Genomic DNA, 51,532 nt, shown 5'->3' on the forward strand with positions numbered 1-51,532 from the left:
AGTTGGGGCTATGTGGGACCCAACTATGACTGTGTGTGTGTGTGTGTGTGTGTGTGTGTGTGTGTCATTAATGTACATAGCAACTTATAGTGGTGTTGTGCTGTGAGGTGTGTGTGTGTGTTGGATCAATCTTAAACATGTTTCGTCATGCCATGCTCAGTATCAATCATCATCAAAGTGCAGCACAAGAGAGAAGAAAACGATGCAAGGAAAGCGAGCATTGGTAGAAAGCTGAATGCTGCAAGGAAACAGTATCCAGATATTGCAAGGAATGTGGAGCTCACTTCCCCCCCCCCCACAAAACATAACATGCATCTTTTTCATCTCAGTGGACAGCCTAATACTCAATGATGAAAAGCTTCAAGCCTTCACACAACTTTAAGGACCAATTTCCACAAGTATCTAACAAAGTAACAGCTCAGATGTATGACAGTTTATATGTCAACACAGATGGAAGAGAAATCCAGTGTTAATTCAGCATATAAAGAAGGTTCATAAGTTAGGGAAAGGAATCCTTCATTTCCCATGTGAGACTAAATGCAGTGCATAAAGTTGCAAGGGAAAGGGGTGACAAATGTAGGAATGGCATCACCACTTTGTTGCATAAAAGTGGGAACAAACAACATCACATAAATAAAATACCTGTCTTGAGTTGTTGCTCTCTCCTCACTAGTCTATTGGCAAGTTGAAAGCCTATTTGGTAGAACATGTTCACACAAAACATATGCTGTGATATGTAAAAAGTGAGTATTTAGAATCCTTCAAATAAATTAGAAAGACTCTGTTGTCTACCAAAATTTGCATATGAGAGCAGTGAAGAATGGACAACATCATATGCCTCTCTCTCCATCAACTTTCTTTGTTTGGTGATAAATAGACACCACAGCTGCATTGCCATGTAAACAAAGGAGTGGTTCAATCTACCATGAGCTCTCTCATGAAATGCCTCCCACTCATACCAATTTTTATAAGATGTTAAGAAGATTGCAGCTGTGAATCAGTAATTGGCACATAATAAAGGGGGTTAATTCAAGCTTGTGGCACATAGGCACACACAATGAAGCAGTAATTCAAATCTGTCTTTGGGAGACTCAGTGGCCAAAAACAAAGTTTGACTAGTTCTTATTGGTTTTATCTAATAGCAGAGAGGCCAGCTTGCAGTTTTTGGTGCATCAATGCAGAATCATATGAATGAAGTCATGCAGAAAGGTAAACCTGCTGTCAGCAGTGATCCAAATGGCTTTCAGGAATTGGACAGTGTATATATTTAATCACACTGTTGAAAAAAGTCATGAATCATTGAAGGTTTGGTAAAGATTTTTTTTTTAATTATCCACTCTTAGCAATAGTTCCATCTTAAGTTTGCAACTTAATAAATGATATCAAGTATGTTATCTTAATAAATGAAATGTTTAGTGGCTACCCACTGTCTCCTACCAACCTTTTCCATCTAATATATTGGTCAAGCAACCACACAATACAGATTAACAAATGTTCACCTATTTGGTCATCTGAATGCATCTTATTAGACTTCAGCCATAACAATAGTAAGTAAAAAAAAAATAATGAAACTTTTAACTTTTCCTGATGACCAAAAGAAATATTAAAAAATATACAAAAATGTAGTACAATCAGATATGAAAAAAAATCCAGCCTCCAACATAAATATTAATTTAGTTGCTGTCATGGTATAACAACAGCGCGAAAATAATCAACAGGTAATGATTTAGGCTTCAAAGTTTGGAACAAAAAAAAATCCATGTTACTTGGAACTGCATCAATCTCAACCTAGCAATTAGAAAGAAAATGACAGACTTGTGTCTAGTAATTGAAACAAGATACAATACAAAGCTCAGTAGATACCTGGTGGTGGCTGCCTTCCAGCAAAAGAGGGCACCAAGTTGCCAGAGATCATGCATTGAACACCTTTATCTGTCCATCACCATCAAACTCTGTTGTTTCATGTCCCAAAAAATGTCATCATGCAAGTGAAGACCAGATTCTGGTTCTGTTCCACTTTCCAATTGCAATCACAAAAAACATATATATTTGGCATAAGCCTAGTTCATTTAGTAACCCTTGTAATGGCTTCCCTCTTGTTTGCTTTATTGCCAACTGAGTCTTATGACAGCCCATTGTTCACACAAAAAAAGCTGTAATAGCACAGTAATAGATTAAAGACTTGTGAGGAAAAGCTGGCATTCGAAAGCTCAGGGATAAAGTGAAAGAACCCTTGATCATAGGCAAAAGACACAATACAAAAGTGATTATTCTACAAAATAATGTGGAGCTCACTTGCCATAAAACATGGTTTTCTTTTTCCAAGTTGCTGGCTGGCTTCCAAAGTATGCAGGGGATCAACTTTAGCCTTGGAGAACTAAATGAAGGACAGAGAGAAAGGAAAGCTAATCTGAGACCCCACAAAGAGCACACAAAACTCTCCATGATTTTTTAGAATCACCCAACACAGCATTTCTCCCTCTTCTCTTCTAACTATATCTGAATTTATTGAAGAGTCAAACATAATGGGCTGAACTGCTGCAATGTGTTGTTGTTATTCTTATCTTTTGATGAATGAAGAATTTTATCAACAATCACAAAGCATTTACATCCCTGGACATATAAAACTTTGAAAGATCCTCCAACTTCAGACCTGCCTTGGCTAGCTAGTGAGCTACCTAATTACAAGACAAGATATGGGAGACTATAAACCTATCAAAAACTATAATGATAATCCTGCCATCCCTACAGAGAAGAATTCCCTGGTTGCCAAAACTCTCAATAAAAGGTTCTTTAAGGTCTGCAGTGCTGAATAAAGCTTAGATCAAAAGGTAATCAGTCGAGTTGTCAGGACACAGTCCTCTGCAAAGCTTTAGCTTCTTAGCATCTTTTTATTTGCGGTAGAGACAGTCAAAAGAAATGATTACTTCATGTTTCAAAGCCCCACAGGTAAATTAAAGTTTCCAGTGTTTAAGCCATGATCCTAAATCCCAAATAATTTTCTCAACAACAATTTGAATGTTCCACTTGAGCAAACGTTTTGTCAAGTGTGAATGTGTATTTTGCTGAATTTGAAAAGGTTACTCTTTTTGTAGCAATATCCTCATACACCAGAACAATTTTTGATTGATATATTGAGCTAGAAATTGATTTTACACCAAATCATATCTGCACCAACATGGTACCAAATTCATGTTATGCATGGCATCAGCAGGATCTTTAAATAAATTGCAAGAAACTGAGGCCAAGATTTTATATGTAAGCTATGGAAAGAATCTCTTCTCTGATTGAGTTGAATAATTGAGTAGGGGAAAGAAAGAGACTAATGGAATGTCTTTCTTCCACATACATCAACTAGAGACCTCTACCTGTCTACCTCTTATCACTCGAGCATGGAGACAAACATCTCCTTCCTCCCACATCTACAATTTCAGGTGAGACAATCCATGGTTGGCACATCAAAGACCTAAAGCAATTTGTTTTGTTTACTTCTGTAGTAGACAAAGAGAGGAGTAAGCAAGTAGACTAAGAAAGCAATTCTTCACACTTTATCAAGCTTTGATTAGAAGCAAATACACATCTATTTCATAGAAAGGAAGACTAGAATATAAGCATTCAAATAAAAATATTAGGTCCAAAAGGACATGTTAGCTAACTGCACTTTTGCTTCAAGCAAGTAAATACAAGAAAGTGCCTTAGTTTCAGGATCTCCAAATGTCAATTAATAAGTATCACTAGACTCAAAAACCATTCACAGATTAGCTTTGAATTTTGAGACTGACTGAGCTATGATGTGTTAATCATAAGGCTTAAGTCAATTAATACCAACAAAAAAAAAACATCATGAAGTCCAACCATTTGAGGGTCGGTTACGTGCATCTTTTCCCGAAAACAAGTCAACTAATAACAACTTAAAATTTTCATTTGATTTGTTTTAACATATAAAACACCAAAAAATTCATTACTGCCTTTGAAAGGTAAGTAACACATTATAGAATCATACAGTGGAGATGAGAAACAAACAGAAAGCTGAAAGGCCCAACATGGTGTTATTGATTTGGTCTCTAGCTGTATGATTATTGTCCCATTGTAGGATGTAGAGTTCAAATCTTTTCTAGAATTGAAAACCTTGCATTTCTTAATGATTATATCAAGTCCCATAAATTATCAGAATAATGTTGACAATGGTCATAAATGTTGAAAGTTAAATCAGAAATTGACCTTCTTCCCTGTGTGGTGGGAAGGAAAATGCTCAAATACAGATAATGATCCATCAACTTCAAAGTAAAAATTCTTCTATTGCTGCAGTTCTTCTCTTCTCTCTGGCTGGGGGCTGAACCTGATGAAGATTTGCAAATTAAAGAGGATTAAATCACTACCATATGCAATAAATATTAAGTAACAAAACCCTGTAGTGACATACTTCAAATAAGATCTTGATGTATGAGAAAAATAAGGAGAAAACTATAGAACAAGCAGATTTGCTGCAGCAAAGACAAACTCTGGCATTTCTTGGAGAAGGCAACAGCTATTTGCCTGGGCACACAATTGAGTGTAGGAAAACTTATGCTTGATATATATGAAGCATGGATCATGCCCATATGTTTTATAGAAGATTAAGATCTTGCTGGAAAGTCAATGTTAGTTTAGTCTTGACAAGCCTAATTTATTTTAATAAACATGATGTGCATATCATCCTTATATCATTGCTGCAGTCATCCCATATGTAATAAATCATTCTTTAAACCAAAGGTACAAATTAAAATGTAGAAGCTGAGCTGTCTATTGGAAGGTGAAAAGTCAAAGTCTTGTTCTACAAATTGTGTATAATCAACTAATATCCATATCTCCATTAATGGATTATCAATTACCTACCACCAAAGTATGGTTCATGACTGTACAAGAACTTATGTAACCCATATGACTCTTATGCCCATTTTATTTTTGCATGTTCTAAAGAAAACACCTTAGAGAACACTGAGAAGCAATTAAAATGAGAAAATATGAGAAATTATAACACAGTAGCAGCATGTTTGAAGCTTTTTATTTGAAATATTACATACTTCAGCTCATAGGAAGATCTTAATCATAAAAGTCAGCAGTTCTGTTTTGTCATATCAATGAATAAAAATAAAAAGGAAAAAAAGGAAAACAATTATGCCAACTTGAAAGACAGAGAGCTACTCAGAAGCTTCATTTAGACTGGTAAACCATTCAAAAGATGGAGCTACTAATCCGTGCTGCTTAGATATGGAACCACGTGGCTAAATTTGGATCTTGACTTTGGCTGGTCTAATTCAACGATGTTGACTAATGTTTAGTTTAATTATCCATATATATATATATAATTCATATATATATATATATATATATATATATATATATATATATATATATATGGATATATAAAGTTTTCTTATAATGAAATATTAACTTAATTTATCAGAATCAATTATTAATTGAAATCATGCTTTAAATTCAAGCTTAATTCTAAAAAATCATAAATTTGTTGATCATCTTTTCCCATCAGTAGTATACATACATTCTGTGAAATATCATCGAAAGGCCTCTCTCTCTCTAGCTTGAGTTGAACGACGCTCTCCATTGGTCCCCATTTGCTGTATCCCTCAAGTCTTCGTTCTTCCAATTGACCGAGTGCGAAGAACAGTGAACGGAGCAGAGAAGCAAGGTAAGAGGGGGAGAGATATGGCGGCCAACCCGCGGCGTGGATGGAGATGGGAGTGAATGGGTAACCACAAGTCATTCTGGAACTTCTCCAAATTCCACCGTCGCTCGCCTTCTTCCGCCCTGCCCGCGTCCTCCAGCACCACGGCGGCGGCGGAGATGCCCATGGAGTTCCTTTGCCCCATCTCCTGTTCCCTTATGGCCGATCCCGTCATCGTTCCCCCTTCCGGCCACACCTTCGAGCGCAGCTGCATCCAGGCCTGCGCCGACCTCGCCTTCTCCCCGCCCGGGCTCGCCGTTGATCTCGGCCTCTCCCCTCTCGTCCTCATCCCCAACGTCGCGCTCAAGTCCGCCATCCTCCGGTGGTGCGAGCGATCCGGAATCCCGCATCCCATCCCCATCCCCCTCGATGCCGCCCGCTCCCTCGTCCGCGGCCTTATGCCTCCCTCCTTCGATCCACCTCCCGCCACCCCGCCCCTTGCTCTCGTCGAAGCAGAGGAGGTGGAAAAAGGCGAATCCTTTGGAGCGCGAGAGGGGACATACGCGTATGGTGGAACTGAAAGAGCGAGGGGGGGACGAGGTGAGGTCTTCAGAGGAGCAGCGGTCGAAGATTCTTACGGCAGATACGACGGAAAAGGTGAGGCCTTGCTAGCTTCTTCGGCGTTCTCGGATGAGAAAGATGGGATCTTTCGCTCGAGATCGAACCAGAATTTTAGGGAGGCGACGAGTCCCAACACTCCTCCCGCTTTCTCCGTTCGCACGAGGAAGCAAGCTTCCTCCTCTCCGCTGTCGACCTCGTCCGCGTACTCGTACCCCACCTCTTCCTCCAATTCCTCTTTCCATGAGGTCTTCGTGGAGGAAGCCTCCAAAGAGCCGCCACCACCACCTCAAGTCAACGATCCGACGGCTTCCGATCTTGCCCCATCTCCGACTGCGGAGATCGACGTGTCGGAGGAGGAAGTGGTGATCAAATTAATGAGTAAGGACATGTTCGAGCAAGAATCCACCGTGGTGTTGCTACGGCAAGCCACCAGGGAGAGCCTGAACAGCCGAATTGCCCTCTGCACGCCTCGTCTCCTCGCAGCCCTCCGTCCCATGCTCCTTACCCACAGCACCGCCATCCAGATCGATGCCACCGCCGCATTGGTGAACCTTTCCTTGGAGCCCGCAAATAGGGTTCGGATCGTCAAGTCGGGGACGGTGCTGCCGCTCGTGGAAGTGCTCGAGGGTGGCCACCCGGAAGCACGCGACCACGCCGCTGGTGCCCTCTTCAGCCTCGCCCTCGAGGACGAGAACCGGGCGGCGATCGGTGTACTCGGAGCCATCCCTCCACTGCTCAACCTTTTCTCCATGCCCTCCCCCGATGGAGCTCGCGCCCGCCGCGACGCCGGGATGGCGCTGTACTACCTATCTCTCGCTAGCGCCAACCGTTCCAAGATCGCGCGAGCTCCGGGGGCGGTACGGGCACTGCTCTCCGTGGCATCGGAGAAGGAGGAGACGCCGCCGTCACAGGGGCCGAGTTTGGTGAGGCTGGCGATGATGGTGGTGTGCAACCTGGCCAGTAGCACCGAGGGACGGGCGGCACTGATGGACGGCGGGGCGGTGGCGAGAGTAGTGTCGCTGATGAGTTCGCCGTCGGCGGCGGTGGAGGAGTACTGCGTGTCAGCGCTCTACGGGATGAGCCGCGGGAGCCTCCGGTTCCGCGGACTGGCAAGGTCGGCGGGGGCGGAGCGCGTGCTGATGCGGGTCGCGGAAGGCAGCGGGGGCGGCGGCGACATGCGACAGACGATGGCGAAGAAGACGCTGAGGGCCCTGAGGGGGGCGGACGACGACGAGGAGGCTGCCTCGCCGCCGATGGGATTCCTGGCGGACGACGACGGTAGCGTCGTCTCGGAGGGGATGATGTCATTTCGCAGGCGTCCAAATCAGCATGGTAACTCGGAGCGTCTGAAAACGGCCGAGTTCTGAACTCGGCCGAGCCCCGACCGAGTTAAGATGAATCGCTCCCATCTTTATTTCCTCACTTGATTCTTAGCTGCTAATTGGTTTATTACACTTAAATTCCCCTCTGTAATTGTCATCATCGTCATTATCATCATGTTGTGCTTGTTGGAGTGTCTTTCATAAAAGTTCATAAATGTGAAGAAAATTATAAGATAAAAATAAGAATGAACATTTAGTGAGACATGAGGCTGATGTTACTATCAAGTATATGAAAGCTTTTACCTTTCTTTCTTTCTTCTATGATTGAATTATACAACCAACTATTCAAATAAGTCGGCAGCAAGAAGAGAGCTTACTATAGGCAAGCAGCTCTAATACCATGATAGAAAGAATAGAAGATAAGAAGCGATTAAATGCATTAGCATGTCCCTCTCATATTTATAGGGATTAGGAGGGAGAATTTTCCTTCAATAGAATAGAGGATTTTCCTCAACAGAATAGATAAGATTTCCTCGTATAGTTGGGGAAATCTTATCTTCTATTACACCAAACCTCATCAACTCTCACCTTCTTAGTATGCAGAGCTACATAATGCACATCTTAGTGAAGTCTCAATGAGTATTAGAATTATTTCAGTTGAATATCCATATAAATAACCTAAATGCTTGTGTTTGGGAGAATGAGCATTAAAGGTTATAAACAATTGTTTATTTACTTGGTTAATAGGAGTTATCTTAATTAAAAACAATGGCTTAGAAATTAAAAGAAGGCCCAATTAATAAAATGGTATGATTATAATCTTCATGGGTAATTGAGGTCTAATGAATGTATCGCTAGCTTTCCACATTTTCTCATCTCTCTTCTATTGTATCCATCTTTATCTATCTTTACAACAACGACACTTAATATCTTTATATATATGCTATTGAACTATATACAAAGTTATTATCTTTATTTAAATCAAGGACACTTAAAATCTTTATTATAACTATTAAAAATATCTTCTCAAACCTCCCTTTATCCTACTTGCACTACTAATTAATTCTAAAATCATGTAACTACAATATATGTATTGTAAATATATTTCTATAATTTTTATTTTTTTTAAAAAATTCACAAATAAAAATATTTTTTTAATCTTTTGTAGTAACTGATAAGCTCAATAGTTATTCTCACAAATGGTAGTAAGACATCACAAAAAGCTTCTAATGTCCCTTTTTATTATAATAATTTTTTTTCATGAATAATATCCTTATCAATTTGTTCACCATAATTAATTCAAGTTACCCAAAATTTTATTTACTAAAATTTTTTAACCATCCATTTTAATTTCGTTTTATTTCTTCGGTTAGTGATATTAAGATTACATCTCATATATTCAGGTCCAGTCCTACTTAATTTGAAGTATTTAATTTCTACGGTTTATCTACATAACCAAATTTAGAATTAATTTCACTTGAACTCTACTTAATTAAAATAATATTAGATCTATCCCATACATTATTTGTAAGTTCATCCATTTCTATTTTTACAAAGTATGAATTAAGTAGGGATGGACAATCCCTATGATACATATCAATATAATTAATAAAGACAATTTTTTCCCCTAAGACTTACCATAATATTTCTTTAGGAACTGCATGGTAGATTTTTTTTAAAATTTAATAAAAATCATATGAAAATTCTTTTTCTTGACTCTTTAGTTTTCTATTAATTACCTTAGAAAGTGAATAACTTTGAAAAAAAATCATTTAATGTAATCTATCTATAAACTTAATCTCTAAAATAATTATATTTCTCTCCTGCTGTCACCAACCAATCTGATAATGAAGTGAAATGTCAAATCAGATTGCTGTCAATGTCCTAAGCAGGTTCTTAGGACCTAACAAAATACTCTTGCTAGACAAGCATGGTTAATGCAGTAGTTCTTCACAAAAAACAAAAAAGTTCCAAGCTCAAGTCAGTCACAGTTTAATCATATCTGATGTTTTACCTGTTACTGCTCCTCTCAAGCAAAAACCCTACACTTGTGAACTCGAAGAACTGAAGCTTACCATGCCAAGTTTGATGCATAAAGAGTGTTGTAGTATCTAATTTTGTCCTTAAAGAAAGAGAGCAAAGCTCAAGCTGAGGCCTTGCTGCTGTTCTAGCAAGCCATTGGCACAAACTTGTCTGTAGCTATAAACCCATGTCAATCTATATCTGCAATATAAACTGGCATATCAAGCTTCATCTACCTGTCTGCTTGTTCAGTGGACTAGCCAGTAATGAATTCCCCAAGAAAAACATGTGAACATCACATGGTAAAGGTGGGCAGGCAGTAGATGCAAAATGATGAAAATAAACTAAGTCAAGATTATATGATGGAATATTCCTTTAGAAAAAGAAGAAACTAAATGACAATTTTCTCACTTCACTTTGTGTCTGGATCAAGGAACAAGGTCTTTGTCAGAAATGGCTGCTATCTACATGAGAAAGAATCTCCCTACCTAATGGTGACACTTAAGAACTATGGCAGAAATTTAACCCTAGGGTTGCTGACATTGAATTAAAATGGCATTTAGGAGTGTGCATGTGGCTTCAGGGAAATTCCAGTGTTTCTTCCACTTCCTTCAACTCACAGCTCCAGCAAAGGAAAGAAAAGGAGTGAAGAAATCAGGAACCTGAGGATGATAGATCATTGAATGAAAGGAAAACCTAAAAGTGTTCCACCTAGTAAGATCACATTTCCTTTTGTTCCTGTCTTCTTCACATATTTTCTTCAATAGCAACAAGCAAAAATAACTGGATCTTCAATTAAATCGAACATATTTCAGGAAATTTTTTTTTTTGGTGGGAAAAAAGGACATATTTTTAGTAATAATTTAAAAATGTTTGATCGTATTGATCTCAAAATCACAGATCGATAAGTCGGCAAGCCGACGTTTTTTTCGATTTGATATCTCCATGCTTATAATACTAGAAGAACATAAGATAATAAGAATTATGGGAGACCTGAAAAAGGATATGAGAAAAAAAAGCTATAAGAATATCTCATTGAAGACTGAGGTAATGAGCAATCATATGCTCATGTTCTCTATTTACTCAAACCTTTGAAGCTAAAAATCCATGTGATCAGTAATCTTTCTGTCTATTAAATCAAAAGAACTATGATTTTGAAGCTTGTACTGCTTTTACACAAATTTTTAATCAAACATAAATCCAGAAAATATTTTTCTAACATATCATCATAATGTTTCAGTTAACCATCTATTATTCTCCATATATAATAAATAAACAAGCCTGTTTTATGGTTATTGGATATGTATTTTGTGAATTATGCTCAAAATCTGACTTAGATTCAGATTAATGTGATTGCACTGTTATTGCAAAATTAAATACAGCATTTCCCTTTTCCATTCAACAAACACTTCAGTGTGGTTAGATGAATAAAACTGCATGCATAAGAACAAATTGCAAGGTTAACATACTAAGAGCAAACTTTGAGATGGTCCTCTTTATAGCTTCATGGGCATGCATTAATGACTAGGGAACATAAGCTTGCACTGCAACTTGATGATCAACATGTGATCTTCTTTATAGGTAGTGTCTAGAATGATGAATTTTCTGATAGATCAGTTATCATCACCGAGCTTCTTAAAGACTGTTGATGAGAGACAAGAGCATATCGGAGAAGAGAATCTCATCAGCAGATAATAATTCAAGCATGACAGTTTATCAGGAATTCAACAGGAAAAGGAGGACAGCAAAAGAGGATGTTGGATCTCCTCCACAAGCTGTTAATAATCTCTGAAAGATGAACAAATCAATCAAGAAGCTCACAAGAGTACATGACCACAAAACTACATCAACTTGAGATCGAAATCGCTACACCACAGCTGACTTCTATAAAGGGAGAGATCCGAATGGGAGAAACCGAAGGCAAATTAAACATGATAAAGACACAAAACTTACAGGGAGAAGACAGTACTCTAGTGATGTCTGGTTATTACACTACATATAAGTAGCTAAAGCTGAAAGGATCGGACCAAGACGCTTGATTCCCCGTGGCAAGAATAGGGGAGAGAGAGAGAGAGAGAGAGAGAGAGAGAGAGAGAAGCATCCCACATAGCTATCGTCTTATCTTCTCTTCATCTCCTCCTCCTGCTCGCTTTAGCTTTTACCTGACCTCCCACTTCTGCTGAAATGATGGGGTAGTAATGATGACTGACCAAAAGGTGCAGAAGAGACGGGTGATGGCGGTGGCAGGAGCGCCATGATTGATGCTGAGCTGAAGGGCGAGGAGAGGAAGAGAAACCAAGCTGGTGGTGACTGGTACTACTAGGCTATCTTCTTCTTCTTCTTCTTCTTCCTTCTCATGATCACATGGAGGACTCATCCATAATAATTGGATGTGGGTACATCATACTACATTCCTCTTGAAGATAAAGGTTGGGAGAGACCGAGAGGTTCAAAGCGACAAGTGAAAGGGAAAGGGATGGGGATGACATGTAAGGCTTTCCGCACAGTGCCGCTTCTCCTCACTGTTGTCTTGGTGACTCGGAGAAGAGGACACGGGTGAGCAAATGTGTTGCACGAATCCCAAAGCACCGGTGCGAAGGAGCAATTACCAGGGTGACTATAATTCATTATTTGACTTTGACGCGGCCATTTGCTTTGACTTTGACTATAATTCACATCCCCTTTAAATGGTCTCTGAAATGTTCGAAAGTTGCCTCATGATTATTATCTAATATTTATTATATATGTCACTTAATCCTTAATTTTCTTAATTGTTCGAATAAAATGAATTTCCAAAACGAATTTTTTTTTATTGATCAAATATTCACCAAGTATTTCTGTAGAATTAATTTTTTCTTTTATCATTCGAGAATAATTAATATAAAATGTCTGATCTCATGGCCTGTCATCATTTACATATTAATTGAACCGTATCAATGCGTCTCTTAACCTCAAGAAATTGAAGGGCAAAAATAATTATCCACATAAATGATGCACTCGATTCCCCCGAGAAGCTCGTTCTGCAAGGGAACCACGAGCCGCCCTCCGCCACTCCTTCCGCGGGGTCCACCGGCCGACGCGGACCGCGAGTCGAGGCCGCTGCGATGGGTGGCACTGCGGGGCCCCGAGTGCGATCTCCGTCGACGAGTTATTTATTGCTCAATAAATTGAAATTGAAATTTCAAAAAAATAATAAAAATCATTTTATCAATTTTTATTTTTAGATGACGTTAGATCGAATTTTCGATAGAATAATTATGGGACGTATTAATTAGATTAAGATGAATACATCGAATTGGTGCGCGATCTCACTGATTGCCTTACAAATGAGAGGCGTCCTTTAGCGGCAACATTGTACGAGTGGGCGGCTATGCTTCTTCAAGCTGCGCACAGGTAAGTTACTGCAGCACGCCATGTTCTCGGGGCTCAAGCAGCCCGGGCTCTTAATGCCCATGCCATTTACCTGCTACGCCTCCCTGCTTCCACTTTCGTGAATCTTTTTTTGGCTTGCTTTTGTGCTGTTTAGGTGTCAATTGTTGCTGCGGAAGGAGAGCAGGTTTTGATTTATACCTCCTACTAATTTGAGGAAGAACACTGCCTGAAACATGAACAGGCCTCCATGGTTTGACAGGGAAACCTTTACGCAACCTGTGCATCGAGATGAGACACTTGAACGTTCGAAATATTGGAGTCTGCGAAGATTATACTGTTTTGCTCGGAGCGGCTTGAGCTGGAAACCAAGAACGCGAATTGAATGCAGAGTTGAGGTGGGGAATGAGGATGCGACAGTCGCGCCACCCTCGGCGGTGGGCGTCACGTGCGGTCCTGTGGTACGGTGCTCTTCTCCTTTACACGAACCCCTCCCTGCATCAAGCAACGCCACCAAACACCAAGGTGAGATCCTGCGTGATGAGATACGGAGAGAGAGAGAGAGAGACTGTGTGTGATTGCTGGGCTACGGAGAGGCCAACAGCAGCTCCTCTGCGCCTTCGGCACGGTTCAGGACCGAGCTTGCAGGCTTTTACAATTACTATCATCCTCCCTCTTCCTCTCTGTCTCTGTCTCTCTCTCTCTCTCTCGAATGCATCTCTTTCTTCTCTCCTTTGTCTCACCTTTCTCTGTCATTCGTCTCTCTCACACTACTATTGTCGAATGCAAATAATGATGACAATGATAACAATTTTGGTGGCGATGTTGGAGTTGTCAGGGGCACTGCAGCAGTGATCGGACAAGAAGAACGCTCGAGGCGTGTCGTGATGCGTGCGTGTACGTGAAAGATAGAAAGATGCATTGATGGAGAGATAATAATGCAGCAAAATGGCGAAATATGCCTCCTGCTACTGCTGCTCCCGCAACCGCCTCTATTATTTCCACGCCCACATAGCGCGTATGGGGTTCCCGTCCTGGTTCTTCATCCCCCCACCCTTGCCGTCATCTCTCTTCACTCTCCCTAACTCCTCATTTAGGTTCCTTGATCTCGAGGCCTTTTGAGTGCTCGGCGATCCGTTTGAGCTGTTGGATATGGAGGAGCCGGTACCCCGCGCGCCTCAGCCGGCTGCGGCTGTGGTGGTGGCGCCCAGGCCCAAGTCGCCGCCCAAGTACCCCGACGTCTGCGGCCGCCGGAGGCTGCAGCTCGAGTTGCACATCTTGAACCGCGAGATCGGTTTCATCGAGGTAACTAAAAAGCCACCCCATAAATCCTCGCAAAAATCTCATCTTTTCTTCTCCTGTTGCCGACGGTGCATGACTTCGTGAGCTTGATAGCTATGATTTCGACGTATCTTTGTGAAGTTCCAAAGGTTCCTCTTTTGGCTAGTTTTTTGTGCAAACCTTGAGTACTTGTGATGGCTACATTGGGAGGCAACTTCTAATGAATTATTTTGTGGTGTTTGGTTTCTTTAATTTGGAAAGATAATCTTAATCAAGCTTACATTTTGTTTGAAGAGTAAGTCAGTCTTGCTGCCTCTGAAACAGAGCTAAATCTTAGGAGTCTTGTCCGAATGAACAGATACTGAGATATGCATCCTGTCATGTAAAACAAATCAGTATCAAATCAACTTTGTCAAATTTATCAAGGCAATCAGAGATTATTTAAGTGGCCAAAGATGCTGATGTGGCTAAAACAACTGTTCACAAGAATTGGATTGACATGCCTCATTCAACATGTGACTGTGGCTACAGCTCCCCTGCTGTGATAGAGCTTTGATGTAATGCTGAAACTATTTGGATTGACTGCTTGTTACATATATATATATATAAACAGACACACTGGAACATTTATGAATGTCATATGTGAGATTGGCAGCATGTTCCTCCTTTGTATGAATTTAAATTTTGACTTCGAGTTTACATATCAATTTGCCATATTAAGACTGGTAGAACTACGTAGGAAAGATTGTAGTTTCTGACCAGCAAATTGCTAAATGATCTATTCAAGGAAATGCCTTGAAGGGAATCTCTTATTGTGTGGAGTGGACATCTATCTGTATAAAAGTATTGCAGCATGAGCATGTAAAATCTTACTGGTGCTGATGTGCTGCTCTGTTATGGTACTGTGAAAACTTTGTTCTGCAAAATATAAATGTCTCATTGGAATTTTATGTTTGAGCAGGAGGAGTTGCAATCGCTCGAGGGAATTCAACCTGTTTCCAGATGCTGCAAGGAGTATGCTTCACTTGTCAGATCTTGTATACTATTTGTCTTTATTTAGTGATTCAGAAAGGAAAACTCGGTAGGTTGTCTCCAAATATAAGCTTTACAGAATTTAAATGTTTACACAAGAAGAAATCACCGTTCTTTTCATTTCTTGCAATGCCACTTTCTTTTCTATGATAACAAAGATTCGGTTTTTTTTTTCTTTAGAATCTATATATAATTCTTGTACCAATTTTAGCACTTTTATTAAAATCCATCTAGTAACATTCTTGATAATGTTGACCATCTGAATAAAGTTGTGGCATCTGCTGTAGCCAATGCAGAACTTTGAACTATATCTGAGACGATAGAGTTTTATACAGATTCACAAGTATAAGTCATGATTACTTTGCAGGGTAAACGAATTTGTGGAGATGAAACCAGATCCACTAATGCCTATGTATGATTCTCCAACTTCACCTGTTGTGTACCAAGATTTATGTAAGAGAATATAACATCTGCAAGTTCTTTTCTGTCAATTAGAAATAAACGGAGGCACAAATCGTGTTGCTTGTGGAGATGGCTACGGTACTCCCTCAACTCAGTCACCTGTTATCAGTTTCGTTCATTGAATCACTGTACATTTATAAATGTTCATAGACTATTTTTCTGAGTGCAATTCAACAAAAATTATGCAACCACGAACCAACTTGATATATCAAAAGAACAGGAAAAGAAAATAAGATGCTTTGGCCCTATATAACTCCGTATCGGACTTGTCATTTGAAGTTTAATCATTGACATCACCTTTTACAAAATTTTCAAGTCCAACTCTGACATGCTTAGTTGATTTGAAATATAATGCTTACTGAATTAAATGAATCTTGGTGTAGATTGACTCATGATATGTTAAACAATGACCAAATCTTGATTGTCATGAAGTTCTACTCTCAAAAGATGTTCAAGGATCTTTACACTTACTTGTTGAACTTGTTTAAGTGTTTGTACATCTTCACAAAGGTGCAAATAATCTCCATGAAGGAGTTGCAAAATGAATATAGGCTAAATTGCTCTATTTAGAAGCTTTTATCTAGTAATTCATTCCAGCATAAATTAGAGCAGGATACATGTTAGTTCATGACATTGTGAAACTGCATCTTGTTGGCAATTGTTGATGTTTTGTAGGAGAGATGCCCTACAGTAAAGCAACAAGGAATTAGTAGTGCTCTGGGCTTGTGTATTATAAGGAACCAAGGCTTGTTGGTACACACTTGCATATGTAAGATTGAAGGCATGTGGTTAAAGAATAAGACACTATCAGAAATTTTGGAAAGCAGAACAAACTAAAGATAGAAAACCATAAATGTATGGCATTTACCTGTCTCTGATGCCTTCAAAATCATGATTTAATGTTATTTTGCTTCATTCATGTGTTGTTTTTGGTTGAAGAGTTGGTAATAAACTGAATTTTCTTATAACTAAGAATGTGATCGGTTTACAGCAAAACCACTTGAATTGCTCATTTAGAACATTTACTGATCTGATTACATAAACCTTATTCATATTCATAAAGATCTTAATTAGTGATCATCTCACATTTATGAAGAGTTGAAACAGAGATTACAACTAAAAATTTTCTCCATCTTCTTCGCTGTTAGCACCACTTTTCGAGGGCACCAGGTCAAGAGGTTGACAATTTAGCATATTGATGTTAGCATCTTGTTTATAGAAGAGCATTTATATGAGTGACAATTACTTGTTTTATTGAATCAACAGGTCAAAGCTGTGCTTGGACTTCTCATGGATTTGCTGCTTAAGCTGGTACATCCTCGGGCTTGAAAGATCAAACTGTTCTTGTCCACAAAACTGTAGCTGTTGCGACTATGGGTGTCCCTGCTCTGAGTGCTGCGAGGGTCTTACCAGTCGACCATGCTGCTGTTGTTCAGGGATTCCTTGCAGTTGCTCAAAGTTTCCTTGTAGTAGCATTAAAACATGTTTCAGCTGCTTGAAAGTTCCTTGCAGTTGTGGAGAAACATGCTGCAGCTGCTCAAAAGTATCGTGCAACTGCAGCAAAGCATGCTGCAGTTGCTCAAGCTTGTCATGCTGCAGACCTCAGTGCAGTTGCTGGAATGCTTCCTCCTCCAGTCCTGGCTGCTGCAAGTGGTGGTCTTCCCGCTTCAAACCACGGTGTTCCAGTTCATGTTGTGATCAGCCATCATGCTCCGATTCATGTTGCAGCCAACCACTGTGCGGTAGCAGGAGGCCTTCTTGCTGTCCTCAACAATGGTGCTGTGGCTGCTGTAGACCACAATGGTGCTGTGCCGGAAGACCTCCATGCTTCGGATCATGCTGTTTCCGAGATCGGTGCTGTAGTCTGAGACCTTCACGCCCCACAACCTGCTGCCGTCTTCCAAACCTCTCCTGTCCTCAATGCTCCTGTGGCTGTTCCTGGTCTTGCTCCAAGTCTACAGGAGGATGTCTATATTAAGATCATAACACAAAGTTGTATTCCTTATACTGTGGATGAATCAATGCATAATGTTGAGACATTGTGATCAATAAATGCATTAGTCCCTCCTGCCTTTCATTTGGATTCACCCAAACAGTTGTTCTTCAGGGAGTAGTAATTTACATTTCTTTTAGAACTCCTGTAAATGTCGTAACCACAGATGAATGATATCATTTATAGACTGGATTACTTGGAAATGATGGACATTATACTATTTGATGAGGATGGTAATTACGATAAGACTCGGCTGACGTCATCCGTGCCTCACACCTCGGTCGGCGCGACGGTACCCGGTCAAAACACTGCCCGAGGCGCATTAACACCCGCGTAGGCTCGGTTCTTCACGCCATGCAACGCCTGTGTCAGACGCCACCATTTGCCCCGGCAAGCCGGCACATCAAACCGCGGCAAGCTTCTCTATAAATACCCTCGCACTCTCAACGAGCGGGGGGGGGGGGGGGGGGGAGGGACAGATGAGAAAAAACTCTTCTTCTTTCTACCCCTTCCACCATCTACTGACTCGATCGTCGGAGGGGTCGGGTCACTTCTCCCGACCCGACCTGTGTGCAGGACTGCAGACGGAGCGCGCGCCCGGCCGAGGAGCCCCCTCCGGCGGAGTCGGCTGATCCCGTCCCCATCGGACCGCCGCAGTCGACTACCTCAGCGAACCCGAGGGCCGCACCTGGGAGATCCCGCCTTCCGGACCCGAACCGAGCCGCGTCGGCCCCGAGGCCACGGCTCCATGTTGTTTACACTAACACTATTAATTTGAGCTTGTTATAGATCTTAAATTATTTATATGTTTAAAGTGCAAACAGTAGTATATCTTCATGATGTAATCCGACGGGGTTCAAAATAACTGTGCCTGATTTATTGACCGGAGGATCCGAAGTCCGTTTGATAAGGTTGTCGGATCTAAAGAGGTCTATTCTGGATTTAGATCGGATCATCGTGTTATCGGGTTCGGGTTTCTACCTTAAGGAAACGTGACAGTCACGTGCTATGAGATCACGAGGGCTGCACTTAGACCAATCTAGACCAGGTGCAAAACTGTCATGCAGGGTTCAGGATTTTTACACCACACATGAGCGTCAGGCCCACAACTGAACCTTTGTCTCCGCAAAGTTATTGGTGGATGAGCCGAACCCTGCAATACGCACGACAGCAACTGAACTTCGTACAAACTGCAGCGAAATCTCGGTGTTTTGATACGAACAGCCTGATGCGTCGCTGACCACATGCTATCCGTCACGTGTCACAACAGCACAAGCGAAAAAGAGAAATTCTCTTTGTACGCCTCGTTAATTACCCGATCGTGTACCTTCGTGGCGAAGATTATGGAGCCCACTGCGGACTTCTGCTATATAGTCTCGTGGGTTCCACGCGACATCAACGCGCCCCCGAACGATCGTCGTGTTCCCCCGTTTGGATCAAACCCTCGTGTCCGTCCCTCGACTTCGATGGCCGCCTTCCGAAGACTCGCCGAGTCGACCCACTTCGCCGCCCTCCGTTCGAGCTCTCAGGTTCGTCGCTAGTCTCCCTCCACTTTCTAACTCATCTAGAATAGATTGCCTATCGGATCGATGATCTGTCGTTGATCTCGTCCCTGTCGTCATCTTTTCCTTGTTCTTTGTTGCAGAAGGAGGCGTCGACGTCGCCGAGCAACCAGATCTCTCGGCGCGGATACCACATCGACCTCGGAGCCCGCGAGAAAGCGGTGGGCCCATCCTCCCTCTCTGATTCCCTTTCTGGTCACCTCTTCAATTTTCTTGATTTCTGACGAAAAATAGGTTTTGATGCTCGCGTTGCTGTCCACTTACTTCATCAAACATAGATTAGGGAGTTCGGTGGTTGATTTTTAGGAAAGTAAAAAGAATTTGTTTTGCGGTTACTGTCGATAGATCTTCCGGTCATTGATCGATGCATCCCTTTTTTTCCTTTTCTCTTTAGGTTCACCTTTTTTATTATTCTAGAACCATTATCTTCATTTTTTTTCCTTGGTTACTGTAGGTGTAAATAGTCCTAATCCTTGATAATTGGAAATACAATGAGTTGCAGGTGCTTGTTGGTTTCATTTTCAAAGCATCGATTAGGCATTTTTCATTGTAGGCAATAACAACTAGTTCTCATGATCTACTACTGCATGCTAAGGATTCCTCTTTGAGTCTTTGGAATTTGTGGTAGAGAATTAACCTAATTCTTCGCATTAGTTGGCTGCATCGTACCTAATTTGCAGTTGGTCAGTGTATTAATTGGATATACCTTGCTTTAGCAGCTGAACTTTTTCCCTTTTTTTCCTTCACTGAATAATCTTAATAAATGTTCTTTGCAGTGACTGATGTATGGTATTCTACTCAGCATAAGGGATATTTCAATTTTTCTCTTGAAATTAAAATTTTGTTTAACATGGAAAATATAGGTGGTTTCGGTGGCAGTTGTAGTTTATATTCAACATCTGTTTGTTGTTTTTTCTCAACAGCTCTTATTAATTTAGAAACAAAATGATGTTACTATATATATGACACTGGCTTGTGAGGACCTTGGAAAAATTAGCAAGAAGCATCTACTGTTGTAAGGTTTCAGTATTGCTACTGAGGTGTTTAAAGTAATAAAGTTTAGATTTAAAATCTGCATCTGTTAACCAAATTAGTTGGTAGCACATTTGCTGTACTACCTTATTTAGGCATTAACCAATCGTAATTTTGATGTCCTATGTTGTTTGAATTATAGTATCCCTTTCACCAAGTTACCATAACATTCTGCAATGCCTTTTATGGACATTATATTCATCATTCCTCGAATTTAGAGTTTTGAATGTTGCAATCAGCAATTACCCTTCAAAATGAGATCCATATAGAGCAAAGCATTGTTGTCTTTATATCATGAGAAAACATTCATGCAACTACTTCAAATCAGCAATTAGTTAAAATAATATTTTGGGTAATTGTAACATCAGAAGTGAAACAGGGTTAAGATAAGATTATTTGAAAGAAAAGGTGGAAGGAGGGAGAAGAGCTTAAAACATGGGACAGCAAGGTTTAGAAAGCCAGATGGACAGTTATATTATATTTCTTTACACAGAACTTATATGGCATCCTCTTGGCCCTTTGTTCATGATTACATTCTGGTCTTGTTTGAGTTGCGAGTCACTGCAAGGGATATGATCAGTCGTCCTTTTACTTCTTAGGCAGACCATTCTTTGATGAATTCAATTGCCATGATTCATCACCCCAGATCTAGAATTTGCTAAAAGTGGAGTTAAGATCAGCGTTTTTAAATATATTTTTACCAATTAAATTGTAGTGTAGCAGCATAAAGAAAACTAGTTGCTTGGATTTATTGTGATACTGTTGAATTGGCCTGCAGTTGGAATGATACTGTGGCATCCAACTCAGACCGCTACTATGCCACCCAACTGAGACCAACCTTGCACAATTGATAACATGGGCATCATCTAGAAAGTGTACATGTGAGTCTATTACTCAAAGGCTCTAATTGGACATTATTTTATCTGATATACTCCTGATGGAGTAAATAGTGCTTCATTTGTTGGTTCATCTGAGACCACTCATGGATAAAATTTACACAATATGATGGTGGAGGCTGATGAAAAGTCTTCTCATGATGAAAAACTTCTTTAGTATATTAATGTTGCGTCAATAGACTACTCATAGCCTTATGCTGGTAGAATTGAAAGGGACTTATTCAATAGCAATCACTTTAACTCTAGAAGGAACTTTAAAGCTAAACAGGTCCTTACAGTTTCTGCATGCATTTATTCTCTTAATGTAATATTATGTCTGAAATTCTTATACCTTCATGTCTCCAGCACTCTGTGCTTGTTTCTGCATTCTGACTCTGGTTGGTAATTGCATGATCACAGCTGTTGGAAGAAGATCCAGCATTAAAGAGGTTCAAATCATATAAGAATAACCTGAAGCGGGTGTCAAAAATCGGGGATGTTCTTACTATACTTGTTGTTGCTGGTATGATTTTTGTCATATTTCTATCTTTAAAGCTTCCAGTCATCATGTAACAATATCCTTGTTGTAGTGTATAATTTTGTCATACAAATTCATGTCACTAAAGAAAACCCTTTTAGGCAGGATTATGTGGTATTTTTTCATAAATCGATGAGTGTCTTGACTTGATTACAATTGATTGTCACTTGAATGTTGTGCTGATTGACACAGTAAATACTGTAATCAATTCAGGATCTATACAATCCCAGACTAGTCCTTGGGGCCTTGCTTGGTTTTTAACTTTCATGCTATGATGATCTTTTCCATTTTGTAGCAGTAAGAGAATTGGTGATGCTGGAACTGGCTTATGTATGCTGGCTTTGTGAATTATCTTATATAGGTTGTGCTTACTAGTATACTATTTTGAAATTATGGTCAAAGGGTTAAATTGTGAGGTTTGCAAGCAAGGTTCAACTGCCTAGAATCCTTATTTAATTAATGTTCTTAAAAATTAAGTCATATAGATTCTAAAAGAAAAAAGAGCTCTCGACTAACGCGGCTCGATTTAGACCGAATCTAAGCCAAATCTAGACTGTTCTGATTACATCATGTATTCTCCGAGGACTATTGCCAAACCAAAGTTTATTAAGTAAGAATTGCTTCTGCAATTTTAACTGTCTTATTTGTATAGATGCAAGAAAAACTATGCAAAACCCTATGTTTTTACCAGTCATAAGATCATTAATATTTTTCTTCTTATCCTGTTAAAATGCTAAAAAAACGTTCATTTATTTGCACATCTTTGTGTTAGATATCATTTGGTTGGATAAATTGACTCAGATGCTTATTGGTGTACAACTAGGATATATGTAGGTAGTTTAGGGACAATTTGAGCCCTAAAGTTGGTTATGGTCGAGTCAGTTTCGGGTTAAAAGTGTCTTTGGGTCTTTTTTAATCTATTCTATGTCAATTGAGATCTTTTCTTTTATTTTTCATATGGGTTCTTCAATTAAGGCTTTTTCAAAGATGTTCAGTTTGAACAAGAGTCCAACTGATAGGAACTCGGACAATTATTTTCTGGATTAGTTCTTGGAATCCCAGATCAAAATGTGTTATATAGTGGCATTTTGGGGTGGTACCTATTGTTTGCATGCTCGTGCTGGCCGAAAAATGGCATAGTTATCTTCCATCAAGGTTAGTGTGGTCCTTGCTGACACCTTTCTGGCATGATATGTATCAACCTATATCAGCGCACCACCAACTATGATTCTTGTCCTAGATGGTTTAGAAGCCCTAATATCTCTAGGTTCAATGTTGGGTTACTTATTGAGATCTTTCCATCAGTTGCAATAGTGTTCTGTTGGTGAGTATTTTTTGGTGACAGTTGAATAAGTCAGAATGCTGGGGCTATTAAAGTCTGCAATTTTTTTTTTCACTTGTAAGAAAATTATATGTTCTTCGGTATGACTCGGATGTGTTCTTTATACCTTCACAAATTTTTTTTGCTTGTTCACTGTGTTCAATACTCTCGAACTTCTTTTCTTGATCTCTTTTCAGCCTGCACGTATGAGCTTTATGCAGTGGCAACTGTGAGAAAGGATCAGAGGCAGCAGCATTGACGTTCTGCAATCAACTGAAGAAATTGCACAAGGATGCTCTTCACCTGCTGTTTGTAGACATTTGCTTGTTTCTTTCTGACGAAACCTCTCTTATTTGTGATGCAGAATAAATTTGGCTCCAACTCTATGTCCAATAGGACCTTTAATTCGATACGCAGCTGTATTCTCTCTCTATGAAAGTAGAGAATGTTTTGAGTATGTAGCTTTCCTTGAAGTGCAAGTGCCAAATTTGGTTATGACTCGTAAGTCTGGTACATCAATTGATCAGACTTGAGAACAAGGTGCAAACGAGTCAGATGGCTAAAGAATTAAGGCCACATCTGGTTTCTGGATGTGGCGGATTAAGCTGGCAGACGTCAAGAAGGATTTAGTTAACCTGATCGACAAATTTTGTTCCTTTAATGAGGATGATTTTGAATAAATTATAATAATTCTTTTTTACACTCTCTAGTGTAATTAGTATATTAATATAAATAATATTTATATTTATATTTTATTCTTATTTAGTAATATGATTTGTGATGTTTATATTTATAAATATGATAAATAATATCTTCATGTTTTTTATTTTTAAGATTCAAACATATATTTTTTAAAGAAATTATTTTAATATTTTTATAAAATATTGATTCAGCATGTATAAGAATTAATGTTTTAAACATATTTTACAAGCAGAAAACGGTATTTTATGATTAATATGTATGTATAAAATAATTAATATGGGGTTATGTTAAGGTAATAAATATATATATTGTGATTAGAAGTGGTATAATCAATCTTAAGTGAATCTGAGTTTGAACATGATTAAAGTAAAAAAATTTAAATTTTAAATCTCATGCGGTAGGTATAAATAAAAATATAATTAAAGATCAGTGTTATATCAAGAATGGTGATATATAAGATTGAAGGATAAGTTTAGTCAAAAAAATATTATTTTTATCAAATTAAATTAGATTTAATTAAAGATTATTATAATTTTATAATTATATTAGTAAAATAAAAAATAAAAAAAAACTTTGAATAATGTTCAATAGGATTGAACCCTATACCTCAGGGTAATGTTCAATAGGATTGATCCTTTTTTTTTTTTTAGTCATTCTTTCAGTTTTTTTTTTTCATGGAGGTCAAGAAATTCTAACTCTAAGTAAGATTGAAGTAAGAAAAACTCTATTCTTTTCATACTATATCTAGGGTTTTAATTTTATAAATTATAAACTGATTTTTTCAGTTATTTTTTAGTAATCTAGACTTTGAATTTATTTTTGATTTGTTTTGTATTAATCTCTTATGATTGTAAGGTTTTTAGTATGACTTTAATATGGGATTGGTGCATGAAGTTATTTTTGTCTCAATCTAATATACTTAGAATTTTCTATTTTCTAATAAGGGATTCTATTTAAGCTAAATTGACCCTCTTAAAGATAAGACTAGATTTTATCCTTTTGATATATTTTAAAAAGTTCACTTAGGTTTCTAAGAAATTTAGAATTGAGTGAATATCACCGTACACCAAGATACGAGGTTTATAAGTTCATTAGTCCCAACCCAATTTCACCGGAACAAAATATGTATTAGTATTTAATTAGGAGAATAGTATAGCCTCCAAATAATTCTATCTTAAATTAAAAATTAGTGTGTATTTAGTTTACAAAATTCAAAATTATGTGATGGTTTATATCTCTTATTTTTATAAAATTTTATGTTAATTCAAGATTATTTGATCAGCTAAAATAATGAAGCAAATTTTTTTCATAGAATTATGTGATGGTGTGTGATTGATAATAGCTAGTTCATTGATTATAAAATTAATTGTTGAAAGATTAATAGTGTACTTTAGATAAATTTTCAGGTTGAGTGATATTAACTAGCGATTTTATCAAATTTTTTCTATGAATTATTATTTTAAATTATTATAAATTAATAATTCAAGAGATATGATTCTCAATTGAGGCATCTCATAATCTTATGCTCCCAATTTGATGGATTTTTTATTTTCTAATACATTTGCTCATTAAGGAACGTGGTCTTTGATTGTTATTTTCATTTTGAGTTAAGTCAGGTAAGTATAAGTTTATTTCACTATAAAACAGTGATCCAATAAATTATTATCTTTATAATATATTTTGAAAAGCAGAATGATATGATTGTCAATGTAAATGTATATATATTGTAAGTATAAAACTATGTGAATTACGATAAAAATATATTGTATACGTGCATATATGATGAAGTGGATGTGAGAGAATATATATGTTTTCTATGATATGCGGTATGCAAGTATATGGATATGTTATGACATACAATGCACATATATGCTATGATGTGAGGTATGAAAGTGTAGTGTATATATGTATTATAACGTGTAGTATAAGAGTACATGCATATATTATGACATACAGTGTGAAAGTGCATATATATATATATTATGATGTATATTGTGAAAATATACGTATATATTATGATGCGGTGTGAGAGTGTAGTGTGAGTGTATGTATATATTACGATGATGTACGATATGAGAGTGTAAGTATATATTATGATATGGAATATAGAAGTTTATGGATTTACTATATTTTCTACATGTGCATATAAGTATTTTAAATTATTTCAATGTAGAATTTTACCTCTTTATCTATCTTGCTTATACTATGTTATAGGATTATGCTTGTTAAAGAAGTCATAGAATAATATATTTATTATTAATTATCTTATGTTAATGATTTTAAAATATGATATACATGACATAATAAATACTCATTTAAATAAATATATAAATATTTATGCTTATCGAGTCTAGTCGTTACTCACATCCTATTTTACAAACAAGGATACTAGTACCCCACTCAAGTAATTGGGTAGAAAAATAAGCACGTGCAAGTTTATGCCAACGTAGATATAGACAATGACCTATGAATATTTTATATATATATAATTTAAATATATTATGTTTATATATAAATTTTTTAATTAGATGTTATAATTATATATAGGTATTAAAATCATTCACTACAAGAAAATTTTAAAATATGATATTCTATTTTATGAGTGAAATTTGGAGTAAACTCATGCGAGTTTATAACTTGATGATTTTTTGTACATTCCCTAGTGGGATTTTACACCCCAAAGTAATTGGTGTTCTCCTTTGTGTTCTCCTTTCTACATGCTCTCTAAAGGTGGCACCCAAAGTTCAGTTCGGTGCTAAATTTGTGAGTCAACGCGTGTCAACCCATTCGAAATTGCGGCATGGTTTGGGTCGGAAACGCTTTGCTTAACGGGTCCAGATTTATTCTGCTTCCTGACTCCGGAAACTGCTAAGATATGAGTTCCTTCAGTTGCGGCTCAACCACTTCAAACCCTGGGGAGAAGGGGCGGCCGCGGCGATGGTTCCCTAGCGGAGACACAGCCGCACTTCTCCTCCGCCTCGTCTCCAAGCAGCATGAGAACCTTGCTGCACTCTTCCAAATCCCTCGCCTCGCTGCTGCCCCGCTCCATCCATATCCCCAAACACTTTTGCTCTTCGCCGGCCTCCGCTCTCCCTCCGCCCGACGATCCCAATACCGCCGATGAACCGCCGGTTCCGAGCCCAGCCGGTACGACCGACACCGATGGCTCCGCTCATCCGCTGCAACGACTCGTTGATGCATTCTCCATCACGTCTTCGAAGCGAGTCATCGATTTCCTTCTGCGCAAGCAGCGACAGCCAAAAGAAGCCCTCGAATTCTTCAATCGATTTCAGGTGCAGGCCGCTGTTGGGAGCGGCTTCCCTGATGTCGATCCCTTCTGCATCATGCTTCACATCCTTGTGCGCGCCGGGCAGCTGTTGAACACCCGGGAGTTGATGGAAAGGTCGATTCGTAGAGGTTTCATTCCACGTTCCAGCGTCGTTGTGGATCGTCTTGTGGAGACGGCGAAAAGGTGCGATTCCGATCCTAGTACCTTTGATCATGTCTTGGGGTGCTATGCGCGTACCGGTCGGATAGAAGAAGCACTGGAAGCGTTCCAGAGGATGGTGGAGAACGGCATCGTTCCTGGTATCGAATCTAGGAACCATTTATTGATTGCCATGCTTAGGTCGGGTTCCTTTGGCAAAGCTCGAGAGTTTTTTGAGGTGATGCGGGCTAAAGGAATGACTTTTGATTGTTATACACTTGATATTATGATGCATGTGTGCATAAAAGGAGGGGATCCAAAGGCTGCCGAGGTCTATTTTAGAGAATTAGTTGACGGTGGACGGTTGAAGCCTGATGCACTTGTTTATAGGACATTAATTCAGTCATTGTGTGGGCAGTCTGACGCCAAGAGAGCTTGTGAGTTCCTGAGTGAGATGAAAGGTGTTGGTATGGTTCCTTCTGCATTCGTCTATAATTTGGTTATTGGAGCTTGTGTTAAACAGGGAAACTTGGCAGAGGCATCTAAGTTGAAAGATGAGATGCTTGGTAGTGGACTGTCCATGAATTTGGTTGTTGCGACCAGTTTGTTGAAAGGTTATTGTGTTGTAGGAGACCTAGATAGTGCTTTGGATTTGCTTGCCAGTGTCCTCGAGCAAGGAATAGAACCGAACAATGTCACTTATTGTGTTCTGATCCAGGGTTGCTATAGAAATGGAAATGCGGAGAAGGCATATGAACTTTACTGTCAAATGAAGGAGAGGGGCATGATACCAAATGTATTTACAGTGAACTCTGTTATAAAGTGTCTGTTGAAAGCTAATAAGTGGAAAGAGGCATTTGATTTGTTTGATGAGGCAGTTGGATCTGGTGTACCGAATGTCTTCACTTATAATATTCTTATGCAATGGCTTGGTCGTGTTGGTAGAATGAAGGAAGCTTGCAGGCTATGGGCCAAAATGGAGGAAATGGGAGTGGAACCCAATGTTGTTTCTTATAACCAGTTGCTGTTTGGTCATTGTGTTAGGGGAGATTTGGAATTGGCGGCTAATTTGTATACTCAAATGTCACAAACAGGTATAAAACCGAATGTGGTCACCTATACAATTTTGATAGAGGGTTACATGTATAAAAATGATTTTAACCAAGCTTATGATGTGCTTAATACAATGCAAAATATGGGTATTGCATGTAACGACTATACATACAACATTGTTATTAATGGCCTATGCAAAGCTGGTCGTATGACTGAAGCGAAGGACATGTTGCACAATTTTATGGAGCAAGGTTTTATTCCCAATGGCATGACCTATAACAGTATGGTTGATGGCTTCATAAAGAAGGGCATGATGAATCTTGCTGTTTCAGCATATCATGAAATGCTTAGTTATGGCATTTCTCCTAGTGTTATTACTTACACCAGTTTCATTGTTGGATATTGCAAAAGTAATTGTACTGATCTTGCTCTCAAGTTTCTGAATGAGATAAGAAGGAAGGGCCTTCAACTCGATATTCCTATGTATTCTGCGCTTATTTCTGGTTTGTGCAAAGAAGGAAAAATGGAAGCTGCGCTGGATCTTTTTAACGATATATATAAAGTTGGGTTAAAACCTCATTGTATCATATTCAACAACCTTATTACTGGCTATAAATTTCTGAACAGTATGGAAGGTGCTTTTGAGTTGCATAAAAGAATGGTTACTGAAGGAATTCCTTGTGATAAAGTGATCTACACTAATCTAATTGATGGATCACTGAAAGTTGGCAAAACAGCCTTTGCTTTAGAACTCTATTCTGAGATGATAGAGCAATGCCATATTCCAGATGAAATCACCTTCACTGCATTGATACATGGTCTCTGCCTCAATGGTGACATAGAAGGTGCACACAAAGTTTTGGATGAAATGGATAAGAGTGACGTGCGTCCTTGTGTTAAGATATATAACAAATTGATTAGTGGATATTTCAGAAAGGGCAATTTGGAAGAGGCCTTTCAGTTGCATGATGAAATGCTTGATAGAGGCCTAGTACCTGATGATACAACATATGACATTCTTGTCAGTCAGAAGCTTTAAAGAAACATGTCTACTGCACTGACTTGGAATCTAGGAACCCGGGATTTTTTCTTTGCACCGACAATCATTCATCTTCGCATGAAGGTTCCGAGTGTTCTCTTGATAGGGCCAATGCCAACTATGCCATGCCTATAAAAAGAGTAAGCATCATAACCAAAGAACTTGGTCAGTGAAGGTTTTATTATTATTATTATTCTAACTTTCCCAATTGAACGGCTGAATAGATTCAAGTGATTTACATGCTTCATTTTCCACTGCTTTATCTATTTGATTTACATTTTAATGTCACAAATTATGCATGCGCTGCCCAGAAAGCTATACAAAGTTTTAGTTCAATGCTGATGATTTCATGGGTTGAATTTTGCAAGAAACTTATATTGGATCCAATGCAAAAGATAAGCACAGGTTTCTAAATATGCGTTTACAAAACTTGCATAGTAGCAAAGATTTGAGTATCATCTTAATCAAAGTCTTTGAAAGTATTTTTTTAGATCTAGACATTTTGCCTGATATTTACTGGATTTGAATAACTTCTGTCGGTCAGTGAACTAGTGAATTTTTAAAGGTTGGTTTTGTATGACAGTACTGGTGAAATTATAATAATTAATAGTTAAATCCTTGAGTTGATGTATCAGTCTCCCACTTCCAGAAGTTTATCTTTTCACTATTCAATCTACAGGTGATATCAGGCGGCAAAAGATTCAGATGGCTGCCTATGGCTTCTGGTGGATGCAGGACACTGCAAATTCAAAGAGTACAATAATCAAATTCTGCTGACCCTCCTTGCACGAAAAACATATACGGAGGCTACTCAAAACACCAGTAGGAATAAAGAATGCAGCAACTGAAATCAGGATGGTATAGCAGTTCTACTATAACCTTTTGATTCCAATTTATTTGCAATGCCTCTCACTTAGCCAGTTGAGGCATTAGATGATGAGCTCAGGATGGTCTCTGTTGTTTGTGTGCAGGAATTTTGAAGACTGTATACTTGATGATGTAGTGTATATTTAATGTGTATATTATGGACATAACTATGGTGGGAAAAGATAATGTGCAACTCCAAAGGAACACTGATTGGTTTGCATTCTACGTCATGTTCTTCTTTAATAACTTATGCAATTTATTTTTGTTTGTGTTAAATTAAGCCAAAAACTCAAATTGTTACACGAAGGAGAAATTAGTTTCTTCTCTTGACTGTTTAGTTTCCTGGCCAAAAGTTTCATATGACAGGTGTATGGCAGTAGATAGATAGTACTCGGGCTGTGTCAGAGCAATCAACATGAGGAATGTTTGAATCAATTACTCATTCAGCTTCAATGCAAATGCGAAAGATATTATTCCCGAAAATTGGATCATAAAGAACACATGATAGAGTTTCCCAATCATCAGATTACAGTCTCCAATTTCCATTGGTAAGGGTGAACAAATCACAAGTTACATTAACCAGTGATCCAGTGCAGGAGAGACAATATAAGTAAGCCATTCTTTACATAGCCATCGGCATGCATGTCTACAAGTCAGAAGCTTCTAAGTGCAGCATTGTTCAGTGATGACAACACCAAACCACGCAATTTGAAAGGATACTGTCTCCACATTCTGAAGCATATCAAGCGATGCACACTAATCAAAGGAATTTTTGCAGAAATTCAATGTTTATTGTTGGTCAGAGAAAACTAAAACAATGAGGTTAGTAGATATGATATGCATTACATGAAGTCTTTGAGGGTTTTTTGGTGTACCATTTTTAACAGCTTCCAGCAGACCATTCCTTGAAAAGATTCACATGCACACATGACAGTATCCTTACAGACACCAGACAGTTGACACATGAAGCAGAGGAAAGAATTCTTAATATAAGTATCATAAATCTGTACATGACAAATTGGGAAGCAGTATCTCTTTTTCCTTGAGAACTGAATGTGCTTTAGTAAATATCTCTTTTCCTGAAAATTTTGATCTCTTTGAACAATGCCACAATGCTAACAAATGAGGAAAAACAATGCCATAATGCCCCCTTAATAACATAATAGGTATGCAACATATGTTGCTTTGCATGGTTTATTCATTAATGCTGTAATGTTCATGATGTTCAAACTGAAAAATGTATGAAGTATATAAAGGAAAAAGTAGCTTCTACTGATATGACAAAGGGCAAAAAGTAAATGGAAGCAAGAACCAGAAGAAAGAGAGAAAAGGGAAAGCATTTCTGAGATTATGCACATCACCACCACATACACAAATCAAACATATACTAAAAGAAAGTCGTAAAAGATAAATCCATTTGGATTTAAACCTCTGGATTTTTCTTTAGGCCAAAAAGCAAAGTAATAAACACTGTGACCTAGCTTAAAGGACTCTCCGAATTGACAAGATGAGATATGCTATGAAGAATGCCTAGCCTCGAAGCTCATACGGATGGAAAAAATCTGTTGAGGTCGAATGGCAACGAGTAGAATTCCCCACTTCTTGAATCTCCCTCGAAGTTTTGGAACCTCTTCCACCAGTGATAGCCTCTGTCCCTTTTGGTGGCATCATCATGTCTATTCAGGGTATTGTCCAGGAAAAACGCCACCAAGCCCGCAACAAATGGCTTTGAAGAGAATGTTACGTTGATGATATCATTAAACTGGAAAGAAAAATGGAAAATGAGCACGATACACAGCTAGAATTAAGGAAAGAGAATAGTTGAAGTTGTTTTTGGAGTACCCATCTTGCTTTGGTGTGAACTGGACCATAGCCAGCAACAGAAGTGTACTCATTGAAGTACTGGGGAATCGACAGACCCATAAAAACAGAGAACCCTAAGATGAACTTAGTTCGGAAGCTGTTAAGATTGCAGAACTGAAGGAAACTAAGACCTGCAGCACCTGTTTCAGCACAAATATGAAAATAGATGATCCTGATAAATCTTCGAAAATAATTTGCATATGAGGAACTCAAGTTGTTGGCTGTCTCCCGTACCAACGTATGCAAAGAATAGACAATACAGAGCTGCGAAAATTGGTGCAGGAATTGACGCAAAAATTGCTCCAAATTTTCCTGGATTGGCAAAACAAAAGATCAATCCGATTAGGTCGGTTGGTGTGGTTATGTAACTCCTACAATCTATTTGTTTGGAATCTCCTTATGACATTTTGGAGGTGTAAATGATCCTAATGCAGTGGCTATATTATCAGAAGATGGTGTATCATGGCACAAATTGAATGCTTTAAAATGAAGAAATAGACACGATGTTGCCATACATCTATCAAATGATAAAAGAAATACTTGATGGCAACATAAGAACTCATTACTAAAGAGAAGCTATGTATTGACTCCAAAAATTAAATTTTGCGCTCGTACATAATTGTGACTGTGACATATATCAGAGAGACTCTTTTATCCAGATATACGTTAACCCTTATGGTAAAGAAGATCCAAAAATCATGGCACTAGGAATATGTCATAGAAGGTTGGCCCATAAGCCAACAAGAAGGAAGATGGACACATCAGAACATGGGCAGCTTACCAAGAATGGAAAAGAAAATCATGAATAGTGCAGATATTTGCACAACCCTTCGACTGCCGACACGTGTCAGAGCTAGCAAACCAGCATTTTCACTGCAGAAGAATGAAGAAACACGATTTTCATATAAGGATTTCACGTGTCACAATAAACCAAGTGTCGATTGAATGTGAAGCATTGGCATTGCACCTACACTGATACTGAGGATCCATTAGCAGTTCCAAATAGTCCATCCAACAATATACCAATTCCCTAGAAACAAAACTTGATCAACACACAATTGCTCGAGATAACTGCATGGATTCAGCCATATAGATGTTAAATCTCATACCTGCCAACCAATACCACGACTGAGAACTGATGGAGGCAACGGTGTTGCACTGGCATATCGTGTAATCGCAATGAAAGTACCAGTAGACTGCATTAATTTTTGTTAGAAATGGCCTAGTTAGCCAACCATCAAGAACGATAATATATTAGTTTGAGAAAGATGATGTGTTTATCAGAACACAAAGACCAAAAAATAACATTTTAGTTCAAGAAAAAGAAAGATGTGGTTTGACCTCAACAAGAGAAACAAATGAAGCAGCCATCATCGCAAAAGCTTCACCAGCATCAAATGTCGGTGCACCCCATTGAAAAGGATATGGGACTCTTATCCTATTCATTGGTCACAACAAAGAAATCAAAAGTCACAATTATGGTTAGCTCGAACATCATGAGATGAATTAAGTTTACCAAGGGGCACCACTGACGAGTCCTGAACGATCTGTACGGCAATGTAGTTGTGTCTTTAGTGGTGAATGTCTATATGCCCCTCCCACCGTAAGCAAGTATGCGTAGAGCCATACAATTGTGACCGAAAATATGACAGCAAATCGATCAGAGACAGGCTTCTCGGAATGAATAGCATGTGGAATGTACTGTTGGAAACGGATAACGCCACTATTTATGATTCTTATGATAACAAGTTTAAATGAGAATGTGCAACACAAATGCAATACGCCCGAAAAGGTCAAAAGACACTTTACTAATACCTGTGAGAAAATGACTAAAAGAATAATCTGTGGAAAGCCAATTTCAATGCATTTGGCGACCTGCAAGCCCAATTTTATGAAGTGAGGACAAGTACTAAAATGAGCTTGAGATCAAAAAGTAACCATAAGAACAATAGCATGACAAGCTCAATCTGACAGCAACATTCGAATAAGTTTCTCCGATTGAAAACGCTAAATTGTTACCCCGGGAAAACCAAGCTCATAAAGCCCAAATCCAGCAAGCACAACCAGGGGAACTGCTGCCAGTGGAGTTAAGAATCTGGATAGCAATATCAAAGAAGGCAAGAGAACATTAACAACACCAAATTACAGACGAAGATGACCGCAAAAGAAAAGCTATCACTTGCCTGGCAACGTTTCGCCAGAGACCACTGAAACCAACGATGATCTGAAGGGTTGAAGCGACGATCAGGGCACCCTGTGTTCCACGCATTACACGCAAAAATTTCTGCACGATAACGAGATAGGATGAGAGAATTTGAAGGACTAGTGCAATGGAACACGAGCTGGTGTTCTGGCAACCTCATGAGGATCCACGATATCACTGTAACGACCGGCCAAGACGATAGAGACCATCGGTGCAACAAAGGTGTATGAACCTCCGATCACAGCCGGCAAGCGTGTGCCGAACAAGGTCTGGAAGAGAGTGTTGATGCCAGCAACAAAAAGTAATGTCTGGACTACTCTGGCTTTCTCATCCTGATGTGATTATTGCAATTTTAGAAACGATGCTGCAATTTAATAGTTCACAAACCGAGTACAAATAAATACAGAACACCAAAATTTCCTCTGTGAACTGATCGATTCTTACATTTCCTCCACCCATTTGAGGAACAAGTGCAGTGGGGATGATCACAGTAGTGCCTAGCATAACTAGGAAATGTTGGAAACCAAGTAGTATGGCCTCAGCTGCATTACAAAGATCAACAAGAAGAGTCAAGATCCTACCTCCTATCCAATTATCATCAAATCATACCAACAATTGAAAAGAAATCAATATATTGACAACAAAACATTCTTGCTAGATTCATGCACAGCATATAAGATAATCAAATAGGAAAATATGTGTCCATGCAAGAAGAAATAAGTGGATTTACTGGCCACAAAACAATCGCAGTTGCCTGCAAACCAAAACACACCAAATAGCTCCGATTGATGATGAAATTTCCACTGCATCAAACATAAGAAGATGTGGAAGAACTCACGCCAGGGAGGAGGGCTGGTGATGCAGTAGGAAACATTGGGCAACTGATCCTTCACTGGGTGGGGCTGCAGCTCGTCCTGTTTGGGCGCAGGCGCAGCTCCTCCACCACCACGTCCGGCCATCACCTCTCTTCTCCTCCTCCTCCTCCTCCTCCTCGGAAACCAACTCCTGCAAGAAAATCCTAACCGACGCAGTGAAGAAGCTCACTCCACTGACCACAAAACTCTGCCAACTTCAAGAAAGAGAACACTTACTACTAAAACTTGAAAGCAAGAAGCCACCCAAAGAGCCGAAGATCTCTGACGTCTCAAGCATCAAAATCCAAACTCAATCCAAGAAGGATCAGGAAACAAGGAAAACAGTGTCCAAAACCCACACTACAGTGTCACTCCAAAGTTCTCCCAAGCGTACAAATTTTCCACACACCAAAGAAAAGCAGTGACTGGATGTCTCCCCGTTGTCCAATAAAGCTGCCACAAACGCACACACTTCCACATGCACCAATGCTGCCAATATATACAATCTTTCTCTTAAACTCTCTCTCCTGTGATCGGTGGACTCTTCTGTAAACCTCTTTCTCTCTTTCCATGTCCTATTTTCTTTTCATCTTATTCATCAGTATAAGATGAGTCAGAGAGTGTGCCAGCGTAAAGGATAATAAAGGTGCAGGGTGAAGAAATAGGACATGTTAGATGTGAGAGAGAGTGACGGTAACAGAGAAGAGTCTTCCACTGCATCCCTCCTTTTCCTCTCCTCAGCAATTAGACTGCTGGTGGACTCACTGTCACACCCCAATAGCAGGTGTAAAAAAATACTAACTAAATAAATGCAACTAATAACAAATAACATATTTTTTTTATTTTTTATTGTGAAGAATGAAGTGTAAGGGGTTGAATTCAACAAAAAAATAAATGACATATTAATGAGAAAATTATATTCTGTGCATGTTAGAAAGAAAATTGAAGCTCTGTTTACAACGTGAGTTTTTGCAGTAGAAAGAAAAACATTTTTTTAAAAACAAAATACAAATTATATCTTAATAAATTCATTTAAATCTTATGATGGAGGTAATGGGTTCTGACGCACCGGATAACACAGGAAAAAGGTCGGGGAAACGACACGATCCGTGATCTGATGGCGGTCACCGGATGGAAGACACTTTAATGGCGAAAGTTAGAGAGAGAGAGAGAGAGAGAGAGAGAGAGAGAGAAAGGAAGAGGGAGAAGAGATCACTGGGAGGCTCACACAATGGGTGCCTCCGTAAGTCTCTTTCTCTGTCTTCGTCGACAGTGACCTCAACAACAGTTTTCTTTTTTTTCTTGTGTTATCCGATCTTTTCCTTCCTAGCTTTCGATCCACCCCACCACCGTAAGCTCCGACGTGGATGCGCGTTGGAAAGGTGACGTGCATGTCCCATGCACGTTGCCTTTCCCTTTGGGTTGCTTAACCTAATTTAAATGTGACGTGGATGCATGCTTTGGCTTTTGGATTGCTCGACCTACCAACATCACCTTTCTTTTCCTTCATCTCGTGCTATTTTGTGATAATTTTATCTTAAACCTTAATGACAATTAGGGGGTTAACATCTGCAATAAATAAAACAAACGCTTCCATCTTTTTTTTGTTAACAGTGCATGATAGATGTGATTTTTGTTATGACTCGCTTATATCATATTATCTTCATTATTATCAGGATCCGAGTCTGATGGGCTAATTAGCCTATCAATTTCGTTTGGTCTAAATTACTGATCAAAATACTTAAGTTAAAGTTGATAATAGTATACTTATCATACTCTTATAAATCAATATTAATATCAATATTAATAGTGGAACTATTAATATTGTTAACTCCAAATTATCTTTTAGATGTTCTTGAACATTATTTTGCTCAAAAATAATTTTAACTGTATGTCACAATGGAACTTTAAATTTTATATTACAGTTGCTATAAGTTTTAATGATATGTAACTTACAACGGTGGTAATCTGATAATGATGTATCAGACCTACTTATCAAAGATCAAAAAATTGAAATCTGATCTAATAATGGTAAAGGCTTTTGGTTGTCGATAGCAAATTAATAAGATCTAATTTTATCTTTACTACTTAGTAAAAAAAAAAAGAAAAAAGAAGGGAAAATCAATGGCATGATGTGCAAGATGCTAATAATGATTTCCACATGAATGGAAAAGAGATGATAATTTCATCTTTTATCATATAATAAAATATTCTTTGCCATTGACTCTAAAATAGTAATGGAAGGAAAATTTGGAAACCTCAAAGCAATTTAAAATAGAAAATCTCCTCTTTCTTTCTCAAGAATCACATCAATGTTTATTCTTCTTTTGACCACTATAAATAATGTTGTCTTCACTATAATTGATAGTATGAGCCAGCAATGATTACCCAAGCACTTAGCACTCACTGAAACATAGCTAAAGAAACAGCGAGAGGATTGAAGCTTTCACCATCAAAATCTTGGAATCCACATCACGGCCGAGCAATCGACACCTCGATGCATTCTTTGCAAGCCAATGCGGCCTTTGCACTCAAATCTTTTTGGACTTTGATCTCCCAAAAGCCTTTTCCTCCTTTGTTGCTTTTATCTGTTCAATGTTGGTCGGTTAGGCAGATGCATCTTTCCCTTGCACTATTTGACCTTGTGAATGACATGTTTAATGGCTGAATGATTAGAGGATTTTTTTTTCATTAAATAAAAAGTAAATTACTATATAATCTATTTAATATATATACGGCTAACATATTAATTATAGTAAAATAAATCTCACAATCTCAGTCATAATTTCTGTCATTATCTCTATCATTAATATTCCTCCTCAAATTAATGCTAGATTATTAAAAAATATCAATTTATTAATAAGAAAGTGATGTAGAGAGAGTCTTAGTAAACACATCGATGATGATATGCGAAAGAGAGATGACATGAGCATCATATACTTCAGGAATAGAGTAGTGATAATTCACTTGAAAGTGGGTGCACTCAAGAAATATTAGGTTAGCAGCAATTTGAATAGCTCTAGTATTATGAGCGGAGTAGGTTTAATTTAGGAAAACCTAAGCTAACCCAACACTCCTCAAAGTCAAATAATTTTAGAATATATATAGAAGGTATAGCGTGGTACTTAGATTTAGTAGAGGACTTAGACACTTGATCTTACTTTTTGCTTTTTCAAAAAATGAGAAGAGGTACCAAGAAACATGCACCAACTAGTAATTACACGTCGAGTATCAGAACAACCAACTCAATCAATATCACTATATGCAACCAAACAAATAAGAGAGTCCATAGGGAAGAAAAGACCTTGGACAGAAGTGCCTTGAAAAGAGCGAACAATATGACTAGGTGGAGGTGCCTAGACACCTACATAAATTGACTAACTTGTTAAACATCGAAGGAAATATCACATCGAGTAATAGTCAGATAGTTCAGGTTCCCCATCAGTTGTCTATATAAAAAGAGATCAGAGAGAAAATTATCCTCATTATGATGATATTTAATATTCACTTCCAATAGGGAATCAACAAAACGACCATCTTAAAGGCCAACGAAAGCAATTAACTCCTGAATTTAAGATAGAATGCACCTCAAGGCCTAAAAAATACTATAAATAACCCAAGTATTTTATATGAAAAGAACTCTGAAGGTGCTCTTGAAGTTGAGAAATCAATCCAGAATCAATCTCTATAATAACAATATCATCAACATATATCAAAAGTAAGACGATTCTCTTAGTAATCTTGCAAAGAAATAAAGAGAAATCATACTAACTCTGGATAAACGAGAAGCTAATAAGCATGGAGTAGAACTTATCAAACTAAGCACGTGGAGCCTATTACAAACCATAGATTGATCATTTTAATTTACAAACATTAGAAGAGGGTGTATAAAATAATTCTAATAGTGGAGTCATACAAATTTCTTCCTTAAGATCTCCGTGCAAAAAGACATTCTTAACATACATATGTCGTAATAACCACCCTTGGAAGTAGCAATAACTAGAACAAATCACACCGTCATCATCTTTGCTATAGGTGCAAATATTCCTCATAATATATCCCATACTCCTATCGATTATCGAGTGCACCAACCTCACTTTATATCTGTCAAGTGAGCCATCGGACCATAGCTTAATAGAATATACTTATTTATAACCAATGAGCTTAATATCGATAGGATAGGGAATAATTCCCAAGTATAATTCTCTTGAAGAGCTTGAAGTTCTTCTTGCATAGCTTTCACCCAACATACATGCTTACTTGCCTGAGAATAAGAGGTAGGAACTGTAGTATTAGCTAAAGTGGTAGAGAAATCATACCTATCAGCAGAATGACTAATACGGGAGGTTCTCCGTAGAATAATCGGAGTAGGCACTAGAATAGGGTCAAGAAGGATTTGTGATGATATGGATTATCGTTGTTAATAGACAATACCAAGTTTAAAACACTCAATTGGTGGAGAGATGTCATTAAAGTTAGGAAGGACACTATCATAAGAGGAAATATATTACTGAAAATAGTACTCATGTTCAAAGAAAATCATATTTCTAGAAATACGTAAATCATTAGCAATAGCATCATAACACAAAAATCCCTTTCGAGCAATGCTATAACCTATAAAAGCACACTTTACTGACTAAGCTAAAAGTTTGTGGCACTCATAAGAAGGCAAGTAAATAAAACAAACACATCCAAATGTGTGTAGCATGTGATAATCGAAATACATACAAAAAAAAAGATGATAGTAAGGAGAATCAAAATTCAATTGTCGAGAAGGCAAAACTATAGTGGACAAAGCTTCCACCCAAAATTTAGGCGAAACTAAAGACTTCAAAAGTAACGTTCAAACTATGTCCAATGATTGACGGTTTTTATGTTCAGCCATCCCATTCTACTAAGGGGTATAAGGGCATGATCATTGAGATATAATACCTTTCTTTTGTAAAAATATTTGGAAGTCATGTGACATATATTCACCACCATTATTAGACTATAAAACCTTAATACAGGTGGAAAATTATATCTCAATATAAGCCATAAAGGTTTGAAAAATAGTGAACACTTCAGCTTTGGTGCACAGTGTTGGGAAATCTGGGGTAGCATTATATGTGCAGTGGAAGAACAGAAAATAAAATCCCAAAATTTCTTTAGAAAAAGAAGGTTTCATTGTCGTGCTATCATAGACAAAACTATAAATGAGATATTTAATATAATACTCATGTATGTTCGTGTTTTTCAATTTTGTTTATGTTTTGCACAGCATGTAAAAGAGTGATAGTAGGGTTAGTAGCCCCATTTTCTTTGGTTTTGATGGTTATCTTAGGCTTGTAAACAAAGAATGGTACTTGTGGGGATTTCGGTCTATAGGAAACCGTTCAAAACTTATAAAGTCTATTTATAATTTGTATTGGCTATGAAGTATTTTCTAAAATAATTGCTTATGGATCCCGAGTGAAATGCTTTATCTAACTCGTTTTCTTTTTTGTAGGTCCTAACGGACCATAGGAGATTTCAGAAAAAACTAATCTTTGCGAACGGACACGTAAAGGTGTTGCACGACTTAGGCAAAACCAGCTAAGTGCATGACATATGATATCAAAGTGAGACAAACATACATATAAACACTTGACATACAAACGTGGGAGACCAAATGGGGCTGCGTTGAGAGCAGCCAGCATTCACAACCATTTGGAGAAAAAAGTATGGAGATATAGAGAAAAGGAGTCGCTCAGATGAGTGGATATCTGATATTGATATTTAAAAGAATAACCAAACTTTCACGTAAGAGGCACCACAAGGATAAGTAAATTACGAAGAATGCGTAGCGCACAAAGATTGGGATGGCTAAATTCGAGCTACGGCTCGACATTGGCAATCATACTTGATGATACTCAAGGTAAATGATGCACTTAGTAAAGGATGAAACAGTGTAAAGTGGAATGGGTAATTTAGCAACCGAAAGAGTTGTATAAAGCTCACAAAGGTGAAGGGAATTGCTAATTCGAAGATTTCAATATCAAAATCTTTTTGATATTAGAATCCACATCTTGGCTGAGCAATCCACAACTTGATACATTCTTTGCAAGCCAATGAGACCTTTGTACTCAAATCTTTTTGGACTTAGATCTCCCAAAACCCTTGTTGCTTTATCTGTTCGTTGGTTAGGTAGATGATCTTTCACATGTTTAATGGCTGAATGACTAAAGGATCTTTTTCATTAAATAAAAATAAATTACTGTATAATCTATTTAAATATATACGATTAAGATATTAATTATAGTAAAATAAATCTTATAATCTTAGTCATAATTTATGCCATTATCTCGATATTTCATCTCAAATTATTACTAGATTATTAAAAATATTAATTTATCAACAAGAAAGTGATGTTAGTATCGCGATCGATGGTGATATGTGAAAGAGAGAAAGAGCCTTAGTAATCCACTTCAATGTTGAATAGCACTTGTATTATGAGCGGAGTAGGTTCAATTTAGGAAAACCCAAGCTCACCCAACACTCCCCAAAGTCAAATAATTTCATAATACACAAAGGACATAGTATGATACTTATATTTAGTGGAGGACTTAGACACCTGATCTTGCTTCTTGCTTTTCCAAGAAATGAGAGAGGTACTAAGAAACATGCACCAACCAATAATTAAATATCGAGTATTAAAACAACCAACCCAATAAGCATCACTATATGCAACCAAACGAATAGGAGAATTTATAGGGAAGAAAAGACCTCGAGTAGAAGTGCCTTGCAAATAGCGAACAATACGACTAGGTGGAGGTGCCTAGGCATCTATATAAATTGATTAACTTGTTGAACAGTGAAGAAAATATCAGGACGAGTAATAGTCAAATAGTTCAAGTTCCCTGCCAGTTGTTTATATAAAGAGGGATAAGAGAGAAAATCACCCTCAACGATATTTAATATTCACTTCCAAGGGGGTATCAACAAAATGACCTTAAAGGCCAGTCAAAGCAATTAACTATTGGATATGCTAAATATAATTAATTACATGAGGTAATACATAATTAGTTTGTAATTATGACATTGTTACACTTGGATATTCTTAAATTATAATCTTTTACGATATTTTCCATCCTATGAACACTAAAAACCTTCTTAATCTTAAGGCCTTCTTATGTTTTTCTTATATCCATTCAAGCATGACATGGCCTGCACAATCATGGACCAGATCCATAAACTCCTGCAATAGACAATTGCAACTGCAACAGGGAAAAGAAGAATCGAAGAAACCAAAAGGCAAGTTCTCTTACTGTTCCAGCTAAAGCTCAATGTGCATTGAGTAAAACATGATCACTAATATATGTCAAAGCAGCCATCAAGTATGACCATGTCATGTTCCTGTTCACAATGCCCTTTGGTACCCATAGGGGAACAGAACATTGCTTTCAGTATCATATCAAATGTGTAAGGAAGCATGTTTTAAAGATAAGATTGTTTCAAAGAAACTTCAGCACAATCAAGATTTGTGTTTGTGTTAGGATACTTTTTCTCGATGCAATATTATGTTACCTTCTAAATCATCTCAAAAGGTACAGAATAAGCTAATAATCACATTTGCAAGAATCTAATCAAGCTGGTTTCGTTACATCTCCAAGAATCTACAGTTCTTTCCAGCACAGTCTAGTGAAAAAAGTCAGACTTAGAAAAATCTCAAATATATTTAGCACAAGGCCCTGTTGGGGAAGTCCTTTAACCATGTCCTCTTGCCTCTCTCCAGTGTCCTTCGTGTCTTTCATGTGCTTGGCCATCTGTCCTTGCAATGGTCATGTCTGCTGGTGTGTGGTCTGTCTCAATGTACGTGAAGTATCCAGGTTGTGTTGTGCAAGTCTTTAATAACAATAAGGAGAACCAGCAGGCCTAACTTGATGCATATGGGGTTGGCAATGCATGAGATCTTGTTGGAGAAAAGTTAGGCCAACTCTGGTAGCTGAAAGAAGAAGAAGAAACTGTGTGCAGACACTTTGCCTGATCCTTTTTGTAATGATATCTTTTCTCTTTGCAGCTGAGGCTGTGTTGAACTAAGAGTATGCTGAGATAACAGATACATGCAATGTAGTCATCATAAGGATCTTATTATGTCACTGACATGCTCCATGATATGTAATAAAAGACAGTGTCCATTTCAACCACTGCAATGTTCAGATGCTTGGACTCTGGTTACCAGGCCATGGTTTCTTCATCAAATGGGTTGTCTGGGATGGTGATCAGAAAATGCAGGAATACTAAAGGGAATGCAGCAAAACCTGTTCATGGATAGTATGATTGCACTCAGGCCTCCCTGTATATGAACCAGGATAAGTCCTTGAATCTTACCGAGACCAGTCCTCCTCCTTCCTTCTCTAGTTTCAGTCATAAATGCTTTAGACCACCACCTATGCATTTGGATGGGAATCCAAATCTTTCTTTGGGTCCACTTGACAATCTACCAATAGGGCCAATAATTTGGAGATCCGTCAACTCCTGACATGGCATCACCCACTGGAGGCTTTCTTCCACAACAACTCTTCTGACAGACCGCATGAGATTAGTCATACTTGGTGATGATGTGATATAAATTATTCACTTGCATTCTTTAGGGAACCTTCATCCTCCAATCATGCTACCAAACCATGGACCCCACTTGTTGTTTGGTAAGCAATCCATCAATTGAGTTCCAGAGAGAGAGAGAGAGAGAGCAGCAGCAGAAGAAGAACAGTCCATCCTTGATGAGATAATAATTCCTTTCCACCCATGTGACATACCTTCTGTGAAAGAGATGAAAGGAGAATGTGTGTGTTGACATAAGTTGACATTTGGGTTGTGTGCACAACATAAGGTGAAGGTGATGATACTAAGCAAGGTCAGGAGGGGAGAAGTGTCAGGTGGAATGACTGAATTGATGCAGCGGAAGAATACTGATACCAAAAAAAAACTCAAAAAATTAATAATAAAAATAACTAAAGATCTTGTAAATATAAGAAATTAAAATCTATACAAACCATGTCTCTAAAGCATACTTTCTCAGGGAAGTACTGTACTATGGTGATAAGATGCACATTCCATCCTTTTAATGATACAATCTCCTTTCAGTGGCCAGAGAAAAGGATGGAATCATGGGATAAAGGCTTCCTCCTCTTTCCTAATACAACAATGGCCATCAAAACTGAGACAGGTTATACATTCTAGGCTGTGCAGGTCACTGAAAGACCAAATCCACTGTAGCATGCAGCAATGTTCTCGAGAACAGACTCAGTACCAGTTTTTGCTGATTGGCTCTAGGCATGCCTCCATCGATCAAGACTTCACAAAAGCTTACCCCAAGGTTTGTTGGAGTTGTAGGCATCAGTGTTCAGTCAATGTTTCCCATGGAAATTAACTCAATGCAAGCATGCATCCAGAACTCCCTGGTGTTTGTTCCCCTTTTTTATCTTTTCTCCATGACAATACATGGATTGTGAGAAGAACACAGACAGGTCCTCATCAAGTTCCAAAGTAGCACGTCATGGTGGACAAGTGAATGCCAAAGGAGAAGCTGTCTTGTAATGCTGTTAGCTTATCATTAGTACCAACAGTAGATTCCAGATCAGCCTATATGCTGCATGGACAGAAACCTATTTACTTAGGGTAGGCATAAAATATTCTGTCAATCTGTACTTTTGTACAATTATCTCCAGATGTAGATTCTCAGCTTCGAATTTTGAAAATATACAATTCGATGCTTTTCCTGCTTCGAAGATTACCATTTAAGATGGTTAATTCATCTTGGTAGGATCTAACATTATGACAGACATCTTTTACTTAGGAACCCATGGTGGAAAGGTGAAGCGAGAGAAGGGAAAGGATGTGGGTGCCAGGGGAGTCATGAAGCCACAAGGAAAGCCATATTTTACTGCAGAAAGGAAGGGAAAAGGGTGTCACCATTGGAGGAGTTCATGGAGCTTTTAGAGGCCAAGCTTGTGACTTTTAAAAGGCTTCACGTGATGATTTTGGAGTCTTTCCCAGTGGAGAAGTTGGAATTGGCAGCAGTGCTTTGAAGCAGCATTGAACAAAGCCTACTCCACCTCTTTTTTTATGAAAGAAAGGAATCATCACTTAGACTACTTTTGATCTCTTCTGCTGCAATTCCAGTTCAATCTTGAGCCCATGCATCCCCTCTGGTAAAGCTTCATTCCTTACATGATTTGCCTCTTTTGGATCGCCAAAATTAGCTAGCTAGGCTGGTAATGGCATACAGCTCCTTCACACCTTTGACCCACAATAAAATATGAGAAAGGATAAGTGGCATGTGGTATGATCCACTTGGGAGAAAAGCTGAAAACTGCCACTGTTCCATATTCAAACACTGACAGTTTACCCTTGAGAGGATCAGCTTACGACAGTGTACCATGCATGCATGCAGATTACATCCAACCACTTATATCTGTGCATATGCCTTGCTGGTGATCTATTAAACGTATGCGTTGCAGGGAAATGTAAGTGACATTTCAATAAAAACCTGATGACCAATAAGAAAAATCTACATAAATGATATTTCAACAGCATAAACTGCATACATGTTGCTTAGGGTGCCAAGTGCAAGCTCCAAAAATCCCCAACATGTCCAGCAAACACTCCTACTTGTGTCCCTAGTCATTTCATGGGAAACCCTCGCCAGCAGCGAGGGCGAGAAGAGAAGAGGCTTGCCGGCCTTGGGGGGTGTGAATACTTGGCCTATATGTTTCCTTGTCTGGACATTCGTCTTACAGTCGCCTGCATGAAGCCTTGCAGAGTGAGTATTTTTTTATGCTTTACAGTTAGATTTATGTACATTCTCATTTATCATTCTTGGAGGGGCACGAGAATTCCACCTGCGATCTTGTCTGTTCCACTTTGCCACCTCTTCATTTAATCCATTGTTTTCACAAAAAGATGGACGTGGAAAAGAAAATCCATGTGATCTCCATCCACATCCACGAGTAGAGAAGGTGACACTTACACTTCGATCCTACCCCTCTCTCTCTCTCTCTCTCTCTGTCCATCTTTACCCAAAGAAGAGGACAGGGGGAAATTATTAAGATAGATACGCATGCATGTCTTTGTCATGGACAAGCTGATGGCCGTGATTTCGAGTGAATGGTAAATCTGGCTACAGTGTCACTGCATTAGCTCTCTGTGGTTGTACCATGGCCTCCTTAAGTTCAACCAGGGAATGATGGGGGATGAGACTTGGAGTTGTGCATGATTGTGTGTGGCTGAAGGAGGTGAAGGACCCGCCAGTTTTGCTTTCCATGCCAGTGGAGAAGAAGAGGGTGACATGAAAGCTGCAGTGTGACGCCTCTGAGCTCACTCCATCGTCATCGCGCAACCTCATGGGACAAGGAACACTGCACCATTATCAATGCCTCACAGGCAGTAGTTCTCTTCAATCTTTTCCTTACGAACCTGCTCTGGTCTTTTCCTGATAGGCCAAAAGTACAGCGCAGAGATGCCATGCCTCCTCCACCAACATTAGAAAAGCTATAAAGTATCATCCGATAGCCGATTCATCTCATTCTTGTTTTTTGATCTCAGTCATCATCGTTTTGAATAAAAATAATTAAATGTCAAGAAAATGTATTTGATGATATCGGATGAATGATTGAGATGTAAGGTAAGATAAAAGAAAAAATGAATGACTTTCCGAAATAGTCTATTGATTCGAATCGAGATCAACATAATCAATTCGATGATTTATCGATTCCAAACTAAATTTATACAGTTTGATTAAAGTTTCTGATTTTAGAAAATCGAAATTTATAGTTCATAATTTTAAAAAAATATTATGATTTTTCTTATTTTAAATTAAAATTCTAAAAAAATTGATGATTTTAACCAGAACTAGAACTGCAACTATCGGTTTCAGTTTCGATTCCAAAACTAATCATATACGATTCAATTCTGATTCTTAAAATTTAAAAATCAAAATTATTAGTTATCGAATCAAAATTGTCGATTTCATAACCAATATTTGGTCTATTCCAAGGGATCTATATAGTTTGCAAACCTCATATAGAATGCTGTACATGGCTTGTGTTAGGAGATATATATATATATATATATATATATATATATATATATATATATATATATATATATATATATATATATATATATATATATATATATATATAATCTTTACTGGCCATTTCTCTACAGCTTGCTGTGTGAAATAAATACTGGGGGTTAAAGAATGCATGGCCAAGTTTGAGCAGGAAGAAGATGCATGTGCAAGCCACCAAGATGGACCTTCGCAAAGGTTGAGTCCTGTGGCAGCCGAGGTAAACGTGATCCATGTCCCTCAGATATACCTGCTCAGAACAATCTGTTGGGTGTGGAGAACAGTTCTTCCTAGAAAGGGTCTTATCACGAGGAAGAGACCTAATGAGAAGAAAAAGATGGTTGCTTGTCAGCATTCTCGACCTGCAGGCGCTGTTTCTATCAGTAATGTGATCCGAAATGTGTCACGGCACCACGCTAATTAACCTTACATCATTGACATTACACAGCCTTTTGTATAATCAACCAAGCATGTTTGCATCTTCAGTATTGGCTGAAGTCAAGCAGAAATTTCAGGCCAAGTGATTGCTTGCTTTTAATCTTTGTGTTGTTGTAGGGATAGGATAGAGTTCGGATTGCTGATCGTCGACAGTACAACGCATGCAAGGACTTCCAGTTTCTGAATCTAAATCGAGTTTCTCTGTTCATTAGGTTAAAAGCTGGACATCAATTTGTCCTGCTTAGTCAAACACATGTGCAGGTAGAATCAGATGCGTATATTCGAAGATAAATTGTTACATGAGATTGTAATCTTCACATGCTTCATATGGAATGATATCTCACATCCTCTTCTGAGTAGACGAAAGTATAAGTTATTGATGAGACTGCACAAACAGAGAGAGAGAGAGAGAGAGAGAGAGGTGGGGATTAGCAAGGAGACAATATAGAGGAGAAAGCTGGGGGCTCTGGAGGTCACAATGATAATATTTGACGCATCATTAAAACTGTAGCATAAGATGAGAGAGAGAGAGATGGGGATTAGCAAGGAGACAATATAGAGGAGAAAACTGGGGGCTCTGGAGGTCACAATGATAATATTTAACGCATCATTAAATACTGTAGCATAAGATGAGAGAGAGAGAGAGAGAGAGAGAGAGAGAGAGAGAGAGAGAGAGGTGTATATATTTGCTTACAGATCCCTTGGTGATGGCTTAAATGTATCAGGATAGAGGATGTTGTGGAGCTTCTCCACCGAGGAATAGAGGAGATCATAAAGGCTGTGGTGTGAGAATCTTCGTCTTGATCAACGAAAGGCCTTCTAATGGAGGAACAACTCAATCCCTTGGCAGCAACCCATCTCCTCCAACATACCCTGAGAAGCCTGTGCATCCACAAGAGCTCCCACTGGGTCTACGCCGTGTTCTGGAGGATCTTGCCAAGAAACTACCCACCACCCAAGTAAGCATTAACATGTGACATGATAGAGGAAGAACATGTATAAGCCACAATATTGTTCGGCTCTTAATCTTTGTTCTGGTAGGTGGGATCTTCAACGAGGGTTTTATGACCGAACTGGAGGAAACAGAAGGAACTGGTAACGATCATTTGGATTTCCTCACACCTGGAAACTGGTTATAATCCATTCCCATAAACGCTCCCCCTAGCCCCCCCTCTCTCTCTCTCTCTCTTCTCTCTCTAGGATACTCGCATGGGAGGATGGATTCTGCAACTTTGCTGCTTCCACCTGTGAGCAAGATCGTCAAACGAAAGGTCTCCATCCTGACCTCTTCTTCAAGATGTCCCATGAGATCTACAACTATGGAGAAGGGTTAGAGACATGCCACTCGTTTGTCATCTTTAGCAACTTGATGTTGCAGTCGTCATGTTCCTGTTAATTGTTTTGGCAGACTGATTGGAACGGTTGCAGCAGATCACAGCCATAAATGGGTGTTCGACGAACCCCAAGATCATGACACAAGTTACCTGTCGACATGGAGCAACGCTACTAATTCCGTAAGCGTGCATGCTGCTCTCCTTGTTTCTTGTTTTTGGACGAAAGAGAACCAAGAATTCTAACTCCGGGACGGTCTTTTTCTATCTCAGCAACCGAGGACATGGGAGGCTCAGTTCCAATCTGGTGTCCAGGTCAAATCCATGGCCTGAATCTAAACAGATCCATCTCCCTTCCATCAAAACTCTTAGACTGACTTGCTTCTCACCATCGATGCAGACCATAGCGCTGATAGCAGTAAGGGAAGGTGTGGTGCAGCTAGGATCCCTCACCAAGGTCTCTCTCTCTTATCTCCTCCAACTACTGTCTCCATCAAGAATTCCATGCATCAGTGGCTTAACTAGCTTTGTTCTTCGGGTGGGTGGAACATGGCAACGCAATGAAGGTGACGGAGGACCTGAGCTTCGTCATTCTACTCCGCAAGAACTTCAACTTCCTCGAGAGCATTCCCGGCGTCCTGCTACCGCACCCCTCGTCATCAGCCTTCCCGGTGAGCATCGACCGTTGCGGCGGCGGCGGCCCTCAGAATTGGCCCGTCGACGCCGGGGCGCCGCTCGTCCCAGCTGCCGAGTTTTACGAGGTCACGCCATCGATGAGCAGTCTGGAGTCTCTCCTCTCCAAGCTCCCGCCGGTGGTGCCCCCGCCGGAGATGCCGGTGCTCATGCAGAAGCCCTCCCCGGGAGTGATGGAAGCGGAGAAGGTAGCAAAAGAGGAGTATGCGTATCGGAGTGGCATATTGGAGTTGGATGGTGAGTGCAGCAGCTCTTTGCCTTACCATGTCCATGTGAGCAAAGCAGATGAAGGGTTCTAAAGCAGTAAGTAATCTGTGGAAACTATGTTTAGGTGTTCAGTGCCATTAAGAACTTTATTATTGTATGTATCTAAGATCTTAATCTGAATATGGTACAATGATGCAGTTCTAATTCAATCTACTGGTTCTTATAGTTGAGAGCCTGATGTAACATCAACATATACCTTGATGATGTGATGAGCACTCAAACTCAAAAGGATATCCATGAACAAATCATCACTGCCACCTAAAACCTCAACCTCGACAGTTTAATGCTGCAGCTTTCAGGTTCAGCAGTAAACTCCTCTGTTTCCAAGAAGTCTGAATAGATCAAACATCCTTAATATGTCAACTCTTTGAGGTGATTGCCAGGCAACTTCATCTTGCTTAATATGTCATCAACTCCATGAGTTGTGATACATGCAAATTTTAGATCAGTGGTTTTATCATTTTACATTACACTCAAATTTATTCCACTATGATATATAAAATTGCTGGTTTCTTGCTCTACTGATCCATCAAGCATGTTTTCTTTCTCTCCTTCCCTTTTATAGATGTACACAGAGCAAAACTTTTTGTCATTTAATCCAGAGTGGGGGGTCAGTAGACATGAAAATATTTCATATGCCAACACCAGAGCAAATAATGTTGCAAAAAATGGTTGCAACTCCAAGCAAGATTTATTATTCACATTGGTAGATTCTACCAATGTTTGTGTCTCTTTATGTGGACATGCCACAAAACAAAACAACACAACTGGAGAAAGGTGGTGTTTATTGTGAGGTCTCCTTGTGTTTGGTGGGCTATAAATGTATTTAATTGGCCAATTATTGATCTATTCTGCATGAACAGAACATATTTAGCATGTGAAAAATTAGAAACAGTAATGACAAGGAACAGTAGTAACTTCATGCATCAATTCTGTTCGAGAAATAACATGAAGAAGGTAATGCAATATCTACCAATATACACATAAGAGGTTAATGAGTTGCCTCTTGGAATACGTATCAATATACATGTATATTGATGAGTTGGTCGCACTTATATGGCTTATGTTGATAAGTGAATGCATTCACTTCGACTTTTGGTTATTTCCAATATTGCATCCACTGAATTATATTTCTTTGTCTTTGAAATCTTCATATTAGTATTGTGACTATATTGAGATGACATTTATGCTTCATCATTGAACTCCAAGAAAGAAATGCTTCCCTCATATTAGGTTAAGGTGGTTTGAACAAAATACACTTCATTTGAATATATCAACTAACTTAACCAAATAAAGTTTCTGAGATCAGATTTGATTGTCCGGATCAAATTCACTTCCATGAGTTGCTATTTGCACTAAATAAAAATCTGATTATAAACCTAAGCATGTTTGGAGTTGGGTAATTATAGAGAAGCTTAGGGGTATAATAGTACTTTGAGGTCGGCGGCAGCTGACGTGGAAGTACATGAGACGAATGCTCAGCAATGATTGGCCCGCAGGGGACGACAAAATCCCGATAAAATGGCACGAAACTAAACGCACCACGATGAAGACCGACGATTCTACCCCCACAGACATTTACGACGTTGGGTCCCATCGCCACAAGGTG

The 51,532-nt window shown here is 38.7% G+C and overlaps 6 protein-coding genes and 1 long non-coding RNA gene across 16 annotated transcripts in view; 5 read left to right on the forward strand and 2 right to left on the reverse strand.

The window, feature by feature from the left end:
* Positions 1 to 1,640: 1,640 nt before the first annotated feature.
* On the reverse strand, positions 1,641 to 4,658 carry LOC103983989 (uncharacterized). Of its 3 annotated transcripts, none has more exons than XR_671611.3 (3): positions 4,424 to 4,581; positions 4,222 to 4,339; positions 1,641 to 2,153 (listed from the first exon to the last, which is right to left on the reverse strand). It is a non-coding gene; the product is annotated as an uncharacterized LOC103983989 (long non-coding RNA). The 3 variants fall into 3 exon arrangements; XR_001977959.2 differs by having other exon boundaries at positions 1,641 to 3,491; XR_010486799.1 differs by having other exon boundaries at positions 1,641 to 4,339; positions 4,424 to 4,658.
* Positions 4,659 to 5,565: 907 nt separating this feature from the next.
* LOC103983990 (U-box domain-containing protein 41-like) lies at positions 5,566 to 7,870 on the forward strand. The gene has a single exon (XM_009401375.3). It carries the CDS (start codon positions 5,746 to 5,748, stop codon positions 7,651 to 7,653), a length of 1,908 nt encoding a protein of 635 aa, XP_009399650.2. The 5' UTR covers positions 5,566 to 5,745; the 3' UTR covers positions 7,654 to 7,870.
* A 5,060-nt stretch (positions 7,871 to 12,930) lies between these two features.
* On the forward strand, positions 12,931 to 17,913 carry LOC103983993 (guanine nucleotide-binding protein subunit gamma 4-like). Of its 5 annotated transcripts, XM_065108082.1 has the most exons (8): positions 12,931 to 13,023; positions 13,157 to 13,186; positions 13,262 to 13,524; positions 13,838 to 14,304; positions 15,242 to 15,294; positions 15,680 to 15,724; positions 15,808 to 15,852; positions 17,041 to 17,913. In XM_065108082.1, the coding sequence occupies exons 4-8, from the start codon at positions 14,152 to 14,154 to the stop codon at positions 17,750 to 17,752; spliced, it is 1,008 nt and encodes a 335-aa protein (XP_064964154.1). In that variant the 5' UTR covers positions 12,931 to 13,023; positions 13,157 to 13,186; positions 13,262 to 13,524; positions 13,838 to 14,151; the 3' UTR covers positions 17,753 to 17,913. The 5 variants fall into 5 exon arrangements, with proteins under 5 accessions (XP_064964154.1, XP_064964155.1, XP_064964153.1 ...); XM_065108083.1 differs by lacking the exon at positions 12,931 to 13,023 and having other exon boundaries at positions 13,119 to 13,186; positions 13,244 to 13,524; XM_065108085.1 differs by lacking the exon at positions 12,931 to 13,023 and having other exon boundaries at positions 13,157 to 13,524; positions 17,041 to 17,085; positions 17,287 to 17,913.
* A 1,223-nt stretch (positions 17,914 to 19,136) lies between these two features.
* On the forward strand, positions 19,137 to 23,552 carry LOC103983991 (succinate dehydrogenase subunit 7, mitochondrial). The gene is made up of 4 exons (XM_009401376.3): positions 19,137 to 19,296; positions 19,413 to 19,490; positions 21,657 to 21,759; positions 23,293 to 23,552. The coding sequence occupies exons 1-4, from the start codon at positions 19,234 to 19,236 to the stop codon at positions 23,352 to 23,354; spliced, it is 306 nt and encodes a 101-aa protein (XP_009399651.2). The 5' UTR covers positions 19,137 to 19,233; the 3' UTR covers positions 23,355 to 23,552.
* A 3,133-nt stretch (positions 23,553 to 26,685) lies between these two features.
* Positions 26,686 to 30,513, forward strand: LOC103983994 (pentatricopeptide repeat-containing protein At3g54980, mitochondrial). Of its 2 annotated transcripts, XM_009401378.3 has the most exons (3): positions 26,686 to 29,456; positions 29,996 to 30,174; positions 30,288 to 30,513. In XM_009401378.3, the coding sequence occupies exon 1, from the start codon at positions 26,791 to 26,793 to the stop codon at positions 29,314 to 29,316; it is 2,526 nt and encodes an 841-aa protein (XP_009399653.2). In that variant the 5' UTR covers positions 26,686 to 26,790; the 3' UTR covers positions 29,317 to 29,456; positions 29,996 to 30,174; positions 30,288 to 30,513. The 2 variants fall into 2 exon arrangements, with proteins under 2 accessions (XP_009399653.2, XP_009399652.2); XM_009401377.3 differs by having other exon boundaries at positions 29,996 to 30,513.
* A 991-nt stretch (positions 30,514 to 31,504) lies between these two features.
* On the reverse strand, positions 31,505 to 35,720 carry LOC103983995 (nucleobase-ascorbate transporter 6). 2 transcript variants are annotated; one of them, XM_009401382.3, is made up of 15 exons: positions 35,341 to 35,720; positions 35,088 to 35,254; positions 34,694 to 34,791; positions 34,405 to 34,581; positions 34,230 to 34,330; positions 34,066 to 34,141; positions 33,862 to 33,921; positions 33,563 to 33,747; positions 33,388 to 33,484; positions 33,156 to 33,242; positions 33,018 to 33,076; positions 32,828 to 32,919; positions 32,281 to 32,358; positions 32,026 to 32,186; positions 31,505 to 31,945 (listed from the first exon to the last, which is right to left on the reverse strand). In XM_009401382.3, the coding sequence occupies exons 2-15, from the start codon at positions 35,206 to 35,208 to the stop codon at positions 31,727 to 31,729; spliced, it is 1,611 nt and encodes a 536-aa protein (XP_009399657.2). In that variant the 5' UTR covers positions 35,209 to 35,254; positions 35,341 to 35,720; the 3' UTR covers positions 31,505 to 31,726. The 2 variants fall into 2 exon arrangements, with proteins under 2 accessions (XP_009399657.2, XP_009399654.2); XM_009401379.3 differs by having other exon boundaries at positions 35,088 to 35,267.
* Positions 35,721 to 48,302: 12,582 nt separating this feature from the next.
* The window catches only part of LOC103984349 (protein RICE SALT SENSITIVE 3), a 7,468-nt gene continuing 4,238 nt past the window's right edge, over positions 48,303 to 51,532 (forward strand). The window contains exons 1-8 of one of the 2 annotated variants that reach the window (XR_010486800.1): positions 48,303 to 48,591; positions 48,674 to 48,727; positions 48,833 to 48,961; positions 49,041 to 49,146; positions 49,237 to 49,278; positions 49,364 to 49,420; positions 49,530 to 49,959; positions 50,090 to 50,295. Coding sequence is in view for 1 of the 2 variants with exons in the window: in XM_065108086.1 (XP_064964158.1) it covers positions 48,455 to 48,591; positions 48,674 to 48,727; positions 48,833 to 48,961; positions 49,041 to 49,146; positions 49,237 to 49,278; positions 49,364 to 49,420; positions 49,530 to 49,955 (951 nt within the window). In the remaining variant the exon portion in view is untranslated. The other variant, XM_065108086.1, reaches the window with a different exon arrangement.

Source organism: Musa acuminata, chromosome BXJ2-5 (genome assembly GCF_036884655.1).
Source record: "Musa acuminata AAA Group cultivar baxijiao chromosome BXJ2-5, Cavendish_Baxijiao_AAA, whole genome shotgun sequence".
Lineage (NCBI taxonomy): Eukaryota > Viridiplantae > Streptophyta > Magnoliopsida > Zingiberales > Musaceae > Musa > Musa acuminata.

Excerpts from the sequence above, each read along its gene's own strand:
- LOC103983990 (XM_009401375.3), top strand. The coding sequence starts at position 5,746 with ATGGGTAACCACAAGTCATTCTGGAACTTCTCCAAATTCCACCGTCGC.
- LOC103983993 (XM_065108082.1), top strand. The coding sequence starts at position 14,152 with ATGGAGGAGCCGGTACCCCGCGCGCCTCAGCCGGCTGCGGCTGTGGTG. Across the intron at positions 15,295-15,679 it reads GTTTCCAGATGCTGCAAGGA|GGTAAACGAATTTGTGGAGA; the intron begins GTATGCTTCACT and ends ATTACTTTGCAG. Across the intron at positions 15,853-17,040 it reads TGCTTGTGGAGATGGCTACG|GTCAAAGCTGTGCTTGGACT; the intron begins GTACTCCCTCAA and ends TTGAATCAACAG.
- LOC103983991 (XM_009401376.3), top strand. The coding sequence starts at position 19,234 with ATGGCCGCCTTCCGAAGACTCGCCGAGTCGACCCACTTCGCCGCCCTC. Across the intron at positions 19,297-19,412 it reads CCCTCCGTTCGAGCTCTCAG|AAGGAGGCGTCGACGTCGCC; the intron begins GTTCGTCGCTAG and ends TCTTTGTTGCAG. Across the intron at positions 21,760-23,292 it reads TACTATACTTGTTGTTGCTG|CCTGCACGTATGAGCTTTAT; the intron begins GTATGATTTTTG and ends ATCTCTTTTCAG.
- LOC103983994 (XM_009401377.3), top strand. The coding sequence starts at position 26,791 with ATGAGAACCTTGCTGCACTCTTCCAAATCCCTCGCCTCGCTGCTGCCC.
- LOC103983995 (XM_009401379.3), bottom strand. The coding sequence starts at position 35,401 with ATGCTTGAGACGTCAGAGATCTTCGGCTCTTTGGGTGGCTTCTTGCTT. Across the intron at positions 35,268-35,340 it reads CTTGCTTTCAAGTTTTAGTA|GATTTTCTTGCAGGAGTTGG; the intron begins GTAAGTGTTCTC and ends TGCGTCGGTTAG. Across the intron at positions 32,359-32,827 it reads GATTTTCTTTTCCATTCTTG|GAAAATTTGGAGCAATTTTT; the intron begins GTAAGCTGCCCA and ends TTGCCAATCCAG.